Below are 72,089 nucleotides of genomic sequence, written 5' to 3'. Positions count from 1 at the left end.
AAAACACTACACACACAACTATAAATGACCCTTTCCATGATCTTAATAAATTCAATATTTTCACAGCGAACAAGCAAGAATCAATAAAAGGGTATCAAAAACACAACACGGGCACAAAAGAAATCAACAAAACAAGCGATTAACATGGGAAAAAAGATCAAGAAAAGTGATAAAAATCGAACCTTGATGACAAGAGAAGGCTCCATAGGTAGAGCGAGAGAAACCCTTTTGGTAATCGCAAAGAAAGATTAATAATATAACCCTAACCCTCGAATAAAATGGAAGTATAGAGGATGGGGAAGGATATTAAATAGGACGGAGAGTGAGGATATATACAAGGTAAGACAGTGTTTGGGTCGATTCAACTTTCCTTCTACAGGAAGCAAATCAAATAAGGATACGTCGCCAATATTAAAAAAAAAAAAATAACAATAATGGGCCTATTTAGGATGAAGAAACATAAGCTTCTTCTCCCTTTGCTTTTTTTACCCGTTTGTGTAAAAAAGTAGAAGCGCTTTTAAGAAGTTGAGAATGCTAGCTTCTGTCTCACAGTTTCTGCTTCTTTTCCAAACACTTTATTAACTTATTTACTTCTCACTTCTATTCCATTTTTTTAATTTAAGCAAAAAGTCACTTCTTTTATACTAACCCAAACGGCCCAAATATTGTGATTTTAAAAAAAAAACAATAATATTGTGATATACACAAACGTTTTATTATAGAGTATAGACTATAAAGTACTCTGAACTGTTCGCGGATTAAGCTAATAGTCGGGGATCAATCGGATCAATTGAAATTAATTTAATATTCCTTTCAAAATTATATGGAACGTGGTTTTGTATAATAATATTTATATAATTAATGAATTTATTTATTATATATTTAAAAGTTTATAATATATAGAGTATAACTTAATTCAATTAATAATAGCGAAATATATGTTTTATTTTGGGCTTTTCTCATAAATATCTAAGTCTAAAAGAATTTTTGCAAAAATACTATCATTTTCTTAAATAAATTACAAAAATACTATCTTTCAAAAAAATTTGCAAAAATACGATGGTTGCATATGCAACCTAATCCGTAACTGCTAGTAACCATATATGCAACCAGAAATGTAACTTTGAAAAAAACGGTTGAAAATTACATTTAGTTGCATAATAAGTTGCAAGTGGTTGCAAAAGTGGAAAAATAAGTGCCCCTTCGAGGCCAAACATTGCAACCTAAAAAACAATTAAAACAACAAACCAGAAACCAGAAACCACAAAATCAACTAAAATCTAACGAATCAACCAACAACCCAACTTTGCGAAACTCCCCCACGCTTCCTCACACTCCGCAACCTGGGCAATCACGATAATCCCCACCCTCCAATCTTTCATAACCAACGAAAACGAAGTGAAGATCTCTTCAAAGATCATTTGAAGCTTCACTAGATCTAATCTGACCTGTAGCGAGATGACTCGGGACGAGTTACGATTGAGTAAGGATGTTAATTGGATTAAATGACAGCTTTTTGCGTGAAAATTTTTGGCTATTTGGGTTTGTTTTAATCTTAGTTTGAGAGTTTGGTGTTTGCATGGTGGCATGAGAAAGAGAGAGTGCGAGAAGAGAGGAGAGAAAGGAGAGCGCAAGGAGACGAGAGAAGATGACATGGCGACCGCTGAACCGTATTTGTGCAAAAGGTTTAACTAATAAAATTATTAAGAAAACGTATGTTTGCAATAATGTTGGGCAGGTAGTAGTTTTGCAAATAGTATGGCAAAAAGGGGCATTTTTGCCAAATTCTCTTTTATTTTGGTGACACGTCTGATTTATGTCTTTATTTATCGAGTCTTCTCCAACCTTCCGAAACTTTAGCTAAAATTCAATTAGACATATCATAATTGAAAAACATAGAATACATGTAAAATTTTGTTCACTCCAATCATGCATTATTCTTCTCTAAAATGTGGTCAACGAGACGATGTTTATTATATATGGTCAATATAGATCTACCGGAAGATTCAGCGTCATCTATCATGATATTAAAATAATATATTCTATTTTTAATAATTTTAGATAACAATAACATATTATTTTTAAAATATAGTTAATCAATATAGCTAGTAGTACGAAAATAAATGTCTTACATTCACCAATTTTTTTCAAGATCTTAGAAGTCCGATTTAGCCAAACATTTTTCGGTAACACCATTGAAGATGCTCTCAGATTAATTGATCAAGAATATTTTTGAATATTTAAAAATAACTTTTCTATTATATGATGTAGTATTATTTGAATTTATTTTCATAATAGTGGCTATTATAGAATTAAATTTGTATTTTAAATTGAACCTAGTTTTATTAACATGAATATATATATTATATATTAATTGAATATTATTTTTATACTTTTTATATCTCTTGATTTATATAAATTGTATTAGTCTTGTCGAAAAGATCCATGCGCTTTAGTTACAACATGAACTTGATCATAACAATGTGTTTGATTAACTAACTTGAACATCTTCTACTTCTGATTAGTAATTACAAAAATAAACTAACTGAAATTTGTTATTATATTTATATATAATACTATAACATAGGATTTAGTGAGCCATTTTAGTCCAACTAGACTCTCATCACGTCAAATTTTTTGTATCTCCGTTATTTGTGGGTATATATGTTTGATTCACCTTTTAAAATTTAATCATTTTGTAATTTTTTCAAGCTGTTGTTTTATTGCAGGCTGTTCATTCCTTATTTTAATTTGTCACTCGTCATAACATCATTGACGGACTCATCGACATGATATGTTATCCAAATTAATAGAACAATATTATACATATATATGATACTACAACATACTATTCCGCAAGCTATTTTAATCTAGCTAGACTGCCATGTCAGGTATGTTATACCTCCACCATATCGCTTTTATCTATGGTTATATATATTTATTTCACCTAACATTTCTCGTTTGTTATTTTTTTAAGTTGATGCTTGTATTAAATGTTCTTCATATCTTACTCTTCTCTACCACTCGGTACAGTGTTAGTGAGGGGCTCATCACTATGATATATTGTCATCGAATTACTAGAACAAGCATTTGGGGCCGCCCAAAGATGATGGTGTTGAAATTATTTGGACCTAATTCGATACTGGTGGGATTGGATGTGGTACCTAATATATCACTAGGTAGTTTGCATTTTGAATATAATTTTTGTTATGGGTTGTTTTCTTTAAGTTTACGTAACTTGCTATGTGTTAGTTATTTTAGGATGTATTGATCATTTATGCTTCAAAAATGATGGGATAATATCTCGACTATTTATTTTTTCTCAGCACTTTGGACGACAATTTTTGCCTACCAATGAAATATTTTAGCCTAGATGGTTTTGGGTAAAGAAGTTTAAAAGCCTTGTCACATTTCTATTAGGCAGTATAATAACCTTAAAACTCGTATTTTTATGAATTGAAGATGTGGTAGGTGAAACAGGGATGTCCATGGAGTGCGACTGGAGAATTTCGTAGCCAAGCAATAATGTGTTCTCCAGCTCTCTTTTTTTAGGTTTCAAAGGGATTATAGATATTTTTTATTATTTTTACTTTCATGGTCCGATAACCTTCATTTCGTTTTCTTTCCAATAAAGTTCATTAAATATAGTTTATTAATTTCTATTTCACTTGAATTATGTTTAATCTTTTTTTGATCCCAAAAAAAATAATTTTAAATAAGACTTTTACTAATTTACAATTGTAGTGGACTGGTGGTATGTTTTCAAATATTTACGCCTCTTTGATGGTTGTGTAATCGTATAAAACTTTTTTTATGGATACCAAGGTCTAAGCTCAGTTGATATCGATACTATTTCACATGGTTGTAGTTGAGTGATGGTTAGAGCTTGAGATTTAGTGCGTTTAGAGCCTACAAAGGTAGAAATAAGGAGCGCTTAATATGTCAAAATATTGTTTTTAGTTCAGGCCATCTACTTTATGCTCATGTTATTATTAGAAATTATGATATCGTCGAGGTACTCCTAGACTCTTACTACATGTGATAAGTCTTAAAGACCATCAAGCTTCATTACTCGCTGTAGAGACTTGAGATATGTACAATCTGTCTTGCAAGGAATAGTTGAACTTGTATACACACACGTTAGTTGCCTGTTAGCAGTTACATCATAATACTGTGTTTAGGAATTTTATCATGTTTTAAGTCACGTGTAACATGTCACCTTGACATAAACATGATGCCAAGAGGAAGAGTCATTGAATGATCCTTGTACCTTTTTTTAAAAAAAAATTATAAGTTAAATATTCTATTTTTACGAGTAAATAAGTTTAATTCAGCTTAATCATTTTTCTACTTCTAGGGATTATAATGATGACATGTGAAAAAGGAAAACCAAAACAGCTCACACTTTCACAAAATCATAGATCGATTCAGAAAAACTCTATTGCATTTATAACTTCATTTTTTCATAAGATGATAAACCTTTTACGCTTTTAAGGGAATGACGATTGCAAGGATGCTAGCACAAACTCTAATATCATTTTATTGAATTTAAAAATATATGATATCTAGTTGAGTGTGAAAAACCAATGGCATCATATTTGGTGTGGAAAAAAAGAACAAGATAAGAAACAATTGAAAGACTAGAACCATAAAGCATTACCTTACATTTTAATATTGATGTAGTGCTTTTTTCAGCACTTCTGTTATTATTGTAATATTATTATTTAAATTAAAGTACTAGTTTGATAATTTTTTATGCATGTGTGAAACTATCATAAACTTAATTAATATGAATTCACTACTAAAGTCAAATGAGTCATCTATTTTTTGTCTTCAAAAAAGCTCAGCAAGAAGAACCACAATAATAGATTCAAAATTTTAGGATAAATTCAGTATCCTTGAGTTGATAATGGGTGCTTGTAATGATGAAAAGTATAACAAAAGAGAAGATACTTTAGAAAATGTATAATGCGATAGCCATTAAAAGGACCTATAATTCATATTCCCTGGTTAATATTCATTAAGGGGAAATTTGTTACAATCCAATAGCGCTGTTATATAAGGCTAGCTAAAGAACTTCATACCATTATATTCATCCATGACATTTACATAAGTGTGGTCTCTAATATGTGCATGGGTAGGTTCCACAAACAAGATTACATGACCACAACACCACCAGCCTCCTAAAGATTCTTACTAATGATGAATTTTGTAAAGCCCCACCATCACGAGGAAAAGCTAAATCTTTTTTTACTAATTCGTAGATGAGCAACATATACAATATATTATTGTAGTCAAATCATGAAAATTAAAGTAGTTCTATTATATTTTTTCCTTGTAAAGAAATAATTTATGCAATATTCAACCATGTCATTATTCTCATAAAAATTTAATCATAAAAGCATATATTTTCAATCCTTAAAATATGAAGAAATCTAGCAGATCAAAACGGAACTAACAAAACTTACTAATTAGATGTTTTAGCCTATAGTTGAAATACTTATATTTGTTTCATGATATTTACTGATTTCATTAGTTTTGAAGGCGTGAGAATTCTTAGCATATAGTTCCGCACTAATATTTTTTCTTAAAAATATTAGAAACAAGCAGAGAAAACGTTGGAATATATAATTGTATCTGTGCAAATAGCAAATAAGGATCTGAAAGTGGACAGAAGTTTGATTCCTCAGAGGTTGTATTAACACCATTGTACATTTTATAGTTCTATTTCTAGGCTAACACATGTAATTAGTTTGATTGTTATGTATGTCTATAATTACTTAGACAATTAATTAATTATGTAAGATCATTATGCTAGGAATAGTGATTACCAAAATAACTATTGGTAAAGCCGAACTTATTTGAATATAAAATCGCCAACTAATTGATCCATACCAAACACACCTACGTTTTTCTTCGTTTGTTGTTAGACCGACAATTCTTATCTCGAAGATACAAGTAAACACCAAGTCGTCTTGAGTCAAATTGAATTATGCTAAGTTTTTTCCTCACGGAAATAGGAGCGGGAAACTGGGGAAAAGTCGAAACAGATTCAGCCAGTATAATGCCAAGTATTATATAGGCCATGAACACGAACAACACTTGATTTATATCTGACCAACTCTTGGGAGCTAATAAGTCATATAAGATAGGAAACCTTAGTATAAAATAAGAAGTATACGACACGAATTTCGATATTACAATATGTCATCCTCTAATGACTCTCAAAAAAATAAAGAGGCAAGGCCTATAAAGAGGAAAAAGCTCTATTAGTTAATTGTTACCGGTGCTACTTCTTTAGTAGTCAAATACCCTGAAAAGATGATAGTTATTAAGCTAACTTTAGGTACCTTCCCAATCAAACTATCATGTCTAAACATACATGCCAATTCCATTTAAGGTACTACACTCATTGCTATGAGTGGAAAGCTGCCTTCAAAGTCCCTTAGATGTGGCTGCCTTGAACGAATCATATTTATATTTTCAAATACACCTCTTTAATCAAACGAAAGAGTAAGATATTAAAAGAATATGACATTTTTTACTTTATAATGGTATGCATTATTTTAGAATTTTTCAAGTCCAGTTTTTTTAATGCTTATTAGTTTGGGCATGTACTAAGTTAAGAATGTTAACATCCTTAATTAATGAATAATGGCTAAACATGACCAATGACATGTTTTTTTTGCATATCCCGCATGTGAGATTTTCCCCCCTAAAAAATAGAACCTCTATATAGTAAGATTTTGTGATGATATATTACACATTACAATGTTACGCAATTAAACTTTCCCTTTAGTTGAGAATAATATTTATTGAAACTCTGTTGTTAACATTAAATAATTATCAGTTTTCTAAATATGTTGACATAAGACAATTCTTACCAAAATAATCACCCTCTTTACAGATAATGTATGTGTTTATTTCTTATTATTTTCCCGTATATGCGTTCTTCATAGGACTCATTTCTAGCCGTCTGATTATTTATTTGTTTTTCAATTCTAATCTTATCCCACTTCAATATACGGTAGATTCCATTTCTCATTCCTATGAAGAAAACACAGACTATATATGTAGTAAGTTCTTATTTTTCAGTCAATGATTAAATTAATATTAAATTAAGTTTTGGTTTGTATAGGTATATCTATATCTATATCTATATTTATATACCCATATTTATATGGCATTACTTATTTGAAAAAATAGAGTTAGTTCCTTTGCCTAAAATTGGACTTGAGGAAATGAGCAGAAGGATATTAATTTACTAGCGGAAACTCCTCTATTGTTGAAAATGCTTAATGAAAACCATTACCTCATTGGAATTTTCGTATAAGTACAAGGAAGATACCGTGGCGAGCCTTCCCTATATGCTTGCCTAATAATATTGAAAAAGAGGTCTATTGATAATCACCTTTTAAAACTTTCACGTAGAAATAAGTTTTGAGTTTGCTGAATTAATGAACTAATTGGTCATTGGTACGTGCTGTGACTTTTGGCATCTAATTAGTAGACACTTTAATGCTATTTAACTCATATTTTTATGCATGTAATTATAGGTTTAAGCTATAAGATCCAAAATCTTTTGACCAGATTCCAGGGGAACGATCTATCTGTTTAAGATATATTAATATAATTAGGTCCAAAAGATTAGATATTTTTCCAATTATATAATAGGTATTATTTGTATACCATAATAGGAACAATCATAGCTAAATACCTACACAAAATATAGCATAAATACAAAAATTGTACATAGTATTAATGCATGTATTTTTGGAACCACAATATAAAACATTATGTTTGATTTTATGATATCAACCTATATTTCATATCTTCAAGATTGAAATTGTTAGCATTTCTAAATAAAGTGTAAATAAAAGAAAAAATGATTTACCCCGGTGTTCATTTAAACAAAGTTCAACAGATACAATAAATGATTAATGGGACTTTTCCACTTCAAAAGGTGCTGGTACTCAAGAGGCTGCAAAAATATATCTTATGAAGCCATCCTCTAAAAAGAAGATATGCAAAAAAACACATTACTGAAGAGGATTTGGTAAATATATAATATATATTACTATTTAAGTCTCACTTGAGATGTGTTTTCAGGTAAATTGTTGCATTTTATAGGTAAAAAGTCCTTTCTCACGGGTTGAAATTAGACGGAATGCATTAAGACAAAATCGTGGATCCATAGAAAGTTTGGTTGTTTAATTTTTAAGTCTTATATTTGTATATTTGTGCCCAACAGGGTTTAATAGGCATTAATTGACATGCAAGTGTTACTGATTGGTCATAATCTCCGTAAGCAAGCACCTATGACTATGAGATGCATGCAGGTAATCGAGAGGTTGTCTCTATAGATTCTAATTTTCCCATGAAAATTTTGATAAGACAATTAAGAAGAAAAATGACACCTAAAGAAGGCTATCACAAACAAAGGATGCGATAAAAAAAAAACTCTTCCAGTGGAGAGCTGGATGTAATATAAGTCTGGGTATTGAGAAAACTGAGGGGAAAAAATATGAGAAATGAAAAATGCTATGATGTTGGATATGAAATATGAGTGATAGGCCACAAAAAATGCAATAAAAAGGAACAAGATAAATTGATTTCCTATACCTACATCCAATTCTGGAAGTTTATATTAATCTGTATCTAGAGCATGCATGTGCCTCGCATAGACTATAAAGGTAGTTATATATATGGAGATTGGGCTCAATGGAGACCAAAAATTTTGGAGTCCTTAGAGACTACAAGATCTACTGTTAAAATAATCTGACAATTAATGGACATGATTAAATATTCCTTGTCCTGCATTTCTAGTAATGTAATATTATTAATTTACACTATTCTTGTCCTGCATTTCTAATAATGTATTATTAATATTCTTGTCATGCATTTCTTGTTTAAGTTTTAATTCAAAACTATCTTTATAATTTACACTATTCTTGTCCTGTATTTCTAGTAATGTAATATTAATAATTTGTCCCGCATATTTGTGATATATGTAAGTGTTATTTTGTTTTGCAACAAATTCAATTCATTGCAGGACAATGACGATGAGTTCAATGGCTATCATAGCAATGTCCAACTACATCTTTGTTTTGTATGCAATTATCATTTTTATTTGTTAGGATTTCTGTGATTGAACCCCAATATTATGGAATTATTATTTTATATTATGCAAGATTTAAAAGTACTGCTTGTTGTTGACAGATTTAGAAGTGCAGGACAGGATAAGGGGGAGAAAACGAAGGTGCATGACAAATATCTGCAGCCCTTGGATGTGTAAGAAATGGATGGTTGTGATTAAGTCTCTGAAGCCTCCACAAAATGCAGTCTCCATAGAACTTTTCTCTATATAAGTAACTAGGTGAAAAAACCGCGCTTCGCGCGGTATGTGAATATTTTTAGAATAATACCAACCTATCGTGATCGCGAACACATTTTTTGAATAACACCAACCTATCATGATTTATTTAATTTTTAGACAGCGGATGCAACATCTTTATCGAATATCAGTCAATTATTTAGCTTAGTACAACTATTTTTGAATAAGATTTTCATTCTCGTGGCAGGTCTCAGATTTTGAGAGTAAATTATTTTTAGATATATAGACATCCTTTGGAGCGAAGAGGTTGAAGCTAAGTAGTACTGCCACCAAGATGTAAACTCGCAGACCATGCCCCTACCCTTAAAGTAGACAGGCTGTTTCCATGAAGACCCCCGGCTTAGTGCACAATTAAATAAAATTGTGTGTGATATAATAGTAATATAAAACCTTAGCCCATGGCCTTCTTCACATGGGACTTACCTAAACAGTTCTATTTGTCGATGATGGGTGATAATGATCTGAAATGGGGTATCAAACTGAACAGCCATTGCATACTTTCTTGAATTAACTTGATTCCTTCTTTTGTAATCCATCCATGTCGATTCTCCTTTATCCACGCTGCCAAAGCAACAACCGTAAATACATTAACCGCCACCAATCTAACGGAGCCTATTTCTTTCCTTCCCCCACCCCATGTAATATCATCGTAGACTATGTTGACACGAATTCAGACACCCTCACCACAAGAATACGGTTGCCACGCCAAAATGCTTTAGAAACCGCGTGAAACCTTGTCAAATCCTTACACGAACCAACATCCGATGATCCATTGATATGCATTGTTGAGTAAATCTGAAGTAGAAAACATGCATGCCTTTTCTTTCTTTCTATGATGTCCCCCAATTGAATTGATTATGATCTTTCACAATTTGACATTACAAATCTGAATGGTTTTCTCAATGCCAGTTTCACCAACATATTTGAAAAAAGAATGTGAATCGTAAAGCATAGTAAATGTAGTAAATTTTGAACCATATTGACGCCGAGCAGGTTGCCGAGAATGTGAGACCATCCTGACTGATTACATGGGGTCATATGTGTTTGTAGCGATCAATTTACTTGAAAGATGAAATTGCTAAAGAAGAAAAGAACTAGATAAATATGTGTGACTCCGTTATTTGTCATGATGACGTTGAAAAGCATCAGTATGTAACTAAACTCCACAAATTTCCAAAACATATGATTACATGCGCCGCACAAAACCGAAGAAAAGATGAATGAAATCTTGCAGATTGGGAGAGAAAAATATGAGAGCGGTTACATATATGTGTGTAGAGACAGTTTATTTTGGTAGATATATATATATATATATATATATATATATATATATATATATATATATATATATATATATATATACAGAGCGAGTTGGGTTCAATGAAGACCCAATATTTCGGAGTCCGTAGAGACTTGTCCAGCATTTCTAGTAATATTCTTGTCCTGCATATCTAGTAAACAACAATTGCAGAATATTGTAGTTTGTAGAATAGATTCTTGAGATACAATGGCTTCAGTTACTGCAAGATCATCGGCATGAATTTTAGTTTTAATTCAAAACTATCTTTATAATTTACACTATTCTTGTCCTGCATTTCTAGTACGTAATATTAATAATTTGTCCCGCATATTTGTGATAAATCTAAGTGTTATTTTGTCTTGCAACAAATTCAATTCGTTGTAGGACAATGCGGATGAGTTCAGTACCAATCATAGCAATGTCCAACTACATTTTTGTTTTGCATGCAATTATTATTTTTATTTGTTAGGATTTCGGTGATTGAACGCCAATAATATGGAATTATTATTTTTATCGTTAGGATTTTACCGATTTAGAAGTGCAGGACAGGATAGGGAGAGAAAACGAATGTGCAGGACAAATATCTGCAGCCCTTGGATGTATAAAAAATGGATGGTTGTGATTAAGTCTCTAAAGCCTCCACAAAAATCAGTCTCCATAGAACTCTTCTCTCTCTCTCTCTCCCTCTCTCTCTCTATATATATATATATATAGCCGATGTCATGCCTACTTGTCTGTTGTTACCTGTTAGCACATGACTGCATACAGTATTCTTGAGTCCAGAACTACATCCCGACTTTCTGATCGCATGTGCAGCAGCCCTAACATTGAACACAATGTTATATCTCTTAATATAAATATTGCTATTGAGGTTGTTTGCCAACTACCGAGTTCTCAGATATTTATATCTTTAGCAATATGACAAAACAGTATGCAAAAGAGGCAAAATCGAAGATTTAAAAAGGAAAAAAAATGTTAGTGATATTGTACAGAGAAACATCTTGTAGCCATTTATCTATTTCACCCAGGTTGCTATATAGAAAGCTTCGACGATAAAAGTAAGACAGTTTTTTGGGAAATTTTGGAGCTAGGATGTACGTTATTTTCCTCTAACTGTCCACCTATTCTAGGTTATGTGCCTCTCATCTTTGGTCATGCCTGGTTCATATGGATTAATCATTGGAGCAACCATGAATGGACCTTCATATTTGGTTAAAGATGATCAGGAATTCTTCAACATATGAGTATTACAATTTCTCCTTTTAAAATATCACTAAACTAGGGATCATATACACCAAACAGTAGCTGCCAATGAATAGTTCCACTCTTGACATAATCAGAATTCATCAATAGTCAGAGGCAACATGATGATGTATACAACCTAATCATATAATACAAGGAAGTCACTGGGGATAATAAGAGTTTATATGAATGAGCGTCATGATACAACATAATAAGAGTCTAGAAAATAGAAATCATGGATTTACCAAAATATACAACAAAAGTCACCGGTGTCTTTGTTATGTATGATCTTATGGAAATTCATTTAGCACATGTTTGCAACGCAGAACTGTAAAATGTAGTGACCTGTTTTAGAACAACATCTAGCCTGTTGTGTCTTCCACCTCAAGTCCAAGTACGCTTATGTGCTCGTCTGAGTATTAAATATTGGAGAAATAAGTTATCTGAAGGTAATGTAGGGGAAAAACATATGCATTCTTTAAATACAATGGGAATAAACCAAGGCTGAATAAATTTCCATACTTAATAATCATTTTTGTGACAACAAAAAATGTAGCAGCAATATGAAGCACATAGTCTCTTGAAAATTCTGTAAACAGCCTTTGGCCTGGACCGGTGGGACTAAAGTTTAAAAGAGACTAACAAATAATCTACACATAACATCCATGGTTTGCCTCAAACCAAGCTAAGAATTTGTTCATTTAGTTATGTTTTTTTTGTTACAACATTAAATTTTTTTGGATCAACAGGGATCAAGCAAATCACGAAATGTGTCAAGCAGGTCAATTTATTTATCAGATAATATGAGGACTTACTAACCAGTGAAAATTCTAACATCCCTTTTTCAGTAGCCTACCCCAACAACTTCAACCTCACCAAAACCACAGAAGCAACCCACAATGTTTGCAAAAATAAAAGACCAGAACCATTTTTCTTTCAACCCTGAAGATTTTACCATATATGTTTTCACCAAGCTTTGAGAAAATACCTGAGAGAGTAGTCACGTCATCGGCACGACCCCGAAGCGTCGTTTGATTCACAAACTGGAAACCATACCTTGGAATACACGCACCATCCTCACCCAGCGGCCGAACTTCAGTTGCTGCCTGGAAAAGTAGCCTCAAACTACTTGCAAGAGGTCGGTATGGGTAAATGTTTGTTGAAACCTTAACATTCCTGAGTTCATAAATCAGGCCCTCAGTCAATCGGTGCTTGAATCGAGGCACCTAATGCTTGCGCACAGCATCATGCATAAGGTTCTCCTAATACAAACATGATTTTGCACAAATGGAATTAAAAATTTACAAACACTGAAACTGGGGACTGAAATTTTGAACACCTTTTCATCGATCAGTATCATATCCATGCTTATCAAACCGCCATCCTTTGTACTGATAGACTCTCACATCCTGCAAACGCGCACTCTATAATCCAATCTTCCTCATTGCCCCTCAAGTCGGAAAGATAAACAAATGCCATATCTGCACCAATTCATAATAAGCCATTAGATGCCTTAAAATCCCTCAGGAAAAGATTATGAACACAGCTAATTCTTAAGAAACACATAAATAATTATCAGCTACATTTGTCACCAACACACAAATTTCCAGGTCTCAAAAACCCACACATGAAAATCACCAACAAACTACAATTACTCGCAGACATAAATTTCAAGTTTACATATCATATCAGTACATAACATCAAATAAAAACATCTATACATCTATACACACAAATAAAATGGACTAAACACAACAATAGAAGTATAAGCGGGCCTTTTTCAATGAACTCCCTTAGCAAAATTATTCTGTGATGCCGAGCCATTGCTAATTACCTGACTACTTATAGGCTAATGCGTGAGCAGGCGATGGGATGTCGGTTACAAAAGCCCATCACGACCTCTGAACTTCTAGCGGATAATTGCTCCGAGGAAGGTGGGAAGGCGTGCAACTTTAACACTGACATAGAGCACACACCTTCAATGCATGTATATATATATGATAGAATATATTTTTATATATATTCTATATGATTTTATTCTCATATTTCTTTATATTTTGCGCTGAATAGGATTTTTATTTATAGATTTTAATGTTTTAACGTAGGAAATAAAGAATTTCTAAGTTGAGAAGGATTTGAGCAAAAAGATCTATTTTTGGAGCTAAATTCTATGAAAAATCGGATTTGTTGGGCTCTACCCGGGATCTGCACTGTTCGGGCCATATCTTGAGTTCTAGATGTCGGATGTGGATAATCTTACAGCCCACGCGAAGCTTGGAAAATTTTCTTTAATTCAGAGATAGCCCAAGAAGCCAAATCCAACTGGAACAGCCTGGAAACTTTGAGGAAAAGATAGCTATGAATTTTGAAGACGAATCCTACTTTGCTTTGGAGTTCTATTTTAGATATTGATTCTAAAACATTAAAAATATTATAATTATTATAGGAATAGAAAAAATATATTATTTTAGTTTTTATTATTAGTTTGGGGAGAAAAGGAGATATGGACATTAGTTTGGTTTTCATCTTCATCTTCTTCCTCCCGTAGACACTGCAACCTTTTTGTTTAGTTGGGATATTAAGTTCCTCATTAAAACAAGTTTAAGGTATTTTTATATATTCTCTCTACATGTCTTTGATAATTGTTTATACTTTTTTTATTCTTAGCATGAGTGAGTAATTCTTTTCTAGGGCGCAAGGAAAAGCCATGTTTACACCATAGTATTGGCATGATGTTCACAATAGTTTGATTGATTACAAGTAATTCTAGTCGATATGTTTTAATGCTTAATTTCTGTAATTGGCCAATATTATTGATTAAGTGTATGCGAATAAGGGTAATAAATCGAGAGATAAAATACCCATTAGAGGCACACATACGATTAGCCGAATGAATGTGAATGCGAGAGCATCATTGGAATTCTGAGAAAGTTAATACTCGAGAGAGATAAGCTCATGTTCTAGTTACTTGATCAATTTAATTACTAAGAGTTATTAATTGTGTCATCATGTTTCGAGAGTGTTAGTACTCGAGAGAGACTGACATACTCTAGCTACTTGACCACTTTTATTATCTCAGTTTAGAAGCCATTTTGGTATAAGCATGGTGAATCTGATTGCACTAGACCTTTAGTTAATTGATTTCAAAGCACCTTTATTTGCATAGTTTAGTTATTGAAAATCTTCAAAACTCATCTTTCTTATTCCGGAAGTAGTTTGCAATAATTAGATTGAATTTCTTGAAACTTGTCTCCCTATGGATACGTTCATGTACTTGATAGTCTCTGCTAATAACCGACATCGTGCACTTGCGGATATTAATTTAAAACGCATCAAGTTTTTGGCGCCGCTGCCGGGGAGACGACTAGTTTTCTATAGATTTTAGTTTGATTATTTAGATTGTTTCCACCGTCTCATTGGACCTTTAGTTCCAATTGAGACTCTTTTTACTGTTTTCCTTGTTTAGTTGTTCATGCCCAGGTCTACAGGAGACGCAGAATCAACTCCTCTTGATCCTGATTTTGACACCACTTTACAACAATACCTTGATCGACAAAAGAAGGGAAACAACAGTCAAAGATTAAAATGGGTGATCTTCCTATTATATCTTTGAAAAATTATTCACAGCCCTCTCCGAGTGGTGTGCCTACTGGCCTTGCTATGCCAGATATTCCAGCAGCAAAATTTGAGATCAAACCGGCGTTGCTCACTATGATCCAACAGAATCAGTTTGTTGGTCTTCCTACTGAAGATCCAACACTTCATCTGCAAAGGTTTCAAGAGCTCTGCTCTACTATCAAGTTTCGTGGAGTCACTGCAGATCAAGTGAAAGTTATGTTGTTTGGGTTTCTCTTCGTGATAAAGCTCAGAAGTGGTTGAATGATATTAATGTGACCGAGTGGGATGCAATTGCTCAAGCCTTTCTCACTGAGTATTTCCCTTTCAACAAAACTAATGATTTGGTCGACAAGTTGACCACTTTCAAACATGAATATGATTAAACTCCTAAGGATGCATGGGACAAATTCAAAGATATTCAACGCTCTTGTCCTCATCATGGTCTTGAATAATGGTTTCTTCTCAAGCGCTTCTTTTACGGTCCTGACTTTGAAATGAAGAGCACGGTAGATAATGCTGTAGGTGGTGTTTTTCTAGACAAAGGAGTTGATGATGGTTATGCTTTTCTTGCGAATCACTTCAATAACCCAAGAGCACCTAAGAAAGGGGGTAAACTTAAAGTTGATGCTTATTCTTTTATCATCTCAACTTGCTACATTGACTCAGGAGATCCATTCATTAAAGACTTCGCAATCGGCAGCTACTCCTCCTATGAGTATTAATGCATTGTCATCTATGTCTCCTATCAACAATAGTTTTTGTGAAGTATGCGGAATCCAAGGCCACATGGGTAACGAATGTTCCTACAATGTTCAGAATTCATAAAATTTTCAGATGGAGCACGCAAATGCTTTTCAACAAAGACAACAGTACAATCCCTACTCCAAAACCTACAATTCAGGATGGAAAGATCATCTAAACTTCTCATACAAGAATAATAATGCTCAGAATCTCCCTTCTAATCAGCCGCAGCAATATCAACAATCATATCAACAGGCTCCGCAACAACAATACAGGCCTACTCAGGGACCTACAAATCCCCCTGGATTTCAGAAACCCCCTCAGCAACAAATTCCTCAAGCTACACAGCCTGATCAAACGAATGATATGATGAAGATACTAATGCAAATGCAAAAAGGTCAAGAAGAAAACATGTGACAAATGCAGGTAAACATGAGGGAGATTAAGGAGTTGAGGACCCATAACAAGATGATGGAGACTCAGATTGCTCAAATTGGCTAGCTCTTCAAGTACAAGGCAACCTAGTTCTTTACCATCTCAACCAACTCATACCAAGGAGAACGTGAATGCTATTGTTCTTAGAAGTGGTCGCACATATGAAGGTCCCCCCTACTGAAGATGTTTCTACTGAGAAAGAAAAGAAAAGCATTAAAGATGACAAGGAGGATGAAGTTGTTGATCAGAAAGATAATGGTGGAACTGAAAGAAGCAAGAAAATTGATAAAGAGAAGATTAGTAGTGCTCCTCCACCATTCGAGCCTAAGCTACCATTCCCTAGAAGGATGAACAAAGAATCCCTTTCCTGACTGCCCCATTTCCTGTTCCGTTTTTCCAATCCACCCAACTCCATTCAATTTATCCCAAACTACCTACCTTTTGCATCTTCCACAATAATTAAATGGTTAAATGGACCCCAATCACAAGTTGTACAGACAAAAGTGATGAATCAAAAAAATTTACACACATACATTTTACATATAGGTCACCTAGGTTTTTCTATTTTTATTAAATCGATTCTACTTTTACTTAATTGATTATAATAATTATATATTATTAAATAATATTTATTTGAACATGTAAATAAATGAAAATCCAATATTAAACTTAATTATCCAATAATTATAAATATTACATGATAGCAACTTTTAGGTAAAATTAAACTTAACAATTAAAATACAACAACATAATTATTCTAAAATTATTTTCCATGTTGTGGGCAACGGCGACTGCGTCTAGTGGGACCTTTTTGATCGCATCTCCAACAAGTTTTAATCATTTGGGAGTTATCCATTTCTGTTCGAATACGTTGACTTTGATCTCTCTGTCCACGTTTCTTCATCCTCTTTCTCAGATTTTCGTCAGCATTAACAGTACCATACAGCTCCCAGTTGTATGCTAGTGGAAACGTCCAATACGCTTGATTTGCCATTGGATAAAATTTGTACTTCCACATTTCATACAATATTGTCAGGTTGTAATAACCTTCGATGTATTGCTTCCAATCAAGATTACATACCAAACAAGCAGCAACTATATGTGTGCATGGAGAGTGATACCGACCCCAATTTCCACAAGAACAGAAACCATGAAACAAATTTAGTGTATGTTTGTTTCCACATTTCCAATATCCATTCGTTGTTCGATAACATGCAGTGATAACCTCAAAGACCCCTCTTTGTTCATTATATGGGACAACATTGTGGGTTGAAGCCTTCTCTAATATTTTTTCAAACAGCTCCCTCGATTTTTTACAACATGTATGTCCATTCTGTAGGTCATTCAATTTTTCAGTGCGCCTTTCTACAACCAACTTCAAAGAACGATAATATATATAATCAATCATTGATGTGACCGAAAGAAAACAAGCTGATCTTAAGAGTCCGTTGAAACTTTCAATCATATTTGTAGTCGCCTGACCATAGCGATATCCTCCATCATTAGACATAGTCAACATCTCCAATGGAATATTTCGTAACCATTTCTCAGCATCAGGATTAAACTCTTTTATCTTGTTCATAGCTGCTTCAAATTTTCTTAATTGAGAAGTGTTTCCAGCCAACCAACATAGCATCTTCAAATGAGAACCAGGAAAATGTGAACTTAAATTTCTACGAACATGTAAAAGACAAAATCTGTGTAAACCCATATCACCGGTGAATCCACTTTGTTCCATTTTCATTGCTTCAATAATTCCAGCATGACGATCTGAAATTATGCATATACCTTTTCTATTTCGACACACATATATTCGAAGGTGGTATAAGAACCAAGACTAGTTGATTGTCGTTTCTTCATCAACTAGAGCATAAGCAAGTGGGTACTGTTGATTATTTGAATCAAATCCCATAGCAATCAACAACTTTCCATTGTATCTTCCTTTTAAAAATGTACCATCAATGCTTAAAACTGGTCGAGCATGTTGCCACCCATCTATCATGGGTTTAAATGCCCACCACACACGCTTACACACTGATGTGTTATGATTTAGAACATCAGCTTCAATTAATGTAACCGTACCTGGATTATAATGCATCAAAGCACTAAAAAATCTAGGAAGTTTAGAATAAGAAGTTATCCAATCTCCATACACATCTGATATTGCCTTTTGCTTGCCAATCCATGCCTTCTTGTAACTAACATGATATTGGTACGTAGATACGATTTGATTCATGATATTATGCACTTTTAAGTATGGACTCTCCGTGATCTAAAATAAAAAAATAATGAGATAATTAGTAGCAATCCAAGAGATGTGTGTGTGTGCGCGTGTGTTAAATCTGACTATGAAAGAATGAATTTTTGTTCTTACTTGTTGTTTTAAAACACTAGCGATTAAGATTGAGCTCAGTTTCTTATGAGCCCGTTGAAGTGTTCTCAAAAGACATGTATGTTCGGCAGACATTTTTGTTATTTCAAAATAACCACTTGCCTTTCATTTTACAACGCGAATTTTCCATTGACATTCGTCGACGACACATTTTGCCTTATATCGTGTTGTATCGCTCTTGTAAACACGATAGTTTCTAGAATTTTTTATATGACTCGTCTGTATTGCATTTATAGCAGTTTGCTTATCTACAAAACATTGACCAACAAACAAGTCATCAGTAAGAGGGTTTAAGTTAGAAGAAGCACCTGAACTATTAGCAAACTTGTTAGAACTGGTTTATTCTGTAAACCATGGTGCAGTAGGCACATATTCTTCCTCTTCTTCATCATTATCAGTATTTGTCGAATCAAAATCACCATCATCGTCAATATCCTAATAATCTGTTTCAATTTCTGAATCATGTAAAGGACTAAAATCATTGTCTCTACTCAAATTATAGATAAGATTCGATCTCATTATATGATCATTGATAAAATTCTCCATCTGCAATATAGTAAGATAATTAGTAATAACACACTAAAATATATGAATTCAAAAAATGCTAAGAAAAACAAACCTGATCATCGTGGTATATTTCACCTCATATTGCAAATCATATATAGCCGAGCAACTAGATCATAATTAGCAAATTTGACAAGACATAAAGTGTGAATAGTTGAATTGATAAATTAGTCAAACAGTTGAATTGACAATTCAGTATTAAAATTTGAGTAGACAATGCACAGAACACTTAGACATTATTTTCAAAAAGTTGGATATTGTACAGTATATATTATTTTGTAAATAGTTGATTTGATAACTCATAAAAAGTATTTAAATTATTTACTATATTAATTTATAAATATAAATTGGCCATGTTGTTATTATTTATAAAGTATTTATTAATATATAATTTATAATACTTCTAGTGATATAAATATATAAAAATTGAAACATAAATTAGAAAATAAATATTAAAAAATGAAATGATTGAAATTGTTATGATATTTTATGAGTTTTAAAAAATAATTTGGAAACCCACCAAAGATGCTCTAAACCGGCTGATAAAATAAAAATAATCCAGTGTGTTAATAAATAGCTGAACGAATTGTTCATACTTTATATATTAAAAGTTACGGGTAACCATACGCTCGAAATGGAATTTAAATTGTTTAAACTCCAGTGGCTTAGTTGCATTTTTGTCCGGACATATATGTACCAACACAGCATGTTTAATGTATAGAATAGTTTGTGGGCCAGGTTTTCTAAACAATTTCAAGCATACAGTGCAAAAGGTGGGTAGTTAAGGAAAGATTGAATAAATGTGGGTAGAGTGGGAAACGTGAACAACAACATGGGTACTCAGAGAAAGGATTCGATTAACAAAAACAAAGGTAGATCAGTAGTTTGGTAAGTTTATGACCCTTGTCAAAAATCTGGAGGTAATTGTTCCTTTTACTGACTTGATTTCTCAAGTTCCTTCATACGCAAAGTTTTTAAAGGATATTCTTACAAAGAAGCGATCTTTCGGTCAGGTGGAAACAGTTGCTTTTACTGAAGAATGCAGTGCTATTTTACAAAATAAGTCTGCACCTAAACTTAAAGATCCCAGAAGTTTTTCAATCCCATGTCATTAATTTAGGTGCATTGTTTATTGACAAATCTTTATGTGACCTAGGCGCTAGCGTCTCTGTCATGCCTCTATTTATTTTTAAAAAGTTAAACATGGGAGAGCTAAAATGCACACAAATGACATTACAAATGGCAGTGCGCTCTATACAATATCCCTTGGGTATTTTAGAGGATGTGCCTGTAAAGGATGGAAAATTTTATATCCCTGTGGACTTTGTGGTATTGGATATGAAAGAGGATAGTCAAATACCTATTATCTTGGGTAGACTATTCCTTTGTACAGCAGGTGCTGTAATTGATGTTAAAAATGGGACTCTATCTTTGAGCATTGGTGATCATACAATTTCTTTTACTCTAACCTCTGCTCTTAAGTCCCCTTTGTTGGAGAATACTTGTTGAAGGATTGATGTCATAGATGAAATTGTCGAGGATGAGCTACCACAGGTTTTATTGAATGATCCCTTAGAAGCAGTTCTTATGCTTGAAGCTTCAGAAGGAGAAGGACATGCCGAAATTGATGCATTAATTCTTGAGTTGGATGGTAAGGTCGATCTGAGAAATTGTGAGGTAACAAACTCTATTACTTCTTGTGATAAATCTCATGTGAAGAAACGAGAGCTAAAACCTCTACCACCTAATCTTAAGTATGTGTTTCTTGATGATGATGAGTCTTATCTTGTGATTATTAGTTCAAGACTTGATGATAATCAAATTTTTAAGCTGCTCACTATGTTGTGTATGCATAAAAAAGCTACTGGGTATAGTATTGCTGATCTTAAAGGGATTAGCCCAAACTTTTGCATGCAGAGGATAAATCTTGATGATGATCATAAGCCTTGCATTCAGGGACAACGTCGCTTGAACTCCAACATGCAAAAAGTAGTTAAAAAGGAAGTGATAAAACTACTTGATGCGGGCATCATCTACCCAATTTCTGATTCTAAATGGGTAAAGCCCGGTTCAAGTAGTTCCTAAAAAAGGAGGGACCACGGTAATTAGGAATGATAAAGATGAACTGATTCCCACTAGAGTTGTCATGGATGGGCGAATGTGTATTGACTATCGCAGGTCGAACACCGCCACTAAAAGAGATCATTATCCTCTCCCATTCATTGATCAAATGCTTGAAAGCCTTGCAAAATGTAAATTCTTTTGTTATTTGGACGGGTATTCAGGGTTCTTTCAGATACCTATACACCCCAATGACCAAGAAAAGACAACATTCACATGTCCATACGGTACCTTTGCTTATCGTAGACTACCTTTTGGACTGTGTAATGCACCTGCTACTTTTCAGCGTTGCATGACATCTATATTTTCTGATTTCATCGAGTCGTTATGGAAGTTTTCATGGATGATTTCAGTGTTTATGGTCCTGATTTTGATGTGTGTTTGCATAATCTTTTTAAGGTGTTTAAACGATGTGAAGAGGTTAATTTGGTTTTAAATTGGGGAAAAGTGCCATTTCATGGTCAAAGAAGGAGTGGTACTTGGTCATCTTATTTCTGAGCGTGGCATCCAAGTTGACAAACCAAAAATTGAGGTGATCGAGAAACTTCCTCCCCCTGTTGATGTCAAGGGCGTCAGAAGTTTCTTGGGTCATGTGGGGTTTTATCGGCGTTTTATTAAAGATTTTTCAAAAATTGCAAAACCCCTCACTCAATTGTTGCTTAAAGATGCCATTTTTGTGTTTATAGATTCTTGTTTGGAATCCTTCTACAGGATCAAGAATGCTTTGAAAACTGCACCTATCATACAACCTCCAGATTAGATTCTCCCATTTGAAATTATGTGTGATGCAAGTAATTATGCTGTTGGAAAGAAGAGATAAGGTATTACTTGCAATCTACTATGCAAGTAAAACCTTGGATGAAGCTCAAGTGAATTATGCCACTATAGAGAAAGAACTTCTAGCTGTGGTTTATGCCTTAGATAAGTTTAGAACTTATCTCATTGGCTCTAAAGTCATTGTTCAAACTGATCATTTTGCGCTGAAATATCTTTTGGCTAAGAAAGAAGAAAAACCGAGGCTCATTAGATGGATTCTACTCCTCTAAGAATTTGACTTGGAAATCAAGGACAAGAAAGGTGCTGAGAATGTGGTTTCCAATCACCTCTCACGATTGCACTTCAAATCCAATGTTTCTTCTAACACTCCCCTCGATGATTCTTTTCCAGACGATCACTTATTTGCTATCACTACAGAAACTCCATGGTATGCGGACTTCGCTAATTTTTGTATGAGTGGCTCTCACCCTCCAGACTTGACCTATCAACAGCAAAAGAAGTTTTACCATGATGTTAAACAATATTTTTGGGATGACCCTTTTCTGTATCGAAATTGTGCTGATGGAATCTTTCGTAGATGTATCCCAGAATCTGAAGTAAATGACATTCTCCAACATTGTCATTCTTTAGCATGTGGAGGCCATCATGGTCCATCTAAAACTACTGCTAAGGTACTTCAATTAGGTTTCTTTTGGCCCTCTCTATTTAAAGATGCTCGTGCCTTTTGTGTTGCTTGTGAGAACAGGGAATATATCTAAACATCAAGAGACGCCACAAACCGGTATTTTGGAGGTTGAGTTATTTGATGTATGGGGCATTGACTTTATGGGACTTTTCCCAACTTCTTGTGGAAATAAATACATCCTAGTTGCAGTTGACTATGTATCTAAGTGGGTAGAGGCTATTGCATCACCAACCAATGATTCCAAGGTTGTTATGAAACTTTTCAAAAAGATTATCTTCCCACGTTTTGGAGCCCCAAGGGTTGTGATTAGTGATTGTGGTTCTCATTTTCACCAGCGACAATTTCAAACTCTATTGAAGCAATATGGTGTTACTCACAAGGTTGGCCTAGCTTATCACACTCAGACAAGTGGCCAAGTGGAAGTCTCAAATCGTCAAATAAAAAGTATCTTAAAAAAAGTGGTGGCTAAGTCTCTAAAAGATTGGAGCTTGAAGCTAAATGATGCATTGTGGGCTTACAAGACAGTTTATAAAACTCCCATTAGAACTACTCCATATCGGTTGGTCTATGGTAAGTCATGTCATCTTCCAGCTGAACTAGAACATCGTGCCTTTGGGGCTATAAAGGAGCTAAATATGGATCTAAAAGTTGCGGGTGAAGCTAATGGATTAGTAGAGCTTCGTTCTGATGCTTATGAAAATTTTCGGCTTTACAAGGAGAGAACAAAGAGAATGCATGATAATATGATCCATCGTCGAGATATTCAAGTTGGTGACAATGTGCTTTTATTCAATTCGAGACTTCGACTTTTTCCAGGAAAGCTTAAATCTCGATGGTCTGGACCATTCACGGTAACCAAAATCAAATTTCATGGTGCTGTTATGGGACAAGATAGGACGAAGTTAAAGGTCAACGGTCATAGGCTGAAATTATATGTTGATGGTGCATTCTATTGGTGGAATAAAGACCTTCTATATCCCCAACCCCTCTACACACGTCTAAATCAAGATTAGAAGTCAAGCTAATAACTCTAAAAGAGCGATTCTTGGGAGGCAACCCAAGTTCTTAGCAAGTTAGCTATCAAAAATAATAGAGTAATTGACACTTTGCACCCCACAAGTTTAAGCGCTTTTTTGATTTCGTCCCAAACAAAATTTCTTATCAATATGCACCCTAATGTTTAAAAATCGATTCAATATGCACCATTTTGATCTTTTTCCGTCAAATTGTCTGTTACAGTTAACGACTACATGGGTAAAATAGTAATTCTATAGACATCCTTCTACTATATTTCCCATACAAAATTATTATTTTACCCCTGCAGCCGTTAATTTTAATAGTCAACTTGACGGAAAATGGTCAAAAGGGTGCATATTGAAGCATTTTTTAAACACTAGGGTGCATACTGACAATAAATTTTGTTTGGCACCAAATTGAAAAAGCGCTTGAACTTATGGGTGCAAAGTGTTTTTTTTTTTGAAAGAAATGGGTGCAAAATGCTAATTACTCAAAATAAGTAATATATAAAAGAAAAAATTAGATAGAATTTTTGTAGAATTTTTATTTTATTTTCTTTCCATACTCCCAAAACTCTCTAACAATTTTTATGCAGAGCCGGCTCAACCATAAAGCCAATTAAGCGGTGGCTTAGGCCCCCCAACCCTAAAAGGGCCTCATAATTTTTAAAATTTATATATATTTGTTATTTGGATGATAATAATTAAAAACAAATATGTTTTTAAATTTTAAATTAGCTCCAAAAAATGATAATTAGATAACTCAACTGATTTTAATTCTTTTCAGTATTATGTGTATTAACAAAGTACTTAAACTAGATGTAATAAACTTATCATTTAATATAGAGTAAAGTGCATTATGTGTACCTGCACTTTGGGCAAGACACCACTTTCAATACCGTAGTTCTAAAAGCTCCAGTTGAGATACTGTATGTTATAACTCGTTGATGTCAAAAAAACCATGACGTCGTTAACAGAGGTGAGGGCATTTCAGTACTTTCACATCTACAACAACTTTTTCCCTTCTTTTTCAGCTATGTAAGCAAGATGAAGCCATAAATCAGTATCTGTAACACAGCTAACCCTAATTTCTCACACAAATCATACTCCAAAAGCAGGGTTAGCTGTGTTACAGATACTAATTTGGGGCTTCATCTTGCTTAAATAGCTTTAAAAGAAGGGAAAGAGCCGTTGTAGATGTGAAAATACTGAAATACCCTCACCTCTGTTAACGGCGTCATGGTTTTTTTGACGGCAACACACAAACGGAAATGGGTTATAACATACAGTATCTCAACTGGACCTTTTAGAACTACGGTATTGAAAGTGGTGTCTCGCACAAAATGCAGGTACACATAATGCACTTTACTCTTTAATATAAAGTATCTTTTATGTTATAGTACTTTGTTAGTCTTTAATTAGGTAAAATATTACATTAATATAAAAATAATAATATAAAAAGAACAATATATAAAATGATATATATTATGTGTAAAATATAAATTAAATTAATTATTATATGTTATCATACATAATTTATATATATAATTTCTATGTATAATTATTTTATATATACAAAATAAATATTATATAATAAATTATTATAAAATACATAAATTTATATATTAAATAAAATAGAATATTTTTATATTAAAAAAGGGCCTCCTACTAGAAGCCCCCTTAGGGTCTCAAATTCAGTTGAGTCGGCAGTGCTTTTGTGTGAAGTGTTTGAGGCAAGTAATTATAATTTCGGGCTCCATGTGTGTCTCTTGTTGTTTTATAATTCCACCTGGCAGGCACAAATTCTCCATGGTGCAGTGTCAGCTCACTATGGTGCAAAACCTTCTGCCCGAAAAAACACTGTGGTGCCAAACCACCTACATGCGGTGCAAATCTTTCTGTGACTTGAAGAGTCGCGTATTCAAAAAAAAAAAGTTAGGCAGAATAACTTTGTATGCGGGCACTACTGTGGTGCGGAGTCATTAAATTGCGGTGCAAAATCTTCTGTTCGTGCAGTGTGCACATCTGATGTATCTGTACTGGTTAACTTAGAATATTACTAACTTATTTATATTATATCTATTGTATTATATTTAATTATCTATTTATATATTCTAGTTATATTTTTATAATATTATTATTATTATATATATATATTATTTCACTATTTTTATATATATTTCTTTTGATAAAAAAATTAAAAATCATAATAAAAACTATTTTGTAATATTATTATTTATATTAATTATAATCTATGTAATTTACATAAGTTATATATATATATATATATATATATATATATATATATATTCTTCTTCCTTATATTTTAATAAATCATATATACTAATGTATATGTATGGAATAATTTGTATTTTTGTACTTTCAACATATATTTAACTCAAAAAAAAATTGTATAATATTCTATACTAATGATTTTGTACTTATTTTTTAAGTTGTTTCTGTAGCACGTGTTCCACAAACCCTAGCAGGCCCGTTTTAAACATTTTAGGGCCCTGAGCTATATAAATAAATGTGGCCCATAATACAAAACCAACTTAATGCTAACTTTTTATTTAAAAAATTGTAAGTCTAAATGTAAAGACAACCCTATCTGTTACATAGGGATGATAACTCAACAATAGAACAGGACAAGTAAATAACACTACGCCTGCACCGGAATCGGAAGATACGAAGACAAAGGTTGAAGAAGCCATCTACAGTCTTGAAGGAATAAGTTCACTGGAAGAAGTTCATTAATATGTTCATGCCTCAGTGAAGAATAAAGATTGAAGTATTCAAGATTGTGGAAGCAATGAAGATGTTGTCCAAGTACTCGAAAGATTTCAGTGCAACTCCTGAAGCAAGATATTTCTATATTACACCATAAAAGGCTTATAGCAACGCGGAGAAACCATTGCGCAAAGTGCTATATATGTTGCAATAGGTTCAATAGCAACAAAAGTGCCAAATTTTGGCGTTGCATCTGACCGCGTTGCAATTGGGGGATTTAGCAACAAATATATCCCCATACAGCAATGAAATTAGTTTATTGCAATAAATCGATATAGTAACAAATGTTTGTCTACAGCAACGCATTCCTTGTATTGCATTAGCTTAATTTTGTTTCATTTGGATGACTTTAAGGCAACAAATATTAGACCAATTGCAATGAATTTTAACCAAGATTTTCACCCGTATTGCAATATTTTAATATATTTTTGTGCAACAGATTTCGATGCAATAGCAACAAATTTTTTTTAAAAAAAATGAAAAGGTCATTGCTGCAAATACAAATAGCCAGGCATATAGCCACAAATTTCAATTGTCACAAATTTCCACAGTCAATTCAGAATTCTAATTAGCATCAAGTAGCTGCCAACAATCCAAAAGCGGTACCATGACCGTGACAATATAGTCTAGACATAATTCTAAGTCGCATACTTAAATAAGCCATATAAGACATAATTTAAACAAAAGACTTAGTCTACTAGCTAGACGGAGCTAGATAATTGCTAAGTTAATGATATACGACATAACAGAGGATCAGCTAGGCAGAGCCATCTCCATCATCTGAACCGATCTCATCATCTCCGTAATTGGCAGATCCATCCCCATCGCCTACATCGTCATCATCTTTGTCACTGGCAGATCCTTCCCCTTCTTCATCGTCCTCATCATCTGATCCATCAGTTTGGCCACACAATTCTTCTACATTGACATTTAAAGTGGGATTCATTTCTGCAAGTCTCCCCAAAATTTTCCCGAGTTTCTTATTCATCTTGTCATCCATTTCAGCAGCTATTTCTTTCCTCATCTTTTCCAGGTCTGCAGAATCTGTGTGACCAATATTTTCCGGTTGTTTCTTTGCAGATTTCCTTGTTCTGCCGGTTCTTCCTACCAACCAGTTTGGTCCATGAGCTTCAAAATCAATCTCAGCTTCATCCTCATCATGATCAGATGGACGTTCTTCCAAATTTTCATCATTTTCCTTTTCTTTTTCCTTTTCCTTCTCCTAAAAGTATGCCAATGCATTAGTAGAGTTGTAGACACATAATCGGGCAAAAAAACTGAATATATATATATATATATACACACTATTTAATTAATACCTTCTTTTTATGACCCTCGCGTGTTTTTGTATACAACTCACGCTTGGCAGAACCTTCACCATCCAACTGAGCAATTTTCTATGATAAAATAAGATGCATGAGTATTTGTACAGAAATGAAATAGAATGCAGAAGAAATATTCTAGTGACTTAACATACCAATTCACTACGAAGCTGGGTGTTAGGTCCAGATATGATTGTAGAAGGGGGGGGGGGTTGAATACAATCAATACCAAATCGTCGCGGAAGTGAATCTGATTGAATATGATTTGTTAATCAGATTATAATTAATTAATATAACAATGGTTGAAGTCGTTATATAATTAAAATGGTTCAGTTTTAATGTCCACTAAAGTTCGTAGAATAAATTCGACAGGGTATATTCTAGATTTAGTGATTAAAACAACCGGGTTATCAAAGCACAGAAAACTGTGGATATAACGATCAAGCAAGTTACAAACAATTTGAAAGCTTTACAAATGCTTTGAATACAAAGTGAATGAACACTTTCAAATGAAGAAACTAAGCCATATTTATAGGCAAAGCTTTGTACATGCAAGACAAACACAAGACAAGACAAATACTAAGAGGGTATGACAATCTAGGCTTGGGCAAGACAAATCAAGGCAAGGAAAGACAATCACAGATTGTCTACCAAGCTTTAATCAAGTCAGAAAGACAATCAAAGGAGAAGGGAAGACAATTGCACTGCCAGTAAGACAACTGCAAGAATCGGCAAGACAATCCAGGATTGTCTTGCACACCAACCACTTGACTCGGCAAGACAAGACAAAGGGATTGTCTTGCTGTCATACTCATTCCTTCGGCAAGATAATTCACAAGAATTGTCTTGCACACCATTGAAACACTGAAATAAATCGGCAAGACAATTAACAATTGTCTTGCTGATTCAAACAAGACACAGGCAGACAATGGAGAATTGTCTTGGAAGCAAAGTGAAGCCACTCGGCAAGACAATCCAGAATTGTCTTGCTGAGGTGGTTTTTGTGATTAAATAAAGAAATAAAATAGTATATTAAAATAGAAAATCATTCACTTAATTAATTTAATCATATAAATTCATAAATTAAATTAATTCGAGAGTGAATTAATTTAATAAATAAATTACATAATTAATATAATTATTTGAGAAGTGAAATAATAGTCTATTAAAATATTTAATCACACAATCTTTAGTAGAACAGCTTCCGGTCTTCTTTAAACTTGAATAACTTCTTCTTGATTTGTCGAACGAACAAACTACCACTTCTGCTTGACTTCAAATATTTAATTTGAATAACTGATACACAGATGTACTGTCTGGTTCATCTGTATCTAGTTAAATCAAATATTCTTCGTCAAATAAACAATAAGAAATTGGTTAGTTCGTCGAGTCTTCGTCTTGTACGTACATCTTCATTAAATGGAATCTTCTGATGAAATAAAGTATAGAAACTTTATGTCTTCTGAACTCCTGGACGTGCCACAAAAGATTATTTGTGCACTGAGGCTTGAACATATTAATGAACTTCTTTCAGTGGCGTGCAGCAGCATCCTGGAACTTATCTGACATATGATTTCCATAAATCATTTGACGTTCTTCGAACTGATTCCGATGACTTGCTATTTACTGAGCTTTCTGATTTGAGTTGAGTTGTACCTCTTTAAATACAAATAGGCTGAACATATGCCTTTCAATCTCCCCCTATTTGTTTGTTAACATAACATGCAAATTTCCTAGAGGATAACTCAACTAACAGATAAGACAAAGATTTAAACAATGGAATGTAAATAGCAAAAGTTTATGGCTTGCATTAAACATTAAACCATGATCATAAATAGATTACAAAAGGATGTTCCTTGAACACATCTAACAAATATCCTAATCAATCTATTCACTCAGAACGAGTGACTTCTCCTTCTTCAGCATCAGAATAGTGAATAATTGGAGTAGAAGGCTCATTCTGAGTAGGCTCTTCAGCTGCAGTGGATTCTCCACGCTTCTTTCTTTCACGAGCCAGAGCTAGCTGGTGAAGTACTTCCAGATCCACAGGGTCTTCACGAAAGTCAGATGGCTGAGATTTTGTCACACCCTTCATCCTCCGAAAGTATTGAGAAATGTTTCTTCGAGTGCAGTAGGATGAGATTACATCATCAGCATCAGACTTGGCTTTAGATGCGAAGCCCTTGGTCCTTAGTAAGGTGGATGCTAGAGCCAGACGTTTGGCAGGGTACTTTGGCAAAGCCTCTTCATTTAGATAGACAGTGCAGAGGATTTCCAAGTGAACAAACTTGACACAGTATGGGTTCTTAACAACCTGAGGACTATTGAAAACAGCACAATCCAACAGTTTGTCACGAAGAAGTTCATTCAAGTTTGAGCAACGCTTGACTTTGTTGCGAAGTACCCAGAGCTCAGATACAGAGAATGATTTGAGAAATTCGACAGATAGTCTGAATGAACCATTCCTCTGTGTGTAGACAATCAGCTCCCATTCTTCTAGCAGTCCCCTAACAGCAACAGTTACATATTCCAGTTCTAAGGCAAAGGCATGCATAAAAACATCCTCATCAGGGTTCACCTCTCGAAGATCATAGATCAGAGATAAGAACTTCCTATCATCGAAAGTTTCCCTTTGAGGTCCATTGAATATTCTTCTAGCAATGTCCCAGCCTTTTCCTTCTTTTCTTTTAATCTCAAGATTCTTCTGCTTGATCGCAGCATCATAGATTTTCTGCTTTTCAATCTTGATTTGTTCCTCTGTGATCAACTTGTCTTCCAGAAGTTTCTGATAATCACGAAGCTTACGCTTCCTGGCTTCATTTTCTGCTTTGAACTTCCTGACATTCTCCTCGTGTTCAGGATCAACAGGTTCTTCCTGAAACAAATAGCTTTCATCAAATTTACCTTCTTCTTCAGCCTGACGATAGGTAGCATCGAATACGTCATCATCATCCATGTCTTTGGGATAATCATCATAATTGTCAGTGTTGAAGACATTTTCAGATTGATGTAGTGGTTCTTTGCCTTTAGACCTTTTATAGCTTTTATCAGCTTCAGAAGATTCTTTGCCACTTGCTCTTTCTCCACCCTTGTCACTACTCCTATCACCAGCATCAGCATTGCTGTGATCATCTTTGTCATCCTTATCTTCCTTATCCTTCTCCCCCTTAGTTGAGGGATCCTCTGGAGTAGACTGAGCTGTTGACGGATTAAGCTTTAAGTGATGAATAACTTGAGCCAGAGTTTGCTCCAAGTTTCCAAGCTTTGTCAGACAGAGCTCCTGAGATTGATCAAACTTGTCCATCCTAGAGTGAATACCCTTGACATGAGCATCTAATTCCTGTTTGAGAGAAGAATATGAAGGATCAACAACCTTTTCCTGTAGAGTCACCAACTCTCCACTTCTGAATCTGGCATTCTCAGCATTCAACCTTGAAATCTCAGCTTTCAGAGCAGCCAACTGTTCCTGTAACAGATCAGTGTTGGTGTGTGCACTCACCTCACGAACACTCAAAGATTTATCACTATCCTCTCGTGCATGTGTTTCGCTCGGTGTTTGCCTGATTTCACTCGTGTTTGTCACACCGTCACCAGTACCTGTATAGACAACCATAGTTCCCTGAGATGGAACTGTAGGTTGTGAAGGAACAAATTGTCCTTCAGATGCCTGTGAAGGCTGATGTACTTGCAGGTTGCCAAGTATAGCCTGATCCAAAAAGAAAGAGTGATCAGAAAGTTTTTCATATGACAATTTTTGAATATCTGTGCTCTCTCTAAGTGAAGAATTAAAAGACAAAGGTTCAACTAGCGTGAGTGCTAGTTGCGTGCTTGACTCTTTACAGGATACCGCGGTCGGACGGCCAATTTCAATAAATGCATTCTGTGGAGAGAATGAATCTAGAGACTGTATATGTACCATGTCAGTGTCCAAATCCTTTTGGGAGGAAATGGATGCGGCTGCAGTTGCTCCGGTTTTGCCACCCTTTGCTTCTTATGAGACAGAGCTGCGGGTTCTCTCAGAATTGCACTACCACTCCGTTTTCGGGCTACCTTTCGAACAACTGGTGTATGAGTAGTGTCGGTTGATGTGTTTGACGAAGAATCAGTTGTTGAAACGAAAACGTCAGCTTGGTTATGAACCTGGGTGTTTACAGGTTCAATGCTGGGAGTCTGGAAATCAAATCCAATATCACAATCAAAATCTGCAATATCAATATTAAAGGTATCAGTGAGATTAGAAAGTACCTGAGCTACCTGTAAATCTGTCCTGAAGTCTTGTAGCTCTGAATTGATAGCAGAATTAGCAGGCAGAGGCTGAGAGGTGGATTGTGGTGGAGGAATGGTATGTAGATGTGTAGGTGAAGGTATTGGTTCAGACTGAGAAGGAATGATGGAGGCTTGTTGGTCTGGGAAGAAGTTGTAATGTGGAGTGGATTGGTTTGGAGATAGTTGAGGAGAGTTGTATGATGATTGGTGAGGTGATTGTTGTGGTGAGTTGTAAGGAGGGTTGTATGGAGAGTATTGTGAGGATTGGCTGGATGATTGATAATCTTGTAGAAGTTGAAGTGGTTGGAAGTTTTGAGGAGGGGATTGTTCTTGATGTTGTCCTTCTTGAAGTTCAGGTTGAGCCGGTTGTTGTTGATCAGGTTGATATTGTTGTTGTTGTAGAGGCTGAGGAACTTGGACAGGTTGAAGGGGAACATTAAACTGTTCCAACATGTAAGGAGTCACAACAAGAGGCACATTCTCATGCTTCTTTTGATTAGCAAGTCTGGATTGAATCTTGGTGCAAGTTCTTAGAATGGGCACCACTGCAAAATCAACATACATGGCTCTATCTGCATCATTCATCTTGTCACTTAAGAATAGCATTAAGAACCTTGGAAAGTGACACTCAACCTTGTCATTGTCATGAATGGATCTCTGAGAGACAGAACCCATTTTTCTGATAATCTCCTTTAGTAATATCTTCCCGAAGTTAATTCGACGATTGTAAGCCACAGAGAATCCAAAGATTTGAAGCATAGAAGATATGTTATGAAAATTCTGCCTTGTAGTTGGAGCAAATACCTTTGCCAAAGTATCGAAGAAGACATCCCATTCAGCCTTCAATTTGCTTTTAGACAGTCTAGGGAGAAAAATCTGTCCCTGGTAGTGGATGTCTTGGAAGAATTGAGTAATTTCAGCACTGGTTGGTTCCACTTGAAAGTTGTTCCTTGGAAACCCTAGAATCCGGTTCACATCATCGACAGTTATAACAATCCTTCGTCCATTTGGCAGATCACCAATCAACTTATAATTCTCGAGAGTTGTAGAGTTGACGGCATTAGAGTAGAAGTCGAAGAGTGGTTGCACTTGTACGGGAATATCAGCGGTTAGTGCAGTACTGACAAGGCTTTGTTGAGTCAGGAAACGGATCCACTTCTTGAATCGATCAGAACAATCCTCGAAATTTAGATTAGCACAATAATTGGTCTCAGCAATCTCAAATTCTCCGGCCATTTTTTTTTTTGTAATTAAAAATTGAATTAAGCGAGAAATTTTCAAATAAAATATTAATTCTCAATTATCTCGCAAAGTTCAATTAATAATTAAAATAGATTAATTAATTATTAATTCGAAATATTAGAATAATGTCGAATTAAAAATTAATTAAATAAAATGGTACTTAGTCAATTAATCCAACTCAGCCAAACACTCCCTTATTGAGAAAATCCCCAAATCAACCAAGAACCCTAACTCCAAATCCGATCAAATCAGTTCGAAGGTCACACCAAAAACACAGATTAATCGAACTCTAGGCAATTCATAGTACAAACTCAGTCGAAGAGCATTAAAAACCGACTAAACTTCGGCGAGAATCCGACTAAAATCCGGCAGAGTTTCGTTTAAACAAGGACGAAATCAAGTAACCAGCAAGCGTGAAAGCTTGTAAAAACGAAACCCAGCAAGTTTTTGATGAAAAAAACTTGAAAAACAATGATCGGAAATCGAGTGTGTAGGAGTGGGCAGATGAAGAAGATGAAGTAAGATCAGCAAGACAATCGAATTGTCTTGCACGATTGTCTTGTATATATATATGTACGCACACAGTAAGACAACGGGGGTGAATGATCTCGGTAAGACAATTTGAATTGTCTTGCCGAGATTCGTGAAGTAAGCAGTAAAAGGTCGTGTCAGTAAGACAATGGAATTGTCTTACTGATACAAGTGGAGGCAAAACAGACTCAGTAAGACAATTCTGATTGTCTTGCCGAGTTGTTAAAAGCAGGCTCAAGTCTGTTCAGCAAGACAATTGGATTGTCTTGCCGAGCCAAACTACAGACAATACCATTGTCTTGCCGAAAATCAAATAATAATAATAGGATTTTTGATTATTTTAAAAGATAAAATATTTTGCAATTAAAATCAAAAATCTATAGTAAAAACAATAGTATATAATACACGAATATTTTGTAAATTTCAACTTTAGTTAAATATAAATATTTATGACTTTAACTTTAATTCAATAAAATGAATTAACTTAAAATCAAATATTTATGCTTAATTAATTTTGAAAAATACAAAATAATTACAAATAATTATCTAAATGCTTAGAGAATATTACAGGGGAGTGTATGAGCACTTAGAAAATTACTTATTAATATACAAGTATGCTTAACTACTCAGAATATTATCAGATAATATACAGAACATCATATAAAATCTAATAATATAGAAATAATTACATAGAAAATTCACAAAAATATATAAAACCATATAATACAAATGAAAAATATATACAAGAGAACTATGTCATATTTAACATCCCTAACTCACAAACCAGCTTAGAGAAAGTGGATTCATCCAGTGGTTTCGTGAAGATGTCAGCAATTTGCTCAGTCGTGGGTACAAAATGTAACACCACTGTACCATTCATGACATGTTCTCGAATGAAATGATACCTGATATCAATGTGCTTGGTTCTTGAATGTTGAACCGGATTGTTGGAAATGGCTATGGCACTTGTATTATCACAAAATATGGGAATTTTGTTTACTACAACACCATAATCATTCAGTTGATTCTTGATCCACAAGATCTGAGCACAACAGCTTCCAGCAGCTATATACTCAGCTTCAGCAGTAGAAGTAGACACGGAGTGCTGCTTCTTGCTATACCAGGAAACCAACCGACGTCCTAGAAATTGACAGCTTCCAGACGTACTCTTCCTATCAATCCTGCATCCTGCATAATCAGAATCTGTATAGCCGGTTAAGTCAAAACCAGTATTCTTAGGGTACCAAATACCTAAACCAGGTGTACCCTTAAGATATCTAAAGATTCTTTTGACGGCTATAAGATGTGATTCTTTAGGATCAGCTTGAAACCTAGCACACAAACATATTGCAAACATGATATCTGGTCTACTAGCAGTAAGATAAAGTAAAGAGCCAATCATACCACGATAGCTTGTGATATCAACTTTCTTACCAGATTTATCCTGGTCAAGCTTTGTGGCAGTGGCCATGGGTGTCTTTGCCGGTGAAGAGTCTTCTAGATTGAACTTTCGAAGAAGATCTCTGACATACTTGGATTGGCAAATGAATATTCCATCTTCCTTTTGGCTTACTTGAAGACCAAGGAAGTAGGACAGCTCACCCATCATACTCATCTCATAGTTACTCTGCATCAACTTAGCAAATCTCTTGCACAAGTTATCGTTAGTAGAACCAAATATAATATCATCAACATATATTTGTACAAATATCATATCCTTATCATGCAATTTGTAAAAGAGAGTTTTGTCTATGACACCTCTAGTAAAATTGTTTTCAATTAAAAACTCAGAGAGAGTGTCATACCATGTCCTTGGTGACTGCTTGAGTCCATAGACAGCTTTGAATAGGAAGTATACAAAATCAGCAAACTCTGGATTTTCAAAGCCAGTGGGCTGTTCCAGATATACTTCTTCTTCTAGCTTTCCATTCAGAAATGCACTTTTCACATCCATTTGCTATACCTTGAAGTTGGAGTGTGCAGCAAATGCAAGAAATATTCTGATGGCTTCAAGACGAGCAACTGGAGCATAGGTTTCATCGTAATCAATTCCTTCTTCTTGTGAATAACCTTTTGCAACCAGTCTGGCTTTGTTTCTTACAACAATGCCATCACCATCTAACTTGTTACGGACGACCCATCTAGCTCCAATGGTAGATTTTCCTTTCGGTCTTGGAACCAGGGCCCAGACTTCTTGTCTCTCAAATTGATTGAGTTCTTCTTGCATGGCAAGAACCCAATCAGGATCAGCAAGTGCTTCTTCTATTTTCTTTGGTTCTTGTTGAGATAAAAACCCAGAGAATAGGCATTCATTTGTCGTAGCACTTCTAGTCCTTACACCAACATCAGGATCACCAATAATTAAATCAAAGGGATGATCTCTGCTCCAAATCCTTTCCCTTGGAAGATGTGTCCTTGATGATTCAGCAGTATTATCATTGAGCTGAAATGTGTGACTAGTTGATCCATCTGCTCCCCCTGAGTTGTTGCCAGGTTGACTTAATGATCCACCACTGGCACTAGTGGAATCTCCAGTGTTTCCATCATTTCCTCCACCATTGCCTGGATCATTACCATCATTGTTGTCATCTCCTGTTGCAACCTCAGGTGGTATATCATCATCTGAATCAGAATCTGGATAGTTGTCAAACTTTAGAGATTCAGATGGATCAGCAGATTGTAAACTAGGGAGTTTAGTGTCATCAAATGTAACATTGACACTAACTTTCATTGACAGAGTATCAATTACAAAAACTCTATAAGCACTTATTGTATAACCAACAAAAATTGCTTCAGATGCCTTGGGCTCAAACTTGTTCAAGTTCTCTTCACCATCCTTGAGAACAAAACACTTGGTCCCAAAAACATGAAGATGTTTGACATATGGTTTCTTCTCCTTATACAAATGAAATGGAGTTTTCATATGATCCTTGTTGATCAAAGTTCTATTCTGGGTATAGCAGGCAGTAGACACAGCTTCAGCCCAAAAGTACAGAGGAAGCTTTGCTTCAGCAATCATAGTCCTTGCAGCTTCGATCAGTGTACGATTCTTTCTTTCGACGACTCCATGCTGCTGAGGAGTCCTTGGTGCTGAATACTGCCTTCTAATTCCCTTCTCAGAGTAAAAGTTGATTAGAGTTTGATTCTTGAATTCTATGCCATTGTCTGACCTTACAGCTTTGACTGGCACACCTTTTTCTAATTCAACTGACTTTATATGATCAATCATTGTCATCGGGGTTTCATCCTTAGAAGCTAGGAAGTAAACCCAGGTAAATTTCGAGAAGTCATCCACAATGACTAAGGCATATCTTCCTCCATCAATTGATGCAACATTCACAGGACCAAACAAATCCATATGCAGTAAGTGAAGTGGATTTGTAATGGTATTGATGGTCTTGCCTTTGTGAGATGCTCTCTTCGTTTTTCCTTTCTGACAAGCATCACAAAGATCATCAGATGAGAATTCCAGGGAAGGCAAACCTCTCACTAGATCTCTCTTGACTAGAGAGTTCATTGTTTTGAAGTTTAGGTGTGAGAGTTTCTTATGCCATAACCAACTATCTTCAGCAGACGCTTTGGCGTAGAAACAGTGAACTTCGTTTCCAGGTCCTGAAGACAAATCAGCTACGAATATATTGCCTTTCCTTATGCCACATAGTCCTTCCAATATAGCAATTTCTTCTATGATGATCTTTCCAATTTTGTACTTGCCATATCCCACAGTACGACCTTTGCTATTATCAGCAAAGCTCACTGTTGGGCCAGCTCCTTCTCTTATGTCTTCCAGCAGGGATCTATTGCCAGTCATGTGCATTGACGCTCCACTGTCAAGCACCCAGGTAACACGAACAATTCCACTGGCACCCTGCAAAAGACAGCTTGATTAAACATTCTTTGGGACCCACACTTGATTGGGTCCAGCAAACTTAAAGAACTGATTTCTATCAGGTGTAACAACAGAGCCTCTTGGACTGATACTTGGTTCAGACTTGACTGAACTTACTTCCTTAACAACAGCCTTATAAACCTTAGTTTTAGGCTTTGGAACATAAGTCTCCTTCCTAACATGCGTAGGACTAGCAGTCTTTGATCTAGCATGCTTGTTGTTTGTGTGTTGTCTAGGTGATGTGTTTTCATTTTTAGCATGCAAATTTTTAAAATAAGCAGACATCAAATTGAAAGCACAAGTCATACAATTATCAACAGAACAAGATTTATGACATGCATCAAAAGCAGGAACAACAGAAGTATCAGTCATAGTAGTAGGAACATCAATAGATTCTACTCTAACCTTGTTATCAGTTTTAAAGTTCTCAGTAGAATGACACCTATTGTTCTTGTTCTTACTATTAACAAAATTATTGGGCTTGTTGAATTTAGTTCTCTCAGAGTTGACACCTAAACCAGCTTTAGGCAACCTAACATTGCCTTTCACTTTGATTGGTTTCAGTGATGTCAAGATCTCATTTCTCTTCTCATTACTCTCTTTCAATTTAAGGTCTTCCTGTTTGAGTTCATATCTAATGACAACAGGAGTCTTTAAAAGAGGTTCAGCTTCTGAGGTTTTAAACAAAGGTTTAAGGGAATCTTTCAAAACAAAAGGAATCCCTCTTTCCTCAGCACTCTTCTTAAAAGGAGTAATGTTACTAGCCTTACCTACGGATTTGTTATAGTCAAAACCTATTCCAACAGTTCTCTTGATCTCTTGTTTATCATTAAGTTCTTTGACTATAGTGGAGGCATCCTTAAAGGCTTTACACTTAACTTTCTCTTCGTCTAGCTGAAGTCTTAAAGCAATCTCACCTTTCTCTAGAACTTTGACTTTAGCACATTGTAATCCTAAATCCATAGTCAATTGTTCTATTTTAGGTTTTAATACTTTCATCTCATTCATCTTATAAGCATGAATTTCTAAGACTAAAGTATCAATTTTAAGATTGGCAGCTTTCATCTTTTTAATAGCATCATCTCTTTCGAGTCCTAATTGCATAAACAGTTTAGGGCATGTAGGATCTACCTGAAAGCTTCCAGCAGGAGGAGGTGAAGATGATCCAGCATTAGCCATGAGAGCAACATTCCCAATCTGCTCTTCTTCATCACTATCTGTATCATCCCAGCTTTTCCCTTCTGCTAGATATGATTTGCTCTTGAAGCTTTGACTTCCAGAAGTACCATGATGCTTTCTTACTAAGGCATCATACTTCAGCTTCAGCTCATCATACGAATCCTTTCTCTTTCCTTGAACCTTGGGCTGCTTGCACTCAGTTGCAAAGTGTCCAGGTTCACCACAGTTGAAACATTTAAATTTACTTCTGTCCACCATCCCAGTCTTGTATCCTCCTTTGCTTGTTGAAGATGAATAGCCTCCCTTCTGAAACTTACTAACAGTAGGTTTGTATTTATAGGAAGGGTTCTTCCGGAATCTCATGTTTCCAAACTTCTTGGCAAACAGTGATAGAGATTGATCTTCTAACTGTTCAAGCTCTTCCATTGTATAGAACTCTTCATCACCACTGGAAGAAGCAGTCTGACCCATCTCAGGTACAACAAATTCCTGAGTAGTCTTAGAAGGAACAACAACATCCTTCTTTTCTTCCGGTGCAGGTGAATCAACAACTAGAGCTCTCGAATGGTTCTGTGTTTTACCCCAGCCATATCTCTGTTTACTCTGAACTTGCTCCAGTTCATAAGTTTTCAAAACTCCGTAGAATCTTTCCAGAGAAATCTCATTCAGATCTCTGCTTTCCCTGATGGCAGTGATTCTGTGTTCCAGATGTTCAGGAAGTGTTAAGAGAAACTTCATGTTGACCTCTTTCTTGTCATAGAATTTCCCATTCAGATTTAAATTATTTATCAAATTATTAAGTCTGATAAACACTTCTGAAATCCCTTCTCCGGGATTGGAACCAAACTGTTCATACTGAGCCATCAGTATCTCTTTTTTGTTTTCCCTAACTTCCTCTGAGCCTTCATTGATAATCTCTAATGTATCCCAGATTTGCTTGGCGTTCGTACAATTTACAACAGCATTGTACATCACTGGATTTAGAGATTCAACCAAGATTAGTTGAAGAGCGTCATCTAAGTTCATCTGTTCACTCTCTTCATCTGTGTACTCAGAAAGTTCTTTCGGAATGACCTGATGAGGTATTAACACACCATCCTCTTCGTGTGCTAATATGACATTCATCAGAGTAGTAACACCTTTGTCTAAAATCCCGATGTATTTTCTGTTCGCTGTTCGGAGGAATAGGAACATGTGCCTTTTCCATAGGCCAAAGTGTTCCTGGCTGAACGGTGGGATTTTAATGCTACTGATCTTTTGCGTACTCATTTTTTAAGAATTTAAAGTGAATAGTGTTTGGAGAGATTTGGATTTTTGAAAGAAAAATATTTTTAATCAAACTTAATTTTTGGAATAAAATTAATTCGAATAAAAAATATTTGGACGTTACAGATTTTGTATAGGATCTGATACGGTAAAATGGTATCAACCTGGCTCTGATACCAATTGTTAGGTCCAGATATGATTGTAGAAGGGGGGGGGGGTTGAATACAATCAATACCAAATCGTCGCGGAAGTGAATCTGATTGAATATGATTTGTTAATCAGATTATAATTAATTAATATAACAATGGTTGAAGTCGTTATATAATTAAAATGGTTCAGTTTTAATGTCCACTAAAGTTCGTAGAATAAATTCGACAGGGTATATTCTAGATTTAGTGATTAAAACAACCGGGTTATCAAAGCACAGAAAACTGTGGATATAACGATCAAGCAAGTTACAAACAACTTGAAAGCTTTACAAATGCTTTGAATACAAAGTGAATGAACACTTTCAAATGAAGAAACTAAGCCATATTTATAGGCAAAGCTTTGTACATGCAAGACAAACACAAGACAAGACAAATACTAAGAGGGTATGACAATCTAGGCTTGGGCAAGACAAATCAAGGCAAGGAAAGACAATCACAGATTGTCTACCAAGCTTTAATCAAGTCAGAAAGACAATCAAAGGAGAAGGGAAGACAATTGCACTGCCAGTAAGACAACTGCAAGAATCGGCAAGACAATCCAGGATTGTCTTGCACACCAACCACTTGACTCGGCAAGACAAGACAAAGGGATTGTCTTGCTGTCATACTCATTCCTTCGGCAAGACAATTCACAAGAATTGTCTTGCACACCATTGAAACACTGAAATAAATCGGCAAGACAATTAACAATTGTCTTGCTGATTCAAACAAGACACAGGCAGACAATGGAGAATTGTCTTGGAAGCAAAGTGAAGCCACTCGGCAAGACAATCCAGAATTGTCTTGCTGAGGTGGTTTTTGTGATTAAATAAAGAAATAAAATAGTATATGTTGTGCCATAAAATCTCCCTGGACTTATTTTATAGCCCATCATATTATTTGGGCTTCGCTTGGGCTTATTGGAATCATTTGGTTAAGAATAATGGGCTTCGCCATGGCTGGGTGGATCATTGAAGATGTACAAGAAGGTGTATGGACTTGCATTGGAGGCACATTGAAGGCTGCCATCATAATGGGGTTGCACCTGAAGGCGCTTTAGGGGTTACCGCTGCTAGGGGTTACCGCTAAGTGCATCCTGGCTTGCAGTTATAGGGCTGCAGTTAGGGGATGCCGCTGGCAGGGCTTCCGCCGCCTGGGCAGAATGGCAGGCAGACTCCAGGCAGGACTCTTCTTCTTTGTTTCTAGGATGATGAATTGGAGACATATCAGGAGTGTATCAGCTATTATTTATCTACGAATTAAGAGATAAATACGTACATTATGGAGATAATTACAATCAAGGGGAGATAATTCATATAAATTCGGATAATCATGCAAGATGAAGGCTTCAAGTGACCTACTTGGAGTGGGATACCGCTGGATAACTACTGAAAGAAGGCTGTTTTATCCTAAACTAGAGGGGATAAGAGCTTATCTCTTCAGAGTCCTAAATCGAGAACTACATGGGCTTGATCCCTATAAATATAGGGTATGTAGGCACCTTGCAAAGGGACTAGGATCATTTTCACGAGTTCTACACTCTAAAAAGAGGCACGTGTAACCTTTGTGACAGATACATCCGGGCAATTGCAGGACGGAATTCCATAATTCCGGCCTCGTTGTTTGGTTCTTTGCAAGCTCAGCCCTTAAACACACTTGTTTCTCATTTGTTTTCTTAGTTTATGTTAACGGTAGCCCCTAAAAGCTAACCGTGATTTTCGTAGTCGTAACAGATATCCCTATAATTGTGCTATACGGTTCTGGGGGTGTTGTATCAATTCCTCTCACAACACTTTTTGGCGCTAGAAGGAGGGGATTACTGATCTTAGAGAGGAGAGATGTCAGAAATTCCCGAAAACACTGAAAACCCCAAGACGCCGGAAGGCGCTACGCAGGATGAAAGTGATGTTCCAAGCGGAGAACTAACCCGCGAGGAGATGAAGGCAAAAATGAAGAGAATGAGTAGGAGGATTGCCTCCTTGAAAAGAAAGTCAGCAAGGTCGAAAAGGGCTAGCAAGGTGACTCCCACCAAGCTAGATTTTGGTGTAGAAGGCGGCAGGAAAGAAGGTGGCAACCCTGAGAAAGAAGCTAACCCCGAAATGGATGATAGAGAGCACTCACAGGCTGCCAGTGTGTTCGACCGTCTTGGGAGGAAACTGACCGAGCAAGACTTGCGGCACAGGCTTGGCAACAAGGCCCCTAACGGGGATGGACCTGAAGGCTCGCAACATAGGGCTCCTCCCAGTCAGCGACATGAGAAGCCCGTGTCTGAAGCTCGGTCAAAGGATAAAAACCAAAGGCCGTCAAAGGTTATCTCCATCCATGACGATGAGGAAAGCTCAGGGTCGCACAATGATAATGAAGTAAGCAAAAAGAAAGATCAACCCCTAGATGATGACTATGAGGTTGCCCTTGATGATGGGGATGATAATGCAAGATGGAAGAGCTGCTAGAAGCCCTAAAGAAGGTGAAAGCCGATAAGAAGTCGAAAGCCGAGCTTACCGTAAAGTCACCCTTCACTAAGAAGGTTAGGGAGTCACCCCTACCCCGTATCTACAGGGGGGTTGGCGACCTGCGATTCAACGGAACCACGGATCCCGTGGAGTATCTTAGCCGGTTTGACACTGAGATGGAGGTCTACCAAATTCCGGACCTCACAAAATGTCGCTTGTTGGCTGCAACCCTCAGGGATGACGCTCATCACTGGTTCAAAAGGCTTCCTGCAGATTACATCAGCTCTTGGAGGAAAATGTGCGAACTGTTTGTGGGACAATTCAGGGCTTCCGTCACTTACGCCCCACCTGCTAACACTCTGGCCAATATTAAGCAAAAGGAACATGAGACATTGAGAGAGTATTTTAAGCGCTTCAACGCGGAGGTACCCCGGGTTAGGCCAACCTCAAAGGAAACCCTAAAGAACTTCTTGATAGCGGGGGTAAGGCCCGGAACAGACTTTTGGAAGGAGTTGCAAGGACGAGAGCCAGAAACCCTAGCTGACTTCTTTGCTAGGGCTGAACCCCATAAGGTGATCGAGGAATCCTTAGCTAAGTTGAAGAAGGAGTCAAAGTCTGAAAGCCGTAGCAGCTGGAAAAGCAAGAGGGATAGGTCTTACAGCCCAGATAGGAGGAACACCCACAAGAGGAATCCCTACGTAAGGCCTGCTGGTGAAAAATCCTCGAGCCGAGATGGCAAGACCTCGCCCATTACCGTGAACACAACCAGCACACAGGGCTTCGACAAGTCAAGGTTGACAATGAGGAAGATAAGAGAAGCAAGGTACCACGAATACACACCACTGACGGCTTCTATAGATCACATTTTTGAGGTCGGAGACAAGGCGAGACTCTTCCGGAAGCCCTTTCGAAATGGACCCCCTGGAAAGAAAGATCAGGGAAAATATTGTGCTTTCCACGATTTGAACGGACATGACACGGCGGAATGTGTTCATCTTAAAGACCACATAGAGGACCTTATCAGAACAGGATACCTGACGGAGTTTGTAGCCCAAGAGGCTAAGAAATATAAGGAAAAGAAAGCTGAAAGGACAAATAATCAAGAAGCCAACCGTAACACCCGGGCTGGTAGTGTACGAATGATCATCGGAGGACCCTTCGTGGGAGGCCAGGGACGCAGTGCCATGAAGAGATATGTACGGGAAGCCCGAGGGCCGCCCTTAACCAATGTGTGCCATCTGTCTGAAAGGCCTCCCAAAATGTTCAAAGGGGAGACCATGGACATTACCTTCACTGAGGGGGATGCGCGCGCGGTACACCATCCTCATAGCGACGCCCTGGTGGTAACAGCCGTGATCGGAAATGTCAATGTACACAGGCTTCTTGTCGATAACGGAAGCTCTGTCAATATCTTGGCCTACAGTGCGTACCAAAGAATGAAAATGGCAGATAAAGATATGATGGCTTGCTATAATGAGCTGTATGGTTTCACGGGGAATGCTGTCCAGATTGTTGGAAGGGTAAAACTCCCGATCACCCTTGGAGTGGAACCCCGAGCTGTCACTCAGGTTGCAGAGTTCATGGTAGTGAATGAAGACATCTCCTATAACGGGATCCTGGGCAGACCTATTTTAAGGGACATGCGGATTGTAACCTCAATATACCACCTATCCATGAAGTTCCCAACCCCCAATGGGGTAGGATGTGTACGAGGATGTCAGGCTGACTCCCGGGAATGTTATAGCAAGGCTTTGAGGTCCGCAGTAAAAGCCTGTAAAGAAGCCCAACAAATGGATGAAGACATCCCGGAGAGCTGTTACAAGCAGGTGGATATTGAAGAGGAACCCAAAACTAAGGCTCAGGGAAGGGTTTTAATAAAGTTTGTGAAAGCAACCTGCAACATGGTGATTATCGTGCAACACCCGGGGGAAGATCCTTATCTAGAAACCTCGCATGCCGTGCATGAAAGGCTTGCACCCACGGATGCACTCCCAATGAAGAATATTGATACAGCTGAAACCCTGGTAGAAGGGATTGTGGAAGATGTTACTGACAGTGACTGTGAGGGGGATGGTCAAAAACAGCCCCAAAATAAAAAGCAAGAAAATCAGTGCGAGGCACCTTGTGACTTCAATAGTGCTATGGTAACCTATCAACTCGGAAACCGAACACGGCTTCCCGTTCATGAAATCCTGGGTACGCAACCCCAAGAGGGTGGCAACAAAGAGGTTACCGTTGAGATCGACCTCGACCCGAGGATGCCGGAAACCCAGGTGAAGACTGGAGCAGCCGGGGATACCCTGTCCATCTTGGTGGATGAGTCCGACCCCACTAAAGAACTAAAAATTGGGGAGCAATTGGGGCTGGATCTAAGGGAAACCCTGACCGCATTCTTAAAGAATAATCTGGACGTCTTCGCTTGGAACCATTCGGATATGATCGGGATTCACCCGGAAGTCATGTGCCACCACCTCAATATTGACCCAGACAGGAAGGGAGTCAGACAGAAGAGAAGACCAATTAGCGGGGAAAGGGCTACCGCTCTTCAAGAAGAGGTAGACCGACTATTGAAGGCAGGCCTAGTGAAAGAAGCTTTTTACCCCACATGGCTAGCAAACCCAGTGTTGGTGAAAAAACCTAACGGAAAGTGGAGAACATGCATAGACTTTACTGATCTGAACAAGGCTTGCCCTAAGGACAGCTTCCCGCTCCCTCGAATTGACCAGTTGGTGGATTCCACTGCGGGGCATGCACTGTTAAGCTTCATGGACGCCTACTCGGGCTACAATCAGATCCCCATGTTCGAGCTAGATCAGGAACACACCTCCTTCATCACTGACAGGGGGCTTTATTGCTATATAGGCATGCCGTTTGGGTTACTAAATGCCGGGGCTACATATCAGAGGCTGGTCAATAAGATGTTTAAAGATCAGATTGGAAGGACTATGGAAGTGTATGTAGATGACATGTTAGTAAAATCAAAGGAAGCTTACGATCATGTTACACACTTATCAGAGATGTTCGACATACTGAGGGATTACAGGATGAAGTTGAATCCCCAAAAATGCGTATTCGGGGTTGAATCCGGCAAGTTCTTGGGCTTCATTGTCAATCACAGGGGAATCAAAGCTAACCCTGCGAAGATCAAGGCCTTAATTGAAATGAGGTCGCCTAGGAACATAAAGGAGGTGCAATGCCTAACAGGCCGGGTCGCCGCCCTAAACCGGTTCATTTCGAAATCCTCAGACAAATGTAGAGAATTTTTTGCAGCCATAAAAAAGGGGCAAAAATTTGAATGGACGACAGAATGTGAGGCTGCTTTCCTGAAGCTGAAGGAGCAACTTGGAAGCCCGCCACTGTTGTCCAAGCCAACGGAGGGTGAAGCCTTGATCCTTTACCTAGGGGTTTCCGAGTTCTCAATTAGCGCCGTCCTGATCAAGGAGGAAGAGCAAGCCCAACAGCCAGTATACTATGTGAGCAAAAGATTACTTGATGCTGAAACCCGCTACTCAAACATGGAGAAGTTAGCCTACGCACTAATTTTGGCTTCCCGCAAATTACGGCCTTACTTTCAGGCTCACAAGATTGAAGTACGAACATCCTTCCCTCTCAGACAGGTCTTGCACAAGCCAGAAGCCTCGGGAAGAATCATGAAATGGGCAGTCGAGCTGGGCCAGTTTGACATAGAGTACAAGCCTAGAACCGCAATAAAGGGGCAAGCGCTAGCTGACTTCATCTTGGAATTTCCACCCACTTTTGAAGTCGGAGGGATGGAATGCATACCTGAACCCCAGTCTCCAGTAGCCATACCTGAGAATTGTTCCCCTTGGTGGAACCTGTACGTCGATGGGGCTGTAAATGGAAATGGGGCCGGGGCTGGCATCGTCTTAGTCAGTCCGGAAGGCCATAAGCTACAAAGCTCCATTCATTTCGACTTCAATGCCACTAACAACGACGCGGAGTATGAAGCCCTAATAGCTGGCCTGAAGCTGGCCTTGGAGATGAGAGTGGAAAATATGAATGTTTACAGTGATTCTATGCTGGTAGTCTGGCACATCCGAGGAGGCTTCCAAGCTAGGGGTCCCCGCACCGATCTCTATATGCGGTATGCCCAAGAACTAATTGGGAAATTCAGGGAAATCAAGCTAGAGCAAATACCAAGGTCTGAGAATGCGGATGCTGATGCCTTAGCCAAATTAGGCTCTCAAAGGGATGCGCACATCCTCGGGGTGATCCCACTCGAAATCCAGTATCAGCCTAGCATCCCCAAAATTGAAGTCATGGATGTTGAAGCTGATGAGACTAACCTCTGGACAACCCCAATCCATGAATACATAGCCAACGGAACCCTGCCTACAGACAAGGATGAGGCCAGGAAATTGAGGTACAAGGCAGCCCAGTATGTAATTTATGATGGAATCCTTTACAAAAGGGGATTCAATCGGCCCCTCCTCAGGTGTGTTGCTGGGGTAAGATGTGAATACATTATGCGTGAGGTGCATGAAGGGATCTGTGGGAATCACTCGGGGGGTGCCTCCCTCGCTCACAAAATCCTCCGTCAAGGCTACTACTGGCCTACCCTCCACAAGGATGCTCATGCCTTCGCCAGGGCCTGTGACAGTTGCCAAAGGTTCTCTAATACAAACAAGAGCCCCGCGGTACCCCTGAAGACCCTGACAAGCCCCTGGCCGTTTGCTGTTTGGGGTATAGATCTGATTGGTGAATTACCAAAAGGGAAAGGAGGGGTGAAATATGCAGTCGTGGCTGTAGATTACTTTACTAAATGGGCTGAAGCTGAACCCCTAGCTTCCATCACTGCAAGGAAGTTGGTAGACTTCGTTTGTCGCGCGATCGTCTGTCGATACGGGGTTCCCTACAAGCTCATATCAGACAATGGGAAACAGTTTGACAGCAATGAAATGATGAATTTCTGTGAAAACCTTGGCATAAAGAAAGGCTTCTCCGCGGTGTGCCACCCTCAGAGCAACGGTCAAACGGAGGCCGTAAACAAAATTATTAAGCACACCTTGAAAGCCAAACTAGAAGAGAAAAAGGGATGCTGGCCGGAGGAACTTCCCATGGTGTTGTGGTCTTACAACACCACTCCAAGGTCTACCACCGGCGAAACCCCGTTCACCCTAACATACGGGTGTGAAGCCATGGTTCCCGTAGAAGTTGGAGCAGGATCTTTTCGAAGGGATAACTACGACCCTGAGAATAATGAAGTCAACCACAGGCTCTACTTAGATCTGATTGAAGAAGTACGAGATACGGTTCAGTTGAAACTTGCTGCATATCAACAGAGGACCCGTAAATACTTCGATAAGAAAGTAAGGGCTCGACCCCTCAAAACGGGAGACCTAGTTCTCAGAAAAATGATGCCTAACATGAGGGTTCCCGCTCATGGGGCCTTCGGTGCAAAGTGGGAAGGCCCATATATCATCAAAATAGTGCTTTGGGAAGGTACCTATCACCTCACAGACATGGATGGAAGACTCATACCACGGGCATGGAACGCCCAACACTTAAAAAGGTATTACCAGTAGCTTCACCCGGGTAGTATTTTTGTAGGCTTCGGCTTAAGGGTCAGGAAATAAAGGCGGTTTATTAGTTGTAATCGCTATGCTTTTAGGAGAATTATCAGGCTACTATTTGCTTTATTTGCTAGGACGCTCGGGGGGTAGCGTCGTCACACCCCCCAATATTATGCTATGTCAATTTTTATCATGTGATTCAATAAAATTTCACAGCTTTCCGTTACAAAAATATTGTATATGCTTGCTTGCTTACCTTGATTGTTAATTGGATACTTTATGTATGCTTTAAAAGTTATTTAGGGCTTCAATTGCATCTAGTTCTCCACCATAATTAAAATTATGCTAAAGAACTCGGGGGGTAGTAGGCATATCATTAACATTATTCATTTGGCTTAAAATTCAAATAAATTTGGGAATCGAAAACACTAAAACTCGTGAACACAACTCGATAACTTGGCTGCACCGGTGGGAAGGCAAAAGCTTTTCAAGCTTTCATGGTTTTAAGCCTATCAAGGCTTTCAAGGCTAAAGCTTTTCAAACTTTCAAGGTTTAAAGCCTATCAAGGCTTTCAAGGCTAAAGCTTTTCAAGCTTTCAAGGTTTCAAACCTATCAAGGCTTTCAAGGCTAAAGCTTTTCAAGCTTTCAAGGTTTCAAGCCTATCAAGGCTTTCAAGGCTAAAGCTTTTCAAGCTTTCAAGGTTTAAAGCCTATCAAGGCTTTCAAGGCTAAAGCTTTTCAAGCTTTCAAGGTTTCAAGCCTATCAAGGCTTTCAAGGCTAAAGCTTTTCAAGCTTTCAAGGTTTCAAGCCTATCAAGGCTTTCAAGGCTAAAGCTTTTCAAGCTTTCAATGTTTCAAGCCTATCAAGGCTTTCAAGGCTAATGCTTTTCAAGCTTTCAAGGTTTCAAGCCTATCAAGGCTTTCAAGGCTAAAGCTTTCCAAGCTTTCAAGGTTTCAAGCCTATCAAGGCTTTCAAGGCTAAAGCTTTTCAAGCTTTCAAGGTTTCAAGCCTATCAAGGCTTTCAAGGCTAAAGCTTTCCAAGCTTTCAAGGTTTCAAGCCTATCAAGGCTTTCAAGGCTAAAGCTTTTCAAGCTTTCAAGGTTTCAAGCCTATCAAGGCTTTCAAGGCTAAAGCTTTCCAAGCTTTCAAGGTTTCAAGCCTATCAAGGCTTTCAAGGCTAAAGCTTTTCAAGCTTTCAAGGGTTCAAGCCTATCAAGGCTTTCAAGGCTAAAGCTTTCCAAGCTTTCAAGGTTTCAAGCCTATCAAGGCTTTCAAGGCAAAAGCTTTTCAAGCTTTCATGGTTTCAAGCCTATCAAGGCTTTCAAGGCTAAAGCTTTTCAAGCTTTCAAGGTTTAAAGCCTATCAAGGCTTTCAAGGCTAAAGCTTTTCAAGCTTTCAAGGTTTAAAGCCTATCATGGCTTTCAAGGCTAAAGCTTTTCAAGCTTTCAAGGTTTCAAGCCTATCAAGGCTTTCAAGGCTAAAGCTTTTCAAGCTTTCAAGGTTTCAAGCCTATCAAGGCTTTCAAGGCTAAAGCTTTTCAAGCTTTCAAGGTTTCAAGCCTATCAAGGCTTTCAAGGCTAAAGCTTTTCAAGCTTTCAAGGTTTCAAGCCTATCAAGGCTTTCAAGGCTAAAGCTTTTCAAGCTTTCAAGGTTTCAAGCCTATCAAGGCTTTCAAGGCTAAAGCTTTTCAAGCTTTCAAGGTTTCAAGCCTATCAAGGCTTTCAAGGCTAAAGCTTTTCAAGCTTTCAAGGTTTAAAGCCTATCAAGGCTTTCAAGGCCAAAGGCTGATGGAGGCTTTCGAGTTTGAAGCCTACCCAGGCCCACAAGGCTCACTTGGTGAATTATTACAAGGCTAACTCGGTGGGACTACTAAAAAGCTCACTTGGCGGAATTATTTCAGAACTTATACTCGAAGACTACTTTAAAGGCTTACACCTAGGGGTCATTTTGGAGCTTAAGCCCAATGGTGTTCCTAGATTCTCACACATGTGAGATCGGATTCAACTATGCTTGAACAGATTATTACAAGGAAAGACTAAGTGCTTTTATGTACGCTATTGGTGAGTTAACACATACATTAACGTACATTCGCAAAGAAGGAAACAACCTTGAAGAACAGGGCCCCAAGGGTCGCAACCCCCAGGAGGTGGACAATGTGTACACTTTCGGTACAAGGGTTATCCCCTATATTCATCTTTTCTACCTGCATGGAAGAGTTAGGCGACCAACACAATAATATCCAAGGGAATATAAAAAATTTGTACAAAGCAAATGAAGGAGCAAGAACAGTCGTTATAAAAATAATAAAATTCAAGGGAAAATTCCTCCCCACACCAACAGGGGGAGGTCCCTTGAAGCGGCAAAATATCTTGCGGAGCATTCCGAGGTGCCCGCACCCTCATCCAAAAATATCAAATTCGTGACGACAAGCGCCACGCACAAATTCAGAGTTGACAAAAAAAAAATAGAAGTTTGATTAACTAGGAGGAGGGAAGATCAGGAAGCAGGAGGAGAGGAGGAGCCCTTCTCGTCGGCAGGGAGGATGTCTTGCGGAGCCTGGGTTGCCACTAGGGTTGTGGCTGGAACCCCTTCCGGGGGCGTCACCTCAGTTCCCGCAGAGATCGGCTCTACGGGCTTCGGCTCGTCCTCAGCCACACCCCTCTTTTCAATAGCATCCCCGGAGAAACCTTGGGAGGTCGCCGGAACCTTCTCTTGGCCAGAAGCATCTTCAGCCTTCGCCTCCTCCAGGGCTACCGCAGCGTCAGGCCCCAACTTGGCCCAATCGTTGTCAGGGAAGAAGCGGTAGGCCGACTTCACGCAGTCCTTAACCCCTGCGGCGACTCCGGCCTCGAAAACGGCGGCCTCCCGCTCCTTCCTCGTCGCCTTTGCGGCGACGGCAGCCTCCTGTAGCTCCTTCACCTGGCCCTCCAGCCTCTTCACCATCTTCCCAAGGCCATCTGTCTCCTCCTCCAAGGAACGCCTCACGGCGTCCTCCTTCCTCCTCTCCTCACGGACTTTGGCTTCAGCCTCCTTCAGCTCCTGGTTGGCCTTCCGCACAAGATCTCTGTCTTTGACAGCAGAAGCCAGGTCCGCCTTAGCCTGCTTCAAATCCGCCCTCATCTTCTCATTGACCCGGGCTGTGTCAGCAACATGCTCCCCCATCTTCAGATCGAGGAACAGGCTCTTAGCGTTGGCCACCACCTTGTCACGGGTGGCCTCGGCTATTGAAAGCCTGTCCCACTCCCGGACGGTAGCCTCGGGGACCTGGTCGGAGAGCATTCGCTGAAAGAGCTGAGTCTTTTGAGAAGAGGAGGAAGCGGGAGAGCTGCGGGCCAGGGTTAACCTGGGCTTCTTGTTTGTACGGCCTTCAGCTGAAGACCCCGCCTCAGCAGTCTTGGAGGGGTCCCGCTTGCGACCCCCAGAGGAGGTCTTCTTCTGCTCCAGAGAGGGAGAAGGGAGCTGAGAAAGTGGCTTGACAGGAAGGGGAGCCTGAGGATCGGAGGCTTCCCCGAACAGATCCTCATATTTAGTGGAGCGCTTGATGAATTTGGGAATGTTGGCCGCCATATCTGCGGAAAGGAACAAAGAGAAACAATTAGATAATATCCAAACATATACGGAAATATGGGGAGATGCAAGCATAGAAGAGGGCATAAAGATCACAAATCATGCATGAAGGGAATCTATAAAGCAAATATCAGGAAAGTAAGTTCAAAGGTGCAAGCTAAGAGGAAACCTGGGCTTCCCGTCGCCTCCACATCTGCACCCCCCTCGTCAACGGGGGATGCATCTACCACCGTAGTGGAAAAACCGAGCCTCTTCAGATTCTCTGGAGTAAGCAGGCTGGAGCCATCACCTAGCCCCAACACATGCTTGGCCCTCTCAAGGGACTCTCCCGCCAGAGGAGTCTGCACTGGCATGTCTACAACAAATACAAGCATAAGGAAACTAAACGGGAACCCTAAAGGGCTAAACTGGACAATGGATTAAGGAAAAGCTGGCTTACTGGGGGAGAGATTGAAGTCCTTCCTGTAGAGTGGGCAGTCATAGCAGTAAAGGAAGAGCTTCTGCCAGTCCGACATCGACTGGCGGTTGCCCTTGATGCCCTTCTTGTGGTGGGTGTTCCAGGCAGTGAGATAGAAGAACCCTGGGGTCCTGCCGGTAAGTTTCAGCTGGAAGAACCAGCCCAACTCCAAGGCAGACATCCTCACCCCATGGTGGATGTCGTAGAGGATGTAGAGGCAGACTGCCATGCGGTAGGAGTTGGGGGTGAGCTGCATGGGAGAGACCTCATAGAAGTCCAAGACCTCCAGGATGAAAGGATGGAGGGGGAGAGACAAACCCAGCCTGAAGAACTGGGCGGAAAGCACGGCTTTGGGGTAGCCAGTGCCTGGCTTGAGAGTGTCGAAGCGGTGACACCTCTCTCCTGGCTTCGGGATCCCCAAGGTACAGCCAGGGTTGCAGGACTCCAATAGGGATTGCAGCCGAACAGGAGTCATGATGGAGTCCATATGCTCGCAGGCCAGGACTACAGCTGGAGGCTCGATCACCTCCACGGAAGCCTCAGCCTCCCGTTCAGCCTCCTCGGGGCTCCCCTCGAGGGCTTCAGCAGCGGGGTCCAGCGGGAGGCCCGGGGTCCCATCCTCCTTACTGGACTCAGAGGTTGTCCAGTTGAGCTCCTTCACCACCAAATTGCGCCTGGAGCGGGTTCTGGAGCTAACCCCTAAACTGGGTCTGGCAGGCTGAAGGTCCTGGCTAAAGGAGGATCCCGTGTCAACCGCAACAACGGGAGCCTTGCTGGTGGCAGACTGAGAAGAGTGTGAGGACATGGATCCTTGAGACATCTACAATAGGAAAGGATGGGTTAACGAAAGGACACAGCAAGACGAGGAGAGGTCGAGAGAAAGAAAGACAAAAAGGGGAGAAGGAGAAGGGGTTTGCGGAAGACTGGGCTGCAAGGGTGGAGCCCTACGGGTGTGAAGGAGGAAGGAAAAAGGCTTCAGTTGGAGCCCTGAAGTGTAAGGGGGCTACATCCCTTACAGGAAGTAGCACAGGCCACGGAGGACGGTTCATCTTCTTCGCGAAGCCCAACAAGGGACCCGGAGCGGGAAGCCTAATCCTAACCCTAATTTCAACCACAACAATCAACGCCCAATCACAATCCTAAGATACCAGCTAAACAAGTATAGCAAGCAAATCACACAAACAATACATTCACAGCAGATAAAGGGCACAAAAAGAGGGGTTCGATTGTGAAAGAGGGGTTCCCCCCTGGAGGCGATTGGGAACCTAGGGTTTACAATCTAGGGCTACGATCATGGCCTCAAAGTAATGTGACGACGTCAGGGGCGATAACCCAGTTGGGAAACAATCAGGGCCTAATGGGGGTCAATTAAAACCAGTGGTGTGTGTATATTCAAAGGATGAGTGTACATATTTAACTATACTGGCATGCAGGGCAAATTAGCAGTTTAATCGGGCATAATAACATCAAGCAAGGCGAATGTGGGTGTGTGCACGCATACCAAGGTGAACAGTCAAGAGAAAAAGAGGCAAATAGGCATGGATCATACAAACGTTTAGTTGCAGACATGGTGCAGATAAATAAAAAAAAATGAAAAAAAAATGAAGGCTCAAGGAGAGCATACCTTTGGTCGGAAGTTGGAAACGGAGACGGAGGAGTGAACGCCGGCGAGAAAGAGTAAGGCGTGCCTGGAAGTGCTTCGGTCGGAAGAGAGAGTGTGGAGTGAAGTGTTTGAGGGATAAAAGAAAAGTGAAACAAGGCTGTGTGTAAGTGTATATATAGCTGTGGGAAGTGGGGGACAGCTGCGCCAGGTGGCGTGCCGTGACTGGCTTGGCGTGGAGAAGGCTTTGATGACGCAGGGCTTCCCGAGGCCTAGGTGGGTGGCTGAAGAGGTAGAGGCAGGCTAGGACTCTACGGCTGCACCACCTAATTAGGGATTTTCTGTTGCAATTCAAACCAATTTGAATTTAAATTAAACCCCGAAATCTTTGGGATTAACCTTATCACAAACTGACATGGCACACGCGGGAAGCTAGAAAGGTGGAATAAAATTGCGGAAGCTCGGACATATTTGTGGAAAATAATTTTTATTATTTTGGGATAAATATTCAAGGCCTGTGATGGTTGTACCGAATTAATATAATTGGTTTTATAATTATGTGTGGGAATTACATCTGAATTATTTCTTGTTTCTTGCACCGGGCTACGCCCACGTAAGCTTAGAAATAATTTACGGTTAATTTCTGACATAATTTAAGGGCTTGCAGCTGGATGATTGAGGGTTACCGTTCTTAGGTTCCTCTCGTATTTAATACTTCAAGGAACCGGGGGGTAGTTGTTGTGCCATAAAATCTCCCTGGACTTATTTTATAGCCCATCATATTATTTGGGCTTCGCTTGGGCTTATTGGAATCATTTGGTTAAGAATAATGGGCTTCGCCATGGCTGGGTGGATCATTGAAGATGTACAAGAAGGTGTATGGACTTGCATTGGAGGCACATTGAAGGCTGCCATCATAATGGGGTTGCACCTGAAGGCGCTTTAGGGGTTACCGCTGCTAGGGGTTACCGCTAAGTGCATCCTGGCTTGCAGTTATGGGGCTGCAGTTAGGGGATGCCGCTGGCAGGGCTTCCGCCGCCTGGGCAGAATGGCAGGCAGACTCCAGGCAGGACTCTTCTTCTTTGTTTCTAGGAGGACGAATTGGAGACATATCAGGAGTGTATCAGCTATTATTTATCTACGAATTAAGAGATAAATACGTACATTATGGAGATAATTACAATCAAGGGGAGATAATTCATATAAATTCGGATAATCATGCAAGATGAAGGCTTCAAGTGACCTACTTGGAGTGGGATACCGCTGGTAAACTACTGAAAGAAGGCTGTTTTATCCTAAACTAGAGGGGATAAGAGCTTATCTCTTCAGAGTCCTAAATCGAGAACTACATGGGCTTGATCCCTATAAATATAGGGTATGTAGGCACCTTGCAAAGGGACTAGGATCATTTTCACGAGTTCTACACTCTAAAGAGAGGCACGTGTAACCTTTGTGACAGATACATCCGGGCAATTGCAGGACGGAATTCCATAATTCCGGCCTCGTTGTTTGGTTCTTTGCAAGCTCAGCCCTTAAACACACTTGTTTCTCATTTGTTTTCTTAGTTTATGTTAACGGTAGCCCCTAAAAGCTAACCGTGATTTTCGTAGTCGTAACAGATATCCCTATAATTGTGCTATACGGTTCTGGGGGTGTTGTATCAATTCCTCTCACAACAGTATATTAAAATAGAAAATCAGTCACTTAATTAATTTAATCATATAAATTCATAAATTAAATTAATTCGAGAGTGAATTAATTTAATAAATAAATTACATAATTAATATAATTATTTGAGAAGTGAAATAATAGTCTATTAAAATATTTAATCACACAATCTTTAGTAGAACAGCTTCCGGTCTTCTTTAAACTTGAATAACTTCTTCTTGATTTGTCGAACGAACAAACTACCACTTCTGCTTGACTTCAAATATTTAATTTGAATAACTGATACACAGATGTACTGTCTGGTTCATCTGTATCTAGTTAAATCAAATATTCTTTGTCAAATAAACAATAAGAAATTGGTTAGTTCGTCGAGTCACTACTAGAAAAAGTGGAATAGACATCACACTTCAGACATCAGTTAGAAATTTCTCTGATGCTAAAGATACTTTCAACATCATTTTCACTGAAACAGATGTGTTAAAGTACTTTAGACATCAGTTATTTATGCAACTGATGTGTAATGTACGTGTTTCAAAAAAGTTTCCACCATTCCCACCCTCATTTCCCCCTTATCAAAAATTTCCCTCTCTTATAAAATTTCAACTTCCCTCACTCAAATAATTTCATCTCCCTCCAACATTCATAACATTAAAACTTCAAAATAAAATCATTCAACTACAAACACGTACATATAAATATTTATATAATCAAAATCATTAAAATACACAAATCATATATATAACTTTAAAATATTAAAAATCATTAAAATACACAAATCATATATATAAGTTTAAAATATTAAAAATAAATATTAACCTTATAATTATTTCTCTAAAATGTAAAACTAAAACTACTCACAAACACATAATTAACATGAAATCACCCAACACATTACAAATATAAAACTAAAAATATAACTACATAAATAAAAACTCAAAACATAAAATATAAAAATCATAACGACACACTCTAACACCCCGATTTAAACAAAAAAGTCTCGACAAAGAAGGGGGCTCAAGAACCCTAGAAATCGCCCGACAAGAATCCAGCGGCGTTCATAATCTCTGTCCCAGTTCAGGCGCTCCAAGAGCTATACACCTCGATTCCGCCCCTACTTTTTGAGCCCTGACGTCTTTCTCGTTGCTCGCTGCTCTGTTTCGAGGGCTCGAAGCTTGAGCTTAATTAGTCGATTGGGAGCTTAGTTCTTGAGTTGGTAAGCTCTGATTCGTGTATGCATACTGTATTTTGTTGCTTTTTAGGTTAGTATTGTGATATTGTATATATATGAAGATTCTTGATTCGGGTGTTCTCTTGATTTGGGTGTTCTTGTATATATATGGGGCTACTGAGTTTTAGGACTATTTGGGTTAATATTGTGCTATTGTTCTTGTGATTTGTATCTCTGGTATATAGGGGTCTTTGTTTAGGGGGCTATTTAATTATGTGGAATATTTGTTTAGTGTGTTCTTGATTTGTTTTGTTTTTTTGTTTTAGTGTTTTTGTCTTTGAATGATCTTTTCAGGTAATTTTTAGAATGTAACTTATGTTTAAGCATACATATCTTACAATAAAATGATTTTTGTCTTTGATTAACTCAGTGAACAGTTTGATGATATAGGGCAGCATGTGACCAAAAATATTATTTGTAATCTCTAGCTTAATGATATAGAGGACATGGAACTGGATTTTGACTCTGATGCAGAGGTTTATTCTGTTATAGGATTTTATTTCTGTATGGTTACTATGCAGAGTTGTAGCTCAAATATAATGGTTTGGCTACTTTCAATTTGGTTACCCAGGATATCCGTATAAATGATGATGCAAAGCTCATTGAGATACGCCTGAACCCAAAACCAATTCAAGACCAGCATATTACAAACCTTTACCGATATTCTTTTCGTGTAAGTTTCTATATACCAGTTGAATTATTGATTTCACAGGATAGCTTAACTTGCCTTATAGTGTTCTAACATTATTCTTGTGTACAATAGGCATATGTATCCAACTTGTACCTCGGTCTACCACAAAGCTTTAAAATTGTTTTGCGAGGAAAAGGAATAGAGCATCATAATCTTGCAAATGATCTCATAATCTTCTATCTGGTCCAGTGCTGCAGACTTCTGGAAATGAAAAGAATTCAGGTTTTCTATGATGCCTTTGCGTAACCTCTAGTGACTCTAAATTATTTGGTTAATTTCCTATCTCTAAAACCAAGGAGGTAACCTTTTGTTACTGTTTTACTTGGTCTTTTATATACTATTTTATTTGAATTTGCTTGCAATAGTATCTTTGATAATCGCTAATCTCTTGTATAATTTCATTATCTTGCATTATCCTGTTATATTCTGACAGTCAAATCGAACATATTACTGCAGGTATTATGTCAAGGCTTTTTCTTTATTTATTCTTTGATTCCAATCCATCTTATCTAACATGCTAATGTATGTTATTGTTTTTAAGAGTTTACTTGGTGTTGTGACAGGCTAGATTTGCTTATGTGGATTCTCTAAATCATAGCTTATGTAAATTCTCTAGATCTTCTTGAAACATTAAAATTTTATTTGACCCCAGTGACTTGTATACGCCACTGGGCATAACATGAAAGCATGCAATAGAAAAAAAATGCAACGAAGCCTAGTAGTATGTCAAGTGGCCTTAAGGCACATATATGACATTGGTAAAATATTTAATATATCTTGCTTAAACCATGTTCAGTCCTGCACAAAATTATGCCATAAGTCATAAATAAAGACAAGACTTGGAAATTTTATAAGTTAGAATTCATGTACATATTACATATTTAAAAGAAAGGTGTGCGGTACATAATTCACATGCATGACATTAAAGAAGGGGACAACTGCTGATTTTTTTCATTTCTCTTTGAGCAACAAATGATATAATATAACAAATTTAATGGAAGGCTGCAGGTCTACAACTATTCTGAAGCTTTTTTATTTTGTATCTAATCTACTTGACCTCTTTTTCTTTTTTGAATTAAAAGGATAAAGAGATAAATTTCAAGAGGCCATGCAGTACATGTCTTTGTCAACAGGCAGTATTCAGGTACCGTTTGTTTATGCCTATCATATCCTCTCGTTACATGAGTCCTATTATTTTACTTTCATATAACAGTGACATTGGCATCATAATGATGATAAATTGTTGAATTTGCAGGTTCTGCCTATGGTGCCCGAGAGAACATGAGATCCACATTTACTAGACTAGTTAGAATTGTCGAATTATTGTCAAATATATGGATGTAGTACGTACTTGATATTTAGATTAGATGGATGTGTAGTAGTTGATCGATATTGGATTTGATGAATGTGTAATAGGTGAAAATTAGAATTTAAAGGATGTATAGAGTACAATTGATTTATATAAAGCATTAATAAGATTTAGTTGTTTTCTTAGTTTGGTATTTGTGGCGTATAAAAATGATGTTAATTCAGTTTTATTACATCAGTTAATGACTAAAGAAATGATGTTAATCAAATGTTATAACATCAGTTTCTTTAAAGTTGATGTGATGTTAAATGCTATAGACATCAGTTATTAGCTGATGTAAGTAAAAAATTCAGGCGATGTCTTTGTGGGCGATGTTAAAGACACTTAGTTTTAACATCAGTTATTAACTGATGTAAATGAGTACAATAGACATCATCCATGATTACAGAACTGATGTTAAAGAATATAATATACATCATTTAGGGGTACAAAACTGATGTTAAATCTAACAATAGACATCAGCTATTAACTGATGTTAAAGATGGGTACCTTTAACATCGCCCACAGTAACATCAGTTACAATTCTGTGGGACATCAGTTTTTAACTGATGTATATTAGCATATTTCTAGTAGTGAGTCTTCGTCTTGTACGTACATCTTCATTAAATGGAATCTTCTGATGAAATAAAGTATAGAAACTTTATGTCTTCTGAACTCCTGGACGTGCCACAAAAGATTATTTGTGCACTGAGGCTTGAACATATTAATGAACTTCTTTCAGTGGCGTGCAGCAGCATCCTGGAACTTATCTGACATATGATTTCCATAAATCATTTGACGTTCTTCGAACTGATTCCGATGACTTGCTATTTACTGAGCTTTCTGATTTGAGTTGAGTTGTACCTCTTTAAATACAAATAGGCTGAACATATGCCTTTCACTGGGCAAAACTCTTACGACCAGCAGTATGAGTATCAATCACCTTCTTCCGATTTGCTATATTTTTTCCAGCTTTTTCCTCGACAAAATCATCATTCCAGTACCTCAGCAGAGCCATGAACTGTTCCAATGGAATATTTGCAGGCTTGCTTTTGATACGGTCCCTGTCATTGTTGAACTTCTTAAAGCATCGAGACTTAATTCGGCTTTTGTATACCCTCCAGTTGTCATCAAGCGTCCTCAATACCCAATCTGTCCCTTCGTCAGGAATAATGTACTTTGTCTAGTGAAGTCATTGATTAAAAATTTTAATTAATCATGTATTAAATAACTAGCAATTAGTTCATTTAACAAATATAGTGAAAAAGAACAAGACAATTATAAAAAAAAATATAGCTTTTTACCCTGACATATTCCCACCAGCCATTTTTTTCTTCCTCTGGAACTTTAGACCAATTAACAAAATCAAGTGGAATATATAATCTTGCTATTGTCCCCAAGAAACTGCTCAATTCAGTAACTACTTTATCTTTCCTTGAGTATGGCTGAAAGTCAGAATTTAAGGAAACTACTGGCCTATCTTCGAGCTTCCTTGTGAACACATGATTCATCTTTGTAGGTCCTCTGCGCCTTTGATTTTTATTACTACTTTCACCTATATAAAAGAAGACACAAATAATTAGTTCAAGAGATCATTATTTATACTTGAGTGAAACCATTATTTAAATATGACAATAAACCTGTCTCAAATACACTTTCGATGATGGGCGCATTAGCCCCCTGATGACCCTCCACAATAGTCGCAGCCTTGTCATTTGTTTTTTGCTTTTTCACACCCCTTTTCTTTTCTTCTTGCATTGATAAGTATGTATCCATCGTACCAATTCCCTGATTGTTAGGAACCCTAATCGGCGTGGTAAGATCAACCGGTAGTGGAGGGGGTGGAGGGAGTATTGGATGGGGGAGTACTGGTGGTATATTCTCCCCATCAGCAGCCTAGCAAAAACACAAAAAAATAGGTAACCTCAAAATACAATCCAGAAATATATTAAAAAAACAAGAAAGTTAAATAAAACTAGCCATGTACCTTTTCAACATTGTTAACTGATGAACGGGTCACTCGTTTGACCGTGACCTCCTTCTCCTTTAGAACTTTCTTTTTTTCCTACAAAATGAAAAATGGTCAAACATTAAAACTACGATTCCATATATGATATTATTTATGGAAAAAAAACAATGTCATACACTGAAAAGAATAACATGCACATCTTCCTCTTCACTTAAACTGTCATGTCCAGAAACATACGGCCTATCAAAGTTCAATTCCAGATCTGACCATACCTCTACAACCTTTTTTCTTTTATTCTTTTTTAAATTTGCAGCTTCAGCCAGATCAGCAGCCTTCTCCTTCAATTTAAGTCTTTCTGCTTCTTTCCGGACTTCTTCCACCCTCATTCTTCTCTTCAATTCATAATCTGCAACCTTTTCCTACAAATGAAGCAACAAATTATAAACTGAAAAATATGTGTGATATCTTATGATATTATGAGATGAAAAGAACCAATTACCGTGCCACTTTCTTTTTCCTTCTCATTCTGAGTTAAATGATCTGCCTTCTCCTTTTCAGTTGATTTCATTTTCTCCTGAGGCTCACTTGCATTTTTCTTCTCATTTTCACTTTCTTTTTTCCTTTTTCTGTTACTCTATTGATCTGCGGGTTTCTTTTCAGTATTTCTTTTCTTTTCCAGCTCATATGCATCCCTGGCCAACTTGTTTTTTTCTACTTGTTGTTGTTTAAGATCCTGAACTGTCACAAACTTTCGTTTCACCTGGGAATCAACACCTGGAACAAGAGTACAAGAAAAAAAAGATATAAATGCAGAAGCAATTTAAAAATTATTCACAAAACAAGAAATGTAGCAAAGTACAGTTTAATTACCTTCAAAAAATGAAGTCCTTGGCCTTACAATTACATGGGGTTGGGTCTGACTTAAAGGCTCAATCGACTTGTCAATAACCGTGTCGACATACAGATCTAAGTAAGAACCATTGCTCATACCTTGTCCAAGACGAATTGCATCTGCATCCGTATCGATTAATTTCCAGCCACCGTCTTGTTTCTTTACATATACTCCTCCAATTTCATTATATCCAAGATCATCTTTTACATATTCCATGATTACCGTGTAGGAAAATTTATCAGGGTCAACAGCTTCAGCAATGGTGAAACAGCTTCCACGAGAGTACTTGTTTTTCTGAAACTCTCCCTTGTGGTAGAACCTGAGAAAAAAATAGTTGTCTGCCATTTCCTGAAAATAAGATAAACAACACAAGGTCATTAGTCCACATATTTTTCTTATATAAACAGGGCATGAGTTAACAAGTAAATCAGTAATCACTACAAGAAGAAATCATTACAAACAAAGCATTCATTACAAATAAAAGTATTCATTACAAACAAAAGTATCCATTGAATTACAAGAAAAGGAAAATGACATAGCAAAAACTAGGAACATTAATCAGTCTAATTCATTCAATATCTTCATCATCAGCTTCATCTCCACTAAACGATTCACGATACATTTCACCCGGGATGTCATCCCTGCACCAACTAACATCATCACGTTGGTTCTGCATTTTAAAGTTCAATCTGTATCATGCACAGTGGGTCCATAAACATCCTCCAAGACATCAGTTTCGATGCCTATATTATCGTACTCCTTAGGTAATTTCTTTACAACAAAATGCAGATTATTTTCAATACAATCTTGAATATAGAAAATTTGTTGTACTTGAGTAGCTAGAACAAAAGGATCTTCCTTTTGAATATTTTTAGAGAAATTGACGCGTGTAAGGCCATAACAGTCCTTATCCTTTTCATACCAACAACATCTGAATAGAACTACTGTGATTGCTCCCCAATAATCTACTTCAATAATTTCTTCGATTGCTCCAAAGTAAGTAACATCCCCAATTGTTGGATTTTTATCTTTAGAACTCGCAAAACAGGTGGTTAGTGCTGTCAAAATGACACGGCTATTTTGTGTAGTACACTTGGCATCTCTTTTCTTGGTATGGAATCTGAACCCATTTACGACATGGGCAGAATACTTTTTAGCTGCGCGTTGAGGGCCCCTTGACAAATTTAACAATTCTGATGAAGGTTCTTTCAATTTCTGCACCTCATCTTTCAACCAGTGGTGAAATTCTACTGTATGTGATTTTTCTCTTGCATATTTCTTTGACTTTCCATGACTTTCAATTAAGGTATGATGTTCCCTATTATTTAGACAACAAATTTTAATACAACATTGTACTAGTTTAAGGAATAACTACTTTATTTACTTAAATAAATACTAGGAACATATATATAAGAACGTACCCAAGTAGCTTTTCAATTTCTATGTTTCCACAGTTGAAAAGCACATATCGATGAACCTTAATCCAATCCTTGTCTTCCAACTCTACTGATTTACCATCTTTGTTTCTTCTTGACCCAATTGAGTATCCAACATGTATGTTCTGTTCATTCTTAGTTTTGATAGTATCATTTAGAAATCTAGAACAAAACGTGATACACTCATCTGCCAAATACCCTTCAGCCATGGACCCCTCCGGTTTACTCCTATTGCGGACATAAGATTTCAATTTGCACAGGTATCGCTCAATTCCGAACATCCATCTAAGGTGCACTAGTCCTCCAAATTCCAGTTCCTTACACAAATGAACTGGAAGGTGAACCATGATGTCGAAAAAGGTAGGTGGAAAGATTGTTTCTAACTGACAGAGGATTTCAATTATTTCCTCTTGCAACTTAGGAATATCCTCCAGGTCAATCACTTTGCCGCATAAACCCCTAAAAAAAGCACTCAATCTCAGCAAAGCCACTGCAACCTCTGGTTTTGAGGTCTTTACGACAGCAAATTGTAGTAAATACTGAAGCATAAAGTGTGCATCGTGACTTTTATACCCAAATATCTTTCTTTCAGCAATATGTACGCAGCGACTAATATTAGATGCAGTTCCATGTGGAAGCTTTGCATTCTTGAAAACTGAGCAGAAAAGCTCCTTTTCTTTTTTAGTCATGTCAAAAATTGCGGCCCTGATTTCATATTGATTGGTATCACCAATTCTGATAGGGTGAAGAGCCTTACGAATACCCATTTCCTGTAGATCTTTTCGAGCACTGAGATGATCTTTCGTCCTACCGCCAAGATTCAACAGAGTCCCTAATATTTTATCACAAATATTTTTTTCTATGTGCATTAGATCTAGATTATGCCTAACCAGGTTTTCCCTCCAATATGGTAATTCAAAAAATATGGACTTCTTTTTAAAGGGACACCCTGTCTCTCGTTTCCTTTTCTTTAAATCTCGCTTTCCGAAACAATTCTCATACCCAAATAATAGTTCTTCAATGTCCATTCCAGACAATGAAGGTGGAGAAACATCTGTTTCGACCATACCATTGAATCTTTTACAGTCGTACCTAAGCTTGTGGCCAGGAGGAAGGAACTTTCTATGATTCATGTAGACAACTTTTCAACTATGTTTCAAATAGGTTGAAGAAGTACAATAGTGGCAATTGGGACAACCTAACTTACCTTTCGTGCTCCACCCCGATAAAACTGCATACCCCGGAAAATCACTGATGGTCCATAATAGACTCGCGTGCAACGTAAAGGTCTGGTCAGCGTGAGAATCATAAGTTTCTAAACCTATGTCCCATAATTCTTTTAACTCTGCAACCAGTGGCTGCAAATACACATCTATGTCGTTACCAGGGTACTCAGGACCCGGGATTAGTGTTGATAAAATCAAATTTTCTGGTTTCATAATAAACCAAGGAGGAAGATTATAATTGACCAGAACAACTGGCCAGGTGGAGTGACTTATATTCATTGATCGGTAAGGATTGACACCATCTGCAGCTAATCCTAACCTCACATTTCGAATTTCTGCTGCAAATTTTGGATGACTAGCATCCATTGACCTCCACCCCTCTACATCCGCTGGATGCCTTAACTTTCCGTCTTTTGTTCGCCCCACTGCATGCCACTTCATGAGTTCAGAATACTCTTTACACATGAAAAGCCGTTGCAACCTTGGTTTTAGTGGAAAGTATCTCAAGACTTTTGCGGGAATCTTAGAGCTGTTTTCTTGTACTTTAGTAGAAAAAGGTGCACGGTTATCTTTCTTAGGGACTACCCACCTTGACGCCCCACAAAATTTACACTTAATTTCATCTTTGTTTTCAGACCAATGTAACATGCAATCGTTCGGACAAGCATGTATCTTTTCATAATCAAGGCCTAAATCTCTAATCATTTTTTTGGCAACACTAAAATAAGAAGGCAGGTTTACATTCGGGAAAGCTTCCTTCAACAATTGTAAAATACCGCTGAATGCAGACTCGGTAAAACCATGACTGCACTTTAATTGGTAAAGTCTGACTATGAAGCCTAATTGCGTGAAATTTTCAGACCCGGGAAACAGAGGTTGTTTCCCTTCCTGAACAAGCTTATAGAAGTCTTTTGCAGCTTTATTCATTCCATTTCTAGCTCTACCTTCATTGCGAATCATATCATCAAAATCATCACCTAGGCCTATACACATATCAGAATCATCCATCCCTACATCATTAGGCTTTCTAAACTTGTCGGTTGACACTTCAAATATCCAATTACTAAATGATGGACAAGGACCATTAAACACGAGATGTTCATATACATTGTCCGAAGAAATCCAGAAACGGTTACTGCAATCTTTGCAAGGGCAGCGTAATTCATTTCCTATGGAGAAATTATCAAACGCATTCCTAACAAAATGTGTGGCACCATTACTATAACCCTCACTGTGCTTTGGCAGTGAAATCCAAGTCATGATTATTTTGCAATTTCACAAACCTATTTTCTACACAAGAAATCAAGCAAAATATATACATAAAAACAGAGTTCTCAAAACATAAATATTTATATACACAACACAAAATAACATATCATATATATCTCAACACAAACAACATATATATGCACAACACAAACGCCATTAACATATGAACAGAAGTAATTTTTAAATAATAACAGTCACAATTGAAGCCCTAATCAACAAATTAACAAGCCCTGATTGAAGCCCTAATCAACAAACAAGCCCTAATCAACAAACATGCACTAATTGAAACACCCATTTCGATTTACTAACAAATAAACATCGATTGAAGGTGTATGATTGATTTGGGGAAGAAAATCGACTTATACAGTTCAGTTATTTACCTGGTAGCTACGAGCTTCTGTTGTCCGAGCTTGAATATTCGAGCTTGATACTTTTTCTAGCTTGAATCTTCGAGCTTGAATCTCCCAGATAACCTAGCTGCTTGAATCTCCTCTTTCTCTCTCGCCTTCTCGATCGTCTCTCTCTCCCTGATGAGCTGCTTGTAATAATGTATCTATGTAATATTATTACAAGTCAAAGTGTTAGTACAATGTATGTGTGTTGACTGGGGTGGAAAATAGCCCGGCAAAAGAAAAAAAGGAAACCCCGCTTATTTTTCGAACCCGGGAAATTTTGGGCCCAAAATTTGAACTCTATTGCAACAACTTTAAAAACCCGTTGCAACTGTTATAGATTTTTCGAAAAATTACACTCATTTGTAACATTTTTTAAAAATATTGCAACAGCTATAGGTCTGTCAAAATTTGATAAGAAATAGCAACGATTTATGAGCAAAATTCAGACTTGGCGTTGCTATAGCCCTTTTATGGTGTAGTTAATTGGTTGGTTATTTATAATCAACAAACTGAAGCATAAGCTAACCCGGAACCGACTGATCAATGTTTGCTGACAAAGACGGTACAATGTTTAACTTCAGTGTTAGTCGCTTGTGAACCAGACCAGTGCACTAAGCGTTAGCACGTACGGAGCTTTGCAAAGTATTTATCGATCGAAGAATTGATCCAGTCATATCAAGTCATTTGTTCCAAAGCCAAGCCAAGCCAAATGCCAGCTATGCCAAAGCTTACCGCTCAAATGCCATATGTCAAAGCTTCCGCAGAAAGCCATATCAGGAAGTGACATTTTATATATGTGTGCACTTATATATTTGTATATGTACAAATATAATTATATATGTATATATGTATATTTAATTAAATATAATATATATGTATATATGTTTTTAAACATATGTATATGTATATTTATATGTATATATATTTAAATAAATATATATGTATATAGTATATGTATTTATATTTTACATAAACATTTATATATTTAAGTGTATATATGTATAGGGTCCTGGGCCCTGGCATATGATTGCCAGGGGCCTGTTAAATAACATACTAGTCCTGCCGTTGGATGCATATCCAGCGGCCAGGATTATAACAAAATTTTAACACGTCTAGTGGTTTTTAACCGCTAGACGGGGAAAACCCATCTAGCGCTAACAAAAGCGCTAGACGGATTTTCCCCATCTAGCGGTTAAAAACCGCTAGACATCTTAAGAAAAATGTTATAATCTTGACCGCTGGATATTCATCCAACGGCCAGGAAACCATATGTTACTTAACCCCTCCCTGGCAATCATATGCCATGGACCAACACCCATATGTATATTATATTATGTGCATAAATATATATATATTTATATATATATAAGGTGTGATAACAAGGAAGGCTTTTACTATGTGAGGAACAACATTTGACCGAAGTCAACAGCTCTTCCTCACTTAGAAAATTCTCTAAGTATCATCACAAGTGAAGACAATGCACTCTTGAGGAGCAAACTTTGACCAAAGTCAAAGTTCGTCCCCAAGTGATGAGAGAGAACAAGGAAGCTATGTGAGGAGCAACATTTGACTAAATGTCAACAGCTCTTCCTCACTTAGAAATTTTCTAAGTATCATCACAGTGAAGGCAATGCACTCTTGAGGAGCAAACTTTGACCAAAGTCAAAGTTCATCCCCAAGAGATGAGAGAGGGCAAGGGAGCACCTTCACTATGGAGCAAGTTTGAATTGGACTTAGAATATTTTCTAAGTCATATACATACAACACCATGGAAGCAACTTCACTTGGAGAGCAAACTTTGACCAAGTCAAAGTTTGCGCCTCCAAGCCATTCTTTCAGTGGTGCACCTTGCTCTAACCTGAAAATGTTCTAAGTACTCACACTGAGATTCACTGAAGCGCAACGTTTGACCAACGGCGCAAGGTTTGACTTCCAAGGCTAAGCGCAAGTTCAAGCCTCCCAAATATTTCTAAGTACAAAGTGTGGTGTACTATGGCGCAACATTTGACTGCGCAGCCTTTGACTTTGGAAATTAAACTAAGTCACAGCACAGGGAGAGACACTCTGTTTGGGCGCAACTTTTGACCACAGGTCAAAGCGCAAGAATTGTTCAACAGAATAATTCTAAGTGAATTATTCTACTCTCTACACTGATGTGGCGCAAGGTTTGGCCAGCGCAACATTTGACCTTCAAATTGGCGCCAGTTCAGTGTTGTTGAAGTTAGTTTTATTTTGGATATCTGAATCCGTCCAGGACGAACTCAAGTCGTCCAGGACGAACTCGTTAATCATGGTTAGTTTATGAAAGCCTATACACACACCCTAGCCTAGTTTTGTACCGTAAATATTTGTAGTGGATAAGGCTTGTAATATTTAGAGGAGTGGTCATTGTAGCCAACCTTCGGGTTTGGATTTGTAGCACCCTTCGAGGTATTTATCAATATACAGATATACCTTGGAAAATATTGTGTGTTGGTTTAATATTTTCATATCCTCAGAAACCGATCCAATAAATATCCGGAACACGAAACCCATTACAGAACTGCAATTTGTTTATCCGCAAGATTCGAAAGAATTAAATTGTAGTGAGTGATAGGGGTAACCCGGGTTCACAAACCCGGGCCTACTCAAGGACCCCGATCCCCGGGAAGCCACCAGGAATAGGGTACAATCCACCAACCCTACCAGAGTACGCCGTCCGGATAAGGTACAGGACCCGGGTACACCAGGGGTATATCCGGATCATACTCCTTGACCGGGGTCCAAACCTGTACCAGCCGACACTTGCTGCACAAGGCACAGACTGACACGATGAAGACAAATATAACGGTCAACTACTGGCGATAGAGACAAGCCAGGGAACATTCCAAAAGACTACTTCTACGCCGACACCTGGACACGTGTAGGGGATCAAACCCCTACACGTGTAGGACCAGGATCCAGGTACGCACCCCCGAACCCTAATCCTTGGCCTATAAATAGACCAAGGATCAAGAGTCTGGGGGTTAACTTAACTTGACTCTCTCCACACTCATATTTACACACACCTGCACTCAGCTAAATACAAAACACTAAAGCCACCAGCAACCACCACACAACAGCCATACACCTTCATCCACCACATATAGATAGCACTCTCTCTAATCTTTATCCTTCCGAAGCCTACGCTTACTCTCACGCCGGAGGCGCTTCGGGGCAAAACCCCCCCGCCGGCGTTGTTTTGTAGGCTCCCATCCAGCAGCTGCACCACGGAACCACCAGTCACGGCGGAGGAAGGACCGGGATCGGAGATTGGCGTTATCATTTGGCGCTAGAAGGAGGGGAAGGTGTCCTCTGTCCTGTGGTCACGGTGCCACTGGACTCATCTCCTACAACAAGCCCCCGAAACGGGGGACCGAAATCACACCTGTAAGCTCTCACCAAACACCCAGCTTCTCAAAACCCTCAGCCATGGTTTTTCTTGATATGTGCATGATAGAAAACCTCACCTGAACAAAACCCTAAATTTGTCTGTAGTAGAGCATGTTAGCAAACCCTGTTTGAGTAAAACCCTAATCTTGTCTGTAGCACATAAAATCTTTTTGTCTCACACCTGCATACAATTTGTCACTTAACTATTTGTGACACTTCTGAAAATAGTAAGTTGACTACCTGTACACACTATTTCTGTCATCCTGTCACTATCTATACTATTTGTGGGCACTACCACCAAAAAAGCAACCATATATCCTGTGTGAGTTCTTGGAACCATGACGAAAAGGACACGCTCCCACCTGGGTCTTCCCCAGAACCCGGATAACCCTCAGACAGACCAGGACAACCCGAACCAGGATCATGCCTCAGGACCCCTTTTCACCCATGTGAACCCGGACGAGAACCAAGCAATCAACCCCAACGATGCCCGGGTCACGATCGAAGCAAACCAGTACAAGTACACCGATGTCCCGGTCACCACCCTCCACCTATCCCAGCTCACCAATGTAGAGCTGGCTGAAGCCATCCGGCAGTACCATGATCGCCGGGAAAGCAACCGCAGACTTGAGGACATCGGCGAATCCGAGGACTCCGGGAACAGCCGTCAATCCCGGGGCTCCGTCTTCGACCGAATCGGAGACAAAGCAAAGAAAAAGAAACAAAAGGAAAGTGAGGAAACCCGGCTGAAAATCTTGGCTGAAAGGAAAGAACAGATCCGAAAAGAGGAAGAGGAAAAACTTGAACAAAAAATCTCCCTCCGGATCCAACTCGAAGAGGAGAAGTTGACAAAAGGATCCCGGTCCAAGCGATACCGGAAGGAAACAACACCCGAACTCCTCTCTGATGACGAGGATGAGAGACCGGGGCAAACCAACCTCAGAGACATGATCAATGAGCTCAACAGGAAAATTGGGAATGATTCCGGGCTTGAAATTGGAGGAACCCTGACTCCATTCAGCCACTCCTTGGAATCCATTCCCCGGCAAAAGGGCATGAAACACTACAACTTCGAATCCTTCAATGGGCTAGGTGACCCGGAGGAACACCTGCACTATTTTGAACAGATAGCCCTGATCTACTACTACAATGATCTGACCAAATGCCGCTTCTTCGCATCCACATTCAAGGGAGGGGCCCAGAGATGGTTCAGCCGGATCCCCTCCCGGAGCATCGGGTCCTGGAAAGACTTCAGGGAAGCCTTCCTCAGAAGGTTCCGAGCAAACAAGACGCATGAACTCCATATGTGTCACCTGGAAACGGTTCGTCAGTATGACAATGAGGCACTCTCAGATTACATGAAACGTTTCCAGGAAGCAATCAACAAAATCTCCAACCTGGATGAGCGTGAGGCTTTAAGCATTTTCAGAAGAAACCTAGACCCGGAACAAAATGAGAGATATGTGGTCGAGTTAATCAACAAAGAGCCCCAAAGCCTGGCGGCTGCCTATGCCATGGCTGCAAAATTCATCAAAGAGACCGACGTACTCCAAGCCATGAGAATGACCAGACAGGGTAGCTCAAGAGGGAAACAGGTCGAAGATAGAACCAGAAAAGAATATCACCAGGACAAGAAATTCAAACCGGACAGACAGACAAACTTCATCCAGCAATCAGGTTCCAAGAGGACCAGCCAACGAGGATCCGGGTCCAGAAGTGACCCCGGTCCAAACAAAGCAACCAGGGAACCAAAACCAGAGCCCGAATGGACTCCTCTAAACAGATCCCGCGAGGACATACTCAAGGAGGTCAGGGACAAACCCTTCTACTACCCACCAAAACCCATGCAGACTCCTCCTGAAAGCAGACCCACCAACAGACACTGTGACTATCATGGCACCCATGGTCACAAAACCGAAAACTGCATATCCCTCAAGTACTTCATTGAAGAGCAGATCAGTAAAGGAAACATGGGACAATACGTAGC

The 72,089-nt window shown here is 38.1% G+C and overlaps 4 protein-coding genes and 1 long non-coding RNA gene across 6 annotated transcripts in view; 2 read left to right on the top strand and 3 right to left on the bottom strand.

Annotated features, from left to right (window-relative positions):
- LOC108218848 (protein JOKA2) overlaps positions 1 to 399 on the bottom strand; it is a 4,110-nt gene extending 3,711 nt beyond the window's left edge. The window contains exon 1 of the mRNA XM_017391979.2: positions 183 to 399. Within this exon, the coding sequence (XP_017247468.1) occupies positions 183 to 206 (24 nt within the window). The 5' untranslated portion in view covers positions 207 to 399. The remainder of the gene's footprint in view (positions 1 to 182) is intronic.
- A 17,094-nt stretch (positions 400 to 17,493) lies between these two features.
- On the bottom strand, positions 17,494 to 18,468 carry LOC108216941 (uncharacterized). The gene has a single exon (XM_017389801.1). The coding sequence runs from the start codon at positions 18,466 to 18,468 to the stop codon at positions 17,494 to 17,496; it is 975 nt and encodes a 324-aa protein (XP_017245290.1).
- Positions 18,469 to 23,295: 4,827 nt separating this feature from the next.
- On the top strand, positions 23,296 to 24,282 carry LOC108216940 (uncharacterized). Its single transcript, XM_017389800.1, has one exon. It carries the CDS (start codon positions 23,296 to 23,298, stop codon positions 24,280 to 24,282), a length of 987 nt encoding a protein of 328 aa, XP_017245289.1.
- Positions 24,283 to 57,183: 32,901 nt separating this feature from the next.
- LOC108216514 (uncharacterized) lies at positions 57,184 to 59,650 on the top strand. Of its 2 annotated transcripts, none has more exons than XR_001806107.1 (5): positions 57,184 to 57,450; positions 58,037 to 58,138; positions 58,229 to 58,378; positions 59,239 to 59,300; positions 59,412 to 59,650. It is a non-coding gene; the product is annotated as an uncharacterized LOC108216514 (long non-coding RNA). The 2 variants fall into 2 exon arrangements; XR_001806109.1 differs by having other exon boundaries at positions 58,229 to 58,759.
- Positions 59,651 to 62,107: 2,457 nt separating this feature from the next.
- Positions 62,108 to 66,287, bottom strand: LOC135152222 (uncharacterized). Its single transcript, XM_064092065.1, has 5 exons — positions 65,009 to 66,287; positions 63,787 to 64,855; positions 63,068 to 63,683; positions 62,344 to 62,713; positions 62,108 to 62,247 (listed from the first exon to the last, which is right to left on the bottom strand). Exons 1-5 carry the CDS (start codon positions 66,285 to 66,287, stop codon positions 62,108 to 62,110), a joined length of 3,474 nt encoding a protein of 1,157 aa, XP_063948135.1.
- Positions 66,288 to 72,089: the final 5,802 nt, after the last annotated feature.

The sequence above is a fragment of the Daucus carota genome, chromosome 4 (assembly GCF_001625215.2).
Source record: "Daucus carota subsp. sativus chromosome 4, DH1 v3.0, whole genome shotgun sequence".
NCBI classification, from domain to species: Eukaryota; Viridiplantae; Streptophyta; class Magnoliopsida; order Apiales; family Apiaceae; genus Daucus; species Daucus carota.
The sequence above is the reverse complement of the archived record's forward strand: the minus strand, read 5'-3'. Positions and strand labels throughout refer to the sequence as shown.

What these genes read in the sequence shown, in the direction of transcription:
- LOC135152222 (XM_064092065.1), bottom strand. Translation starts at nt 66,287, where the DNA reads ATGACTTGGATTTCACTGCCAAAGCACAGTGAGGGTTATAGTAATGGT. An exon ending in GAAATTGAAAAGCTACTTGG is followed by an intron (nt 63,684 to 63,786) that starts GTACGTTCTTAT and finishes TCTAAATAATAG; the next exon opens with GGAACATCATACCTTAATTG. An exon ending in AGGATGTTTATGGACCCACT is followed by an intron (nt 62,714 to 63,067) that starts GTGCATGATACA and finishes TCTTATTTTCAG; the next exon opens with GAAATGGCAGACAACTATTT.
- LOC108216940 (XM_017389800.1), top strand. Translation starts at nt 23,296, where the DNA reads ATGCTCGTGCCTTTTGTGTTGCTTGTGAGAACAGGGAATATATCTAAA.
- LOC108216941 (XM_017389801.1), bottom strand. Translation starts at nt 18,468, where the DNA reads ATGGAACAAAGTGGATTCACCGGTGATATGGGTTTACACAGATTTTGT.